The sequence below is a fragment of the Aotus nancymaae genome, unplaced genomic scaffold (assembly GCF_030222135.1).
Source record: "Aotus nancymaae isolate 86718 unplaced genomic scaffold, 86718_ANA_hifiasm-v0.15.2.pri h1tg000014l, whole genome shotgun sequence".
Taxonomy (NCBI): Eukaryota; Metazoa; Chordata; class Mammalia; order Primates; family Aotidae; genus Aotus; species Aotus nancymaae.
Window position 1 is genome coordinate 41,768,950 of NW_026988425.1, and position 72,089 is coordinate 41,841,038.

At 42.5% G+C, this 72,089-nt stretch overlaps 1 non-coding gene and 1 pseudogene across 1 annotated transcript; one reads left to right on the plus strand and one right to left on the minus strand.

Moving 5' to 3' along the window:
- The first annotated feature begins 334 nt into the window (after positions 1-334).
- Positions 335-34,375, plus strand: LOC105704535 (PRELI domain containing protein 3B-like; annotated as a pseudogene).
- A 4,097-nt stretch (positions 34,376-38,472) lies between these two features.
- Positions 38,473-38,579, minus strand: LOC135274932 (U6 spliceosomal RNA). The gene has a single exon (XR_010342676.1). It is a non-coding gene; the product is annotated as a U6 spliceosomal RNA (small nuclear RNA).
- Positions 38,580-72,089: the final 33,510 nt, after the last annotated feature.

The window sequence follows — 72,089 nt, forward strand, 5'->3', positions numbered from 1 at the left end:
GAGGAGCACGCAAGTTCACAATAGGGTTGGCGCTCCTACGAGAATCCAATGTCTCCGCTGATCTGACAGGAGGCAGAGCTCAGGCAGTGATGCTCCCTTGCCTGCCACTCACTTCCTGCTACAACCTAAAAGGCCACAAACCGGAACCGATCCGCTGCCTGGGGGGTTGGGGACACCTGCTTTAAATGTTACATTATAATAAGGGCTGAAGTCTGGGTTTGGGGTGTACTTCCCATGGGGTTGATGGCACCTGGGCACTACAAAGTATTTCGGGGTGCTATGGGTGGGGTGGGGCAGGTGTAGTCTCTTAGTCTAATTTTCCCCTTTGCCGCCCATGCATCTCTCAACTGCCTGCACCATAAAGATCTGGACTTCAGAGCATGTCTTTAACCACTTGTGGGAAACTGTTACAGCAGCTGCAATGCACAAATACCCAAGCCCTATGAACCCGAGCACGGTGTGGGTTGATGTGTTGGAGAGACATATAAATCCCTCTGGAGAGTTGCACAGATGCAGACTTCTCCGAAAAGAGTGGGAACTGCAGGTCTCTTGTTGGTGTAGCAAGAACCAAAATATACATGCTAGAATATTCTGTAATTAATCCCGTTGAGAAGACAATGGAACTTAAATCTACTAATATTTCACTTACAAATATGGTTTCAGCATATGAGAGACTTATATGCAAACCACATCATCTGTACCCAGAAAATATATATATATATTTTGACTTAAGAAGCTATAATCACTGTGAAAGCAGTTAGCCTCAGCAGTTATCTTGAAGGACCCATGGCAAGAGTGATATCTCCAAATGCTAATAAAGGGCAAGAAACACTGGAATGAGTCATACTAAATTACCTGTTAAGACTGAAGAATTGACGGCTTCTGCAAAAGGAGGCATAAGAACTCCACGGAGGCTGCAGCAGCCTTTGTAGAGAATTGGTAATAAACATGTGTAGACAAGTACTCCATGTCTCTCCAAGCTAGCAATATATTTATTTTAAAAATATAAATATATTTTAAGTAAAATGTTTTAAAAGTAGGCTGATATAAGACTGTGACTTTAGATCAAAACAAAGAGAGGCATGGTGTCTAAATAAAAGGGATCATCTGAAATTAATGTTGTCTGAAATGACTGTCTAATTTTGAGTTTATGTAAAATTTTAACAATTTTTTAAAGAAGTTATTTTTAACTTTTGTTTTTAAGTTTGGGGTACAAATTTGTTATTTGTTATTTTGGTAAACTCGTGTCATGGGGGTTTGTCGTACACATTATTCTGTCACCCAGGTATGAAGCCCAGTACCCATTAGTTACTTTTCCTGATCCTCTCCTCCTTTCACCATCCACCCCTCAATAGACTCCAGTATCTGTTGTTCCTTTGTGTGTCCATGTGTTCTCACCATTTAGCTCTGGCTTATAAGTGAGAACATGTGGTATTTGCTTTTTCGTTCCAGCATTAGTGTCCTAGGGATATCGACCTCCAGTTCTGTCTATGTTCCTGCAAAAGACATCATTTCGTCCTCTTTATGGCTGCATAGTATTCCATGGTGTATATGTACCACATTTTCTTTATCCAGTCTATCATTAATGATCAGTTAGGTTGATTTAATGTCTTTGCTATTGCATGAATGTTTATGTGCAATGAACAAACACAAGTATGTATCTTTATGACATAACAATTTGTACAAACACTGTGGTACAAACCCAGTAATGGTATTACTGAATCAAATGGTAATTTCTGTCTTTTTTTTTTTTTTTTGGTCTTGGGGGAATCACCACACTGTTTTCTACAATGGATGAATGAATTTACTCTCTCACCAATAGTGTATAAGCAAAATTTTAATTTTTTTTAAGTACTTGAAAATTTGTATTGACATTGAGTCACCTTAAGGTAGATTTTTAAAGCTTTTCACACATTAGAACCCTACCTTGCTTTTGTCCAACAACAGAACAAAGCAGAGCTGTCTCCTATGTACACATAATTGTTCTGCTTAGATCTCTAAAATCACACTCCCACTCCTCTGATAACCCATTATTCCATTAACCAATTAATGATTAATCCATAAATGGATTAAGACATCAAAAGGGCAGAGCCCTCAAGATCCAATCACTTTTTTTTTTTGAGACGGCGTCTCGCTCTGTAGCCCAGGTTGGAGTGCAGTGGCACAATCTCACCTCATTGCAAACTCTGCCTTCCCGGTCCTGGTTCAAGCAGTTCTCCTGCCTTAGTTTCCCAAGTAGCTGGGGTTACAGGCACATGCCTCTATGCCTAGCTAATTTTGGCATTTTTATTAGAGACGGGGTTTCACCATGTTGGCAAGGCTGGTCTCGAACTCCTGACCTCATGATCTGCTCACATCGGCCTCTCAAAGTGCTGGGATTACAGACATGAGTCACCACACCCAGCCCCAATCACTTCTTAAAGGCTCCATCTCTCAATATTGTTACACTGGGAATTAAGTTTCAACATGAGTTTCAGAAGGGACAAACATTCAAACCACAGCATCCCGCAACATCTCTATGATGGTGATCATTCCTTATTTAGCTCTTTTTCTCCAAAGTACCTTAAAGATTTCCCAACTATAAGAGAAATTAATTATTTTAGATGACATGACAGTGATTTCAATTTAAAACCTTTTAAAGGTCTAGGGGATAAAGAAACTATGAATGCAGCCCTGGCTTTGGCTCCCTCAGGGCTGCCTCTGTGTGCAACACCCAGGTTAGATTATCCACTAAGGGGCCCTCTGGGCTGGCCAATCTGAAAGCAATATGGAGTTGTGTAATCCAAGGGCTCCTGAACACAGGAAAGAAGGTGTTCTATCCAGTCCCACAACAGGAAACACCAGTTTACACTGTTATATTCTTCTTCCCAATTGGACGGTCCTAATCAGATAAGATTCCAACACTTGCAGAGTTAAACAGACACATACCCAGGATGCCTCCATAAACTGCTCACAATCAAGGCCTGAAATACAGAAGAACCCAGAAAGGGAAAAAAATCTTATCTTGCTCATGGCTCACAGTGAGACAGGAGTTTGGCAGGACCAGTTTCTCAAGACAAACAGAAGGCTAGGTCCCCAAGACACAGGTCACAATACCTACACAAGATTCCTTTTTTTAAAAAAAAAAAAAAGAGCCCAAACCAGCTAAAGCCCAATAGTACAAAAGCAACCTCTGGTTACCCTCATTGCTCATTATATGTTAATTATTATGCATCGGAATGCTAAAAGACACTACCATCTGAGCAATGGCTGTTTACAAATGCTATGGCAATGCCCAAAAGTTACTGTGTATGTTCTGTAAGGGGGAGAAACCCCTAGTCCACAAGCTCCTGCCTCTTTCCCAGGTAACTAAAGAAATAATCCACCCCTCATTTAGCATATAATCAAGAACTGGCCATAAAATAGCCAGCTAGCTGCCTCATCGGCTGGTGCTACCCTGACTACGAGGTAGCCTTCTTTTTGTTTCTTTGTTTCCTTAATAAACTTGCCTCTACATTACGCTGTTGGCTTGCCCTTAAATTATTTCTGGCACAAGCAAAGTATCCACTCAGCTTCCCTGGCTGAACTCCAATTCTGGGGTTACTCTTACATCAACAGCACCACTGCCTTCAACCAATGCCCTGAAAGGAGCTCCTCACACCCAAGTGGGGACCCTCATGATGGGTGGAGAGAGGAGTGCGATTGTTGTGAGTGATGAATGGAGGGGTCCAACTGGACTCATCAGCTATGAAATGTGGGAGCAGCAGGCCTGTTAGAGGGGACCCCAAGCTCCGAGTGACTTGTGGGACTTGTTGGGATTAGAGACGATCCACATACAGCTATTAAAGGAGACATCTTAATAATCTAGGAGTTGTGAAGGGATTAATGAAAACTCCAATGCCAAGCAGCATTTGAAACACTCCCCGAGAAGGCGGGGTAGTGATTCTGCCAGCCTGAAGTGAATGTGAGACAGACAATGTGGCACACCTTGTTGGGTGGGAACTGCAGTGGTAACACTTTCTTAACTGTCTGTGAGCATTGTCTTTCTGTGTGTAAACATGGGTCACACTGATAGCAAGCCCACTTTTTTAGGGACCATGCTGAAAAATTTCAAGGGATTTGGTGGGATTTATGGAGTAACTATTGTAAGGTATATTGCCGAGTTAAAATGAGGAAACTGAGGCCAGTGTGAGAAAATGAGAATCCAATTTATTCAGCTCCTGGGCAAGGTTCTGTGGTCTGGGAAGGGGCCAGAGAATTCGCACTGGGCTTCTCAGGGTGTGGGGTTTTATAGGGAGTGGAGGTAATTGATTGGTCTTTAGGGAAACAAAGAGCAGACAGTTTCATTGGTGAGGAGGGTTGATTGATTATTAGGGAAACAAAGAGCAGACAGTTTTCATTGGTGAGTTTCATTGGTGAGGGGGTTTGATTGATTACTAGGGAAACAAAGAGCAGAGAGTTTCATTGGTGAGGGGAAGCCAAGGTGCTGATGGGGCAAGCTGCCATTGGTTGCCAGGCGGGACTACTGGTGGGCTGACCAGCTGGGGAGGTCAATGTTAAGCTGCCATTGGACAAATCTTTGGTGGGCTTTTTAAATTTTGAAGGGGTCGAGTGAGGAATGCAGGAGTGGGTGTGTGGAGCCTGCATAGAGAGACCAGATAGGAGTGGGTGTGGGGAGCCAGCATAGAGAGGCCAGCATGGGGAGAGATAAGTGTGTCAGCATGGAGAGGCTGGCATGGGGAGAGATGTGTGTCAGCATGGAGAGGCTGGCACGGGGAGAGATAAATGTGCCCATTTAACTCCCGGTGAGGCAGCCGGCCTTACAACTATTACACCAGAGAAGCTAAGGACTTTATGTGAGGTAGACTGGCCAGAATTTGGGGTGAGTTGGCCCTCAGAGGAGAGCCTAGACAGGTCTCTTTTCTCCAAAGTATGGCATGAGGTTATATGTGGTGAGCCGGGACACCCTGATCAATTCCCATACATAAATTCATAGTTGTAGCTCATTCTAAACCCTCCAGAGTGGCTGAAAGGACAGGCAGCAACCGTACTAGTGGTGAAGGGACAGGCAGCTAGGAAAAAAACCCACTCTACCTGCCAAGAGACGTGGACTCCCAAGGTCCTGGCAGATTCAGTGGCAGAGACACCGACTCCTAAGGTCCTGGCAGATCCGATGGCAGAAGGGATTTTGCCAATAATACCCCCTCCTCCTCAAGGACTCCCTGTCTCTGGGCCTGAAACCTCAGCACCCCCATCAGAATTGCACACCCCTAAACCACCCAGAGTAGACAAGAGAGAAGGCAGAGAGACTTCTCCCATAGCTGCCCACTTCCCATCTGTGACCCAAGGCAGGGGTGCAGATGCCTTTAAGAGAGCAAAGGTATACAGGAGTGGATGAGAACAGCCACATGGTAGAAAGGCATGTTTTCATGTACCTGCCATTCACCTTGGCTGATCTTATCAACTGGAAATATAACAACCGGTCTTATACCGAGAAGCTACAGGCTCTCATTCACCTACTGCAAACTATTATTCAGACTTATAACCCCACTTGGGCTGATTGTCCAGCTGCTTATGTATCTTTGAACATGGATGAAAGGTGAATAGTGCTCCAAGCCACTTCTAAATGGTTGGAGGAATATGTTCCTGCAGATTACCAGAACCCCCAAGAGTATGTCAGGGTCAAGACATCCCAGGGGGCATGCAGAGGTTAATCCAGTACAGAGAGGCCTTACTGGAAGGATTGAAAAAGGGAACCCAGAGGGCTACAAACATCAATAAAGTCTCTGAGGTTACTCAAGGAAAAGAGGAAAGCCCCGCACAATTTTATGAAAGGTCATGTGTAGCCTATGTACATATACTCCTTTCTATCCTGAGAGCTTCTTGGGGGTGCTCCTTTAATAGCAGCAGCTATCAAGTCAGCATTTTGTGGAGCCTGATGCTCACTTCTCTATGACTCAAAGAAAAGAGGAAAACCCCACTCAATTTTATGAAAGGCTGTGTGAAGCCTACTGCATGTATACTCCTTTCGATCCTGAGAGCCCCAAAAACTAATGCACGGTAAATATGGCATTAGTCAGTGTGCAGAAGACATTAGGAAAAAATTGCAGAAACAAGTAGGATTTGCAGGCATGAATACTTCACAGTTATTGGAACTAGCTAACCAGGTGTTTGTGAACAGAGACATGGTAAGCCATAGAGAAAGTCGTAGAGAAAACAAGTGTCAAGCTCCACAAAATGCCGACTTGATAGCTGCTGCTATTAAAGGAGTGCCCCCCAAGAGGGTGGGGAAAGGGGGGACTCCTGAAAAGCCACCCCAGTCTACTTACCTACACCTGCAGTGTGACCAGTGTGCTTACTGTAGGGAAGTGGGACACTGGAAGGACAAATGCCCCCAGCTAACAGGAAAACAGGGTGATCTTAAGCACCAGGCTTCAGACAAAAGTGGAAGAGCTCTGTTCAGTCTGATGGAAGGGCCACTGGACTGAAAGGGGGGCCAGGCTCAATTGCCTCCAAAGAGCCCATGGTCCAGATGACAGTCCTGTAACTTCGCATCAAGGGAAACAACCAATACTGTTGGAGATACCAGGGTGTCAGAGAAACAATCTTTCTGTTTACCTCAGACCTGTTCAGCAGGAAGCCATGAAGTTACACAACAGTTCTTGTACATGCTGGACTGCTCCTACCTCCCTTGGGGAGAGACTTGTTATGCAAACTAAGAACTACTGCTATCACCTCACTGATAAGGGCTCTCCGCAGCTAAAACTGCCTCAGGCAGGGATTATCAAGACTCTCACAGTCCTTCGGGAGGAGGGGTGGAGACTCTTCCTAACCAGGATGAATATTAACCCCTTGCCCTAGCCAAGCAATGGCCACAGGTCCAGGCAGAGGACAATCTGCAAGGACTGGTAATCAACCAGGCCCCTGTGCTCATTAAAAGTCAAGCCTGAGGGAGAGAGATCCAAGATGGCTGATCACTAGCAGCTCGGAATTGTAGCTCCCAGTGAAAGTGCAGAGAATGAGAGGACACCACACTTTCAGATGAATTTTTGTTACTCACGGACCAGGAGATTCCCAGCAGAGGAGCCCCACAGGTTGCTAGCGTGACTCTTGTGGCTGGCACTGAGGTTTTGCTGGTGGCTCAGCGCAGCAGTTCTTGGTGCAGAGTGAGTGGGACTGGGTCCCCTTTTGGACGATGTTGTTTGGAGCTCCAGGAAGACAGGGTCGCCTATTCAGCTGATTGAAGGATGGACTCAAGAAGGGAGCTAGACCAGAGATTCCAGGGCAGAAAAGCACCATCAATCTTAACACCACTGTTTGAGCTGGCACAGTGGGTTGCTCAGATTTCCATGCTGGGAATCAACAAGTTGGACGTCCACTCAGAGACCTAATTTGAAAGTCGGTAATCACGAAGATGACAGGTGGATAAATTTACAATGATGGGAAGAAACCAGCGTAAAAAGGCTGAGAATACCCAAAATCAGAATGCCTCTCCCTCTACAGGGGATCACAGTTCCTCATCAGCAACGGAACAAGGCCTGATGGAGAATGAGTGTGTCCCATTAACAGAAGTAGGCTTCAGAAGGTGGATGATAAGAAACTTCTGTGAATTAAAAAAAACTTGTTCTAATCCAACTCAAAGAAACTAAGAACTTTGAAAAAAGGTTTGATGAAATGCTAACGAGAATAGACAATTTAGAGAGGAATATAAGTGAATTAATGGAGCTGAAAAACACAACACAAGAACTTCACAAAGTATGCACAAGTTTTAACAGTCGAATTGATCAAGCAGAAGAAAGGATATCAGAGGTCGAAGACCAATTTAATGAAATAAAATGAGAAGTCAAGATTAGAGAAAAAAGGATAAAAAGGAATGAGCAAAGTATCCAAGAAATATAGGACTATGTGAAAAGACCTAATCTATGTTTGATAGTTGTACCTGAATGTGATGAAGAGAATGAATCCAAGTTGGAAAATACTCTTCAGGAGATTATTCAGGAAAACTTTCCCAACCTAGTAAGGCAGGACAATATTCAACTCCAGGTAATACAGAGAACACCACAGAGATAACCACAGAGATATTCCTCAAGGAGACCAACCCCAAGGCACATAATCGTCAGATTCATTAGGGTTGAAATGAAGGAGAAAATACTAAGAAGAGCAGCCAGAGAGAAAGGTCAGGTTACCCACAAAGGGAAGCCTATCAGACTTACAGCAGATCTCTCGGCAGAAACCCTACAAGCCAGAAAAGAGTGGGGGCCCATATTCAACATCCTTAAAGAAAAGAACTTTCAACCCAGAATTTCACATCCAGCCAAACTAAGCTTCACAAGTGAAGGAAAAATAAAATCTTTTGCAAACAATCAAGTACTTAGAGATTTCACCATCACCAGGCCTACTTTACAAGAGCTTCTGAAAAAAGCACTACACATATAAATGAACAACCAGTATCAGCCTTTTGAAAAATATATCAAAAAGCAAAGAGCATTAACATAATGAAGAACTTACATCAACTAATGGGCAAAACAGCCAGCTAGCATCAAATGGCAGTATTAAACTCATATATATTATTAACTGGATAAAAAGCCAAAACCCATCAGTATGCTGTATCCAGACCCATCTCACATGCAACGATACACAAAGACTCAAAACAAAGGGATGGAGGAAGATTTACCAACCAAACGGAGAGCAAAAATAAATAAATAAATAAAAAGCAGGAGTTGCAATTCTCACCTCTGATAAAATAGACTTTAAAGCAACAAAGATCAAAAGAGGCAAAGAAGGACATTACATAATGGTAAAAGGATCAATGCAACAAGAAGAGCTAACGATCCTAAACATACACACACCCAATACAGGAGCACCCAGATACATAAGGCAAGTTCTTAATGACTTATAAAGAGACTTAGCCTCCCACACAATAATAGTGGGAGACTGTAACATCACACTGTCAATATTAGACTGATCAACGAGATAGAAAATTAACAAGGATATCCAGGACTTGAACTCAGACCCAGAACAAGTAAACTTAATAAACATTTATAGAACTCTCCACTTCAAATACACAAAACATACATTCTTATCCGTACCATATCACATCTATTCCAGACTACATAATTGGAAGTAAATCACTCCTCAGTAATTGCATAGCATTTCATAGATTTAAATGAAATATTGGTTGGCTGTTTGCTTGTTATTTTCTTCCCTTATTCCTTCCTGTCTCCATGGTTGAGCACAATTGTTGGCATAGAAGAGGTTTTCAGTTCCCATTTTTGGACTGCATTCTAGCCTGGGCAATAAAGCAGTGCTCCCATTCTCTCTCCCTCTTTCTCTTCCTTTTTCTTCCTCTTCTTCATTCTTTTTTTTCTCTCTCTCTCTTTCTTTCTTCCTTTTTTTTCCCCCCCAAAAAAAAAAAAAAAAGTCAAGCCTGGGGCTCAGCCGGTTAGGCAAAAGCAATATCCAGTTCCCCGAGAGGCCCTAACAGGCATTCAGGTCCACCTAAAATACTTAAAGGACTTTTATAGTTCCTTGCCAGTCTCCATGGAACACTCCCCCACTTGCCTACTCCTAAACCAGGCAGCAAAGACTGCAACCCAGTGCAGGACTTGTGTTTGGTTAATCAGACTACACTGACTTTGCATTCACTTGCACCCAACTCGTGCACACGGTTGGGATTATTGCCAGCAGAGGATAGCTGGTTCACTTGCTTGAATTTAAAGAATGCTTTCTTTAGCATCAAACTGGCCTCAAAGGGTCAGAAACTATTTGCACTTCAATGGGAAAATCCAGAAACAGGTGTGACCACCCAGTACACCTGGACCTGGCTTCCCAGGGGTTGAAGAACTCTCTCACCATCTTAGGGGAAGCACTAGCCCGTGACCCCCCCCAGAAGTTTCTTGCTAAGAACTTAGGCTGCATGCTGCTCCAATATGCTGGTGACCTTTTACTGGGACACCCCACGGCAGTCAGGTGCGCTAAAGAAACAAATGCTTTACTTTGGCACCTGGAGGACTGTGGGTTTAAACCCACTTAAACACTTTATAATGTCTAAAAAGAAAGCTGAGATTTGCGAATTGCAAGTGCAATATCTGTATTTCACCATCCTGCAGGGAGAGCGCAGACTAGGAGCAGAGAGGAAACAAGTCATTTGCAACCTGCCAGAACCCGAAACTAAAAGGCAGGCAAAAGAGTTCCTGGGAGTCGTGGTTTCCATAAATTGTGGATTCCAAGCTTCTCAGTACTGTCCAAACCCCTATACAATGTAGCAAAGAGGGAAGACAAGGAATCCTTTAAATGGTGGATCCCAGCAGTGTCAGGCCTAGCAGGAACTGAAAGTGAAACTTATGTCAGCTCCGGCTTTGGGGCTACCTGATTTAACAAAGCCTCTCATTCTGTATGTGTCAGAAAAAGGAAAAATGGCAGTTAAAGTTCTAACATCAACTGTGTGGGAAAATTTAAATATCAAAGCACCCCACAGAGTAGTGACTCTAATGAACACCAAAGGACATCACTGGTTGACAAATGCTAGGTTAACTGAATACCTGAGCCTGTTAGGGGAGTAATAGGGACCAGACTGTGCCACTGCCTCAGGGTACTTTGACTCAGAAGGCTGAACTTACTGATCTGACCCAGGCCCTAGAACTGAGTGAAGATAAGACTGTGAACTTTTATACTAATTCCCAGAATGCCTTTCTAACTCTTCAAGTACATGGAGCACTGTACAAAGAAAAAGGACTGTTAAATTCAGGATGGGAAAAAAAAAATTCAGGATGGAAAGGACTTTCTCCAAGCAAATGGTGGAGCGGATACAGAACTTAGGGAAAATGTGTCAGAAAACAATTAAAGTGGGTACAGGCACTTCCCTTGGTGTTATTCAACATTAGATGTACTCCCAATGTTCCCTCTATGAAGTCTTATATCACAGGCCCCCTCTCATACTGTGGGCACCCCTGGGAACTCCTCGGGAGTCGAGGAAGATTAAGCTAGGCCGACAGCTGCAAGCTCTAGGGAAAACCACTCAAGATATTTCAATCTGGGTAAATGAAAGATGCCCTATAAGCTTATCTCCCCAGTTCACCCTTTCTCACCAGCTAATCCCATGTGATTTAAGGACTGGGATGCAGTCCCTCTGAAGCCAGGTGGAAAGGACCCCAAACCTTGATCCTGACCACTTCCACAGCTATAAAGGTAGAGGGAATCCCAGCCTGGATCCACCACAGCCACGTCAAACCTGCAGCAGCTGAAACTTGGGAAGCTAGACCAGACCCAGACAATGACTGCAGAATCACCTTAAGAAGAACAACAAGCCCTGCTCCAGCCACATCCCGGAAGCTGGCTGGTACCCGCACGGCTGAAGCATGAGGAAGTTCATCGTGGTACTTACTCTTCTTAATATTTGGACTTGTACAGTAGGTCAGTGGGGACATTAACTAATTTTGAAGAATGCTCTCAGTGTTTATACCAGGTTACTAAGGTAGGACATAAAGTTGCTGCCATTCTTTTATTCTACAGCAATTATGAATGTACAAGGGACACAGAAGGGAACCTATTTATATAACGATACTCAGTATAAGGTGTGTAATCCAGGGAATGGACAGCCCAATGTCTTCTAGGATCCATCAAAGCCACCTACGCATATGACTTTTGAAATTAAACTCCTAACAGGGTGATGGAACAGCCCTACTAAGCTATAGCTAAAACAGAGGAGAAGGGAAGCCCAAAACAGGTTACCCTAAGGTTTGATGCCTGTGCAGCCATCGATACCTATCATTCTAGTAAGGGGTGCTGTGGTTCCCTCGGATGGGAACAATGTTACGTGAGAGAGCATATTTTATCTGCCAGAAAATCTACTCATGCACTAAATGCATTTTGGGGTCATGCATCATCTGGACCACTTGGAAAAATAATACAAGTGATCCCATTCACCTTGTAAAAGGGAGGGACACCATTCCATGGGGTAATGTCCCCTGCATCTCAGGTCATTGTAACCCAGTAGAATTAATAATCACAAACCCCCAAGACCCCAAATGGGAAAAAGGGGAGAATGTAGTGCTAGGAATTGATGGAAAAGGATGTGACTCTGAAGTCAGCATCCAGATTCAGGGAAAAATCCAGAAACACTTAGCCTGGCCATCATACCGGCACTTCTGTGATCTATTAAATGATCCAATGCCAGAGATTCTGAAAAAGACAACTTGTTCCACCAACTTGCTGAAAATGTGGCCCATTCCCTTAATGTCACTTCTTGCTATGTATGTAGAGGGACCACTATGGGTGATAGATGGCCATGGGAAGCCTGTGAGTTATTACCCTCTGACCCTGTCCCTGATCTGACCTCAGTTCAAAGGATTCAAACCAACAGTTTCTGGGTTTTAAAGGTTTTGATTATTAGACAATACTGTTTGGCCAGAGAAGGAACAGACTTCACTGTTCCAATTGGAAAGCTTAGCTGCTTAGGGTAGCGGCTGTATAATGGAACAGTGGATACTGTATCCTGATGAAGCTCAAACTATACAGAAAAGAACCCCCTCCTAAAATTTCCAAAATTACAGGATGCTTGGAATCATCCTGGGTACCAGAGAGACTCGACAGCCCCACCGGGGTTGTGCTGGATATGCGGACATAGAGCATACATACAGCTGCCTGAAAGATGGACAGGTAGCTGTGTCATAGGCATCATCAAGCCTTCTTTTTTCCTATTATCTGTTAAGGCAGGTGAGTTGTTAGGATATCCAGTCTACTCCGCCCGGGAGAAAAGAAGTCTAGATAGGTGAATGGAAAGATGATGAGTGGCCACCGGCAAGAATTATTGAGTATTACGGGCCAACCACATGGGCAGACGATGGCTCATGGGGATACTGGATTCCTATTTACATACTCAATTGGATCATCCATCTGTAGGCTGTTTTCAAAATACTCACTAATGAAATGGGCAAAGTTCTGTCCTTTTTGGCTGGACAAGAAACTCAAATGAGAAATGCAATTTATCAGAATGAGCTGCCCTTAGATTATTTGCTGGCAGCTGAAGGAGGAGTGGAAAATTCAATCTAACCAGCTACTGCCTATGCATAGATGACCAGGGTCAAGCAGTTGAGTATATTGTAAGAGACATGACCAAACTGGCACAAGTGCCTGTGCAGGTTTGGCACGGATTTAACCCTGAGTCCTTGATTGGAGGTTGGTTCTCATCCTTAGGAGGATTCAAGATTCTCATAATAAGTGTTATAATAATAATAGGTGTTTGCTTGCTACTCCCTTGTTTACTCCCCCTGTAGCCAGAAAATGACATCACAAGTATATTATATGAATCATTATCAATCAGTTTCTTTAGAGGATCAAGAAAATGAGAATGAAAGTGAGACTTCTCACTAATATTATAGAGTGAGGGTCTGAAAGGGGGGAGTGAGGAAGGAGACCCTTAATCTTCTTCAGGCTTCTGCATTGCATCTCAAAAGGAGAAGCTAGAAGTCAGCCAGAAGGGGGACTGGTTGGCACCACCAGCTAGGTTAAAAATAAGACCCCTACTGCTTACCACAGTACCTCTCTTATAGATCGCAGGCATGGTATGGAGGAATCTTTCTGGAAGGCATTGTTTTTACCTAAACAAGATCAAATCCCCACCTAAGCCACATACCCCATGCCTACTCCATGGACCAAGACCTTTCACATGTAATTTCTAAACCCAAGACCCTTGGGCTGTAAACCCAAGACCCTTTCACATGTAATTTCTGAAGCTGTAAACCCAAGACCTTTTCATGTGTAATTTCTAGAGTTGTGAGCCTTTATAAAGACAGACATTTTCTTTGTTAGATGAGTTTGGCTGTTAGGCAGCTACGCTGCCTTGCTCCCGGCTGAAATAAATAACCCCTTCCTTCCCAGTTCGGTGTTGGAGAGGTCTGTTTCTCATGGCTGCTCCTGCTTTATGAGGACACCCCTCTCTCCCAAGTTTTATCTGCCTGGAAAACAAGATTCCAGTCTCGCTCCAGGACTAGTAATGTGGATTGAGGCAATAACAAACTATTAACCAGGGTTCCTCAAAAGAACGTTCCCTCCACAGGTTAAGTACCTTTTCTTTTTATCTCTTAAACCACCCTATCACAGACTAAGTTTGACTCTAGGTAATTTTATTTAAGATGTTAGGGTTTTATGTTAATCCCACTAATCCCATCTTCTGTTATAATTTGCTCCTAGAATTAATATCACCACTATGCTTCTATTATCTGATTAGGACCACCCACTTGGCCAGAAGAGCATAAAAACACAAAAGCTGATGATTCAGCCAGGTGTGGTGGCTCATGCCTGTAATCTCAGCATTTTGGGAGGCCAAGGCAAGTGGATCATGAGGTCAGGAGATTGAGACCATCCTGGTCAACATGGTGAAACCCCATCTGTACTAAAAATACAAAAAAAAAAATAGCTGGATGTGGTGGCACATGCCTGTAATCCCAGCTACTTGGGAGGCTGAGGCAGGAGAATTGCTCGAACCTGGGAGGCGGAGATTGCAGTGAACCAAGATCTCACCACTGCACTACAGCCTGGGTGACAGTGTGAGACTCCGTCTCAAAAAAAAGCTGGTGATTCCTGCTGTGAGACTGGATGAAACACCTCCCCTATGTTCCGGAGCCCTTGGATTACACAATTCCATATTGCTTTCAGATTGGCCAGCCCAGAGGGACCCTTAATGGGTAATCTAACCTGGGTGTTGCACACAGAGGCAGCCCTGTGGAGGAATTTGTGCACATTGTTCATGAAATTTGTCCGTGGGTCCCTGAAGGTGGATTTCTTGATGAAGCCACCTGGCTTGTTATTGGTGAAAAGATTGATCAGTTTTGTTTCCATAATAAGTCTCTACCTCAGTGTGAAGTTTTACTTTCTGTTTGGCCTAAATTGCGTGACTGTGTTTGTAAATCTTCTACTGCTACTGCTCCTCTTTACACTACTGTTCCTGATACTTCTACATTCTTTTCCGTGCTGCATTCCCCACCGGAAAATGGACCGGCTTATACCAGCAAGACTTTTGCTTCCTTTTGTTCTCAGTTTCAAATCTCTCATCACACAGGCATTCCTTACAATCCCCAGGGTCAAGGAATTGTAGAACATTTTCATTTCATTTTGAAAACTCTCTTACAGAAACTACGCCATGAACCTTCCTTCCTAAGTAAGTCACCTCATAATTGGTTAAATCATGCCCTTTATGTTCTTAACTTTTTAACTTTAGATACTGATGGCCGTTCCTCTGCTGATCGCTTTTGGCATCCACAGCATGAACCTACACCAGAGGTTTTGTGGAAAGATTCTCTTTCTAACCAGTGGCATGGCCCTGATCCAGTCCTCATATGGGGACGAGGACATGTCTGTGTTTTTCCCAGGTCTGCCAACTCTCCTGTTCGGGTGCCTGAATGACTGGTCAAGCATGCCCCCCTGCAATCTGGTCAACGGGCTCATTCCCTGGTTTTGTCGTCTTCATGTGATGCCACGCCAGCCGCGCAGATGCCGTCCTCACCGCTGCTCTCCATCCCTGATGACTTCATGCGGTGTGGCCCTTCCAACGTGGGCCCAGATCCAATGCCTCAGTGCTGAAGCCTCTCAATTAATTATGGAAAATGGACAATCTCGTACCCCTTCCACTTTATTTCTTGCCATGATTGCTATTTTATCATGTCAAACCAATACTCAAGCTCAGGCTCAACTGTTGCCTGATTCTCAGGTTTTTTGGGCCAATGTATCCGATCCCTCAGTCCTTCGTCCTGTCACCTGGAATGATCCTTCATTTCCTGTCTATCTTAATGATACTTCTGTCCTCGGTTTTCCTTCCTCTGCTCATATTACTCCTCAATCTGCAACTTACTCTTATACGGTTCAAGCTGCCAGTCCTCCCATGTGTTTTCATGCCCCTGCCTTTTCAGATTATCTTCCATCTGCTTCTTTGCCTGTTACCCCTTTCAAACCCTCTCCTTACTGCTTTGATTTGGCTTTAAAACAACTTTCTACCTATGAAGGACCTTCTAAATTACTCCCTGGTGAAACTTCCTATTTTTTTCAAGACTGGTCCTTGATTTACTATGGTATCAAGGAATCCTGGAATCTTACTTCTCCTGATAAGGACAGACTCCGTTGTCGCCCTACTAACTATTCTTTTGATCCTTCCCCTCCCTGGCGTACTTGTTTTACCAAGCGTCAGGCTCTATGATATACTTTGCCCTCTGGCTTTACTTTGTATGACTGGTCTATGCCCGTTCCTCTTAGTAATTCTGCATCTCATTATCAAGTTCCCGGAGGCTGGAGCACTCCCCTTGTCTCCACTCCCTCTGGCCGCCTGTTCCCCTACCTATGGCGACTTTTTACTGCTTTGGTACCTACTTATCACAAAGTTGGTTCCTGCAGCCCTGCCTTCACTTCTTCCTCCCCTTCTTATCACTATGTTAAAGCTTGTGTTGCTGCTCCTTATGCTCTTCTTTATGGTTCTATCAATATTACTTATGCCTCTGGACAATATTTTATTTCTTGCTCCTCCTGTACACTTACCAATTGTTTGGATTCTTCTGCCTTTCCCACCCCCACCATCCTTGTTGTTCACCAACCACGTTATGTTATGCTTCCCGTTAATATTTCTGGTCCCTGGTATGATGAGCATAGCCTGCAGATACTCCATCAGATTCGGGACCTTGTCATTCACCCAAAATATTTTATTGGCTTGCTTGTTACCAGAATTTTGGCTATTGTTTCTATCGTGGCCACAGCTGCTATGGCGGCCATAGGCCTTGCTCACAGTGTTCAAACTGCTACTTATGTTAACCATCTTGCTCAAAATGTTTCTGTTTCTTTGGGTACACAAATGGATATTGACAAGAAGTTGGAGGTAAAACTTAATGCTTTAGAACAAACTGTTACTTTATTAGGTGATAAGGTGTATAATATTCAGTCCCGTTTGCTGTTACGCTGTCATGTTGACTTTAAATATATTTGTGTTACCAATACGCCCTATAATGACACTCAGTGGAAATGGCCTTTAGTTAAAGCCCATTTACAAGGTATCTGGAGTCATAATAACTTGTCCCTTGATATTCTTAAACTTCAACAGCAAATTCATGCCATTGATTTCTCACGCCAAGACCTCCCACGGGATGATACCATTGCTCGTGATATTGTTAACACTTTATCCTCCTGGACTCATGGCTTTCATCTGCCATCCTTTTCTAGCATTTTGGCCATTGGCGGCTGTGTTCTTCTGCTTCTCATTCTTCTGCCCTTCCTCTTTCGACTTGTGTTCTCCTCCCTCCAGCGCATACAGCTCAAACTCTTTGAGCTACATTTGAAAAATAATAAAAATGGGAGAATTACGGGGATCTCTCCACCAGCGTAGAGACCCCTCCGTGTCTCTGCCATTATGGAGTTAGAGCCCGGACATATTCCCCCCCCCCCCCCCCCGCTGAGGGCAGTCGAGCTGAGGAAAAAAGAAGGAAGTGATAGAGGTCTGAGTTTGCAGAAGCCTATTCTTGATCCACTGAGCTAATGGCATGTCTAGGCAAGGCCTGCGTGACTGTTTACGAGACTATTGTCTCTTGAAGTTCCCATTCTGGGCTGGTTTTATGACTCTGTTTACCTGCATTCACTAAATCCCATGATCGCTCACATGTTACTAGAAAAATGCTACCCCTCAAATTATCACTCGCCTTGATGTTATTTACTGTAACTGTAGTCATTGTTAATAGGATAAGAATCTTAATAGGATTAGAATCTTTTGTTTGTTTTGGGTTCAGCGATCTTTAGATAAACCTGTATGCTACCCCCTCCCATGCTTACTTTGTAATTTTCTGTTCCCTCCTGATAAAACTTTTGTAATGGGACCTACGTCGGTCACTGTATGAAAAAACATATATAAGCACCTGTGCACAAAGAATAAATCGCTGATCTGAGCACAGCTCATTTCAGACCTCCAGATCCATTTTTCTCTATCTCTCTTTTCTTCCATGCACTCTCTCTTCCAGGTATTAGGACTCTCTTGCTGGTCAAGAGACCCCCGGCAGATGTGCCGATCTCACGGACCCCAACACTTAGCATAGTCTTGATTACATATCATTTTTATATTATGAAAACTTTAAGCTACTTTGGAGAGAAAGAACTATATAAGGAATGATCTCCATCATAGAGATTCTTGCTCATAGATGGCACAGTCACAAAGAAGTTTACAATAACATCATGAGGGTCCCCACTGGGGTGTGAGGAGCTCCTTCCAGGGCATTGGTTGAAGGCAGTGGTGCTGTTGATGCAAGGGTACCCCTAAAATTGGAGTTTAGCCTGGGAGACCAAGTAAATACTTGACTTTGTGCCAGAAAGAATTCAAGAGCAAGCAAACAGAGTAATGTGAAAGCAAGTTTAGTTAGTAAACTAAGGAACAAAAAGAAGGCTACCTCATAGGGTAGCACCAGGGGGCAGAGTGGCTAGCTATTTTATGGCTATTTCTTGATTATATGCTAAACAAGGGGTTGAATATTTCTTTAGTTGTCTGGAAAAGGGGCAGGACCTTCTGGAACCAGGAGTTTCTCCCCATTACAGAACATATAGGTTAAGGTTTGGGCATTGCCACAGCATTTCTAAACTGTCATCACTCTGGTGGCAGTGTCTTTTAGCATTCCAATTTGTTATAATTAGTATATAATGAGCAATGAGGGTAACCAGAAGTTGATTTTGTAGCCATCTTCCTTCTAGCTGGCTTGGGCGTTTTTTTTTTTTTTTTTTAAAGAAATCTTATCAATGGGGTATTTTGACCTGTGTCTTGGGGACCTAGCCTCTTGTTTGTCTTGCAAAGCTAGTCCTGTCAAACTTCTGTCTCACTGTGAGCCATGAGTAACAAAAGGTTTGTTCCCCCTGCCCCTTTCTGGGTTGCTCTGTAATTCAAGCCTTGATTATGAGCAGGTTATGGAGGCATCCTGGGTATGTATCTGTTTAGCTCTGGAAGCACTGGCATCTCCTGGCTGGTTTGGGACCATTGAATTCTGCCACTGGCAGAACGGTGCGCTGCATGCATCTTTTTTTTAAGGTGACTGGAGCTCCTTTGTGGTTTCAGCCACTGACTCCTGGACATGTGGGTTTTGATGGTGATTGGCCCCTCTTGAGTCTGGGAACAGCTCCGTGCCTGCTGGCAACCCAGCACAGCAGCTCATATATACTGATTTTTCCATCCTCACAGAGCTAAGGGCATTGGCAGGAATGGTGGCTGAACACAGCAAGTGATCTAATACCCAGACCCAGGTTTGTTCTTTGTCCTGACCTGGTGGCATGTGACACCTGCTCTGGACCTGCCTTCCTCTAGGACTGTTCTTCTAAGGTTGATGGACAGAACTCTATGGGTTCAGCCTTGTGACGAGGCCAGCCATGTAGCTGAGCTATGAAAAATGGTAAATGACTCAGGCTAGTACTGAGTGTGTGTTTTTATAGTATGTTTTGTTAAGCAGGTAATTAACACTAATTTGCCTTGCAAATTGGTTCAGAGCCTAATAGGATTAAGGTGAAACTTGTATCATTCTGGAAGACACTCTGAAAACACTGCTGGGTTGCTATGATTGAATCATCCAAAGAAAGAGAGCAATAGAGATGTCCCACTGGTGGCATGATCCAGTTACTGACTGTCCATTCACTATAGAAAGTATGTCCTAATTGCAGGGCAGCCTAGACAATCACACCCACTATGTCTCATTCTTCTGTCATATTTTAGAGGTGTTGAGTGGTTGTAGATAGGCGACTCAATGAGAATAGATCGTAGTCCAAGATCACAAAGCTAATTCTGCTAGAATCTGGATTCAGAATCCAGGTCCTGCAGCATACCAATCACTTAGAGCAATGAGTAAAATATTAGTATAGGCTATGTTGTGAAAAGGAGTATCCCAGGACTTTCTTAAAGCCATACATTTTGTATTTTTGTCTACACTCAACTAACTAGATGAAAAGGAGACTTCAAAGGTGCTATGAGTTTTATACCTAAGGGGAAAATAAGTTGAATGATGTAACATTTTTGACAGTGTTTTGTGCAGGCCCCGATCCTATTTTATGTAATTAGGTGCATTCTATCAATTATTTCTTTTTATCTCTTTTCCTACTTCTACTAGATTTTTCTTATAAGTAACTATTTTATTTCTAGCAATTTTATTTTTGTTTCTATTGTGTTTTGTAGCAATCAGTCTTATATGTGACATATTTTGTGTGTATATATATTATTAATGCTTCCAAAAAGTATTGGGGTGTACATATTTCATTTGTTATTTTTCATTTATTGGCATATTTCTAAGATTTTTATAGGTACACTTTATTTGCTGCTTCCAACTTCAGCATATCAGTTTCTAATAAGCCTCTGCCAGACTTTTTCCACTCCAGTGTCCCACAGGGGACATTCTGATGCCACCTAATCACCAATATCACATATATTAGTCTCGTTCTCATGAGAGAATTTCTTTAGGATATACATTGTCCTTCAGTAGAATTGTGCATCAAAAATGCACAACCAGATTGTTCTTTAAATGAATGAAACATTTGTCCTCCAAAAATAGTCCATGAAAATTACTGCATACATTTATTTCCTGTGCACACTTGGATTGACCCAGTCATCTAATATTTGCTGCGTGTTTCCAAAGGGAGAAGCCCATGATGGTTCAGCAGCTGTCTGATTCAGTATTTACTGATTTATGACAGCGTCTTCTTTTAGGGAGCGAGTTTGCAATGTGATTCAGAAAATTATTCCCTGGCATTCAGTCTAAAATCTGCGTCTACACCTTTATATCAGTTCTTTTGTTGTTTTTTGTTTTTGTTTTTTCTGAGACAGAGTGTTGCTGTTTCGCCCAGGCTGAAGTGCAGTGGCGCAATCTTGGCTCACTGTAAGCTCCTCTTCCCAGGTTCAAGCAATTCTCTTGCCTCAGCCTCTCAAGTAGCTGAGATTACAGGCACCCACCACCATGCCCTGCTAATTTTTTGTTTTTTAAGTGGAAATGGGGCTTTGCCATGTTGGCCAGGCTGGTTACGAACTCCTATCCTCAAGCAATCTGACTACCCTGGCCTCCCAAAGTGATCACATTACAGGTATGAGCCACCGTACCTGGCCTCTATCAGATTTTAAGTGACATTTATACCATAATAAATCTTTTTATGCTTGTACTATTTGAGAGTGTTTTGTTTCTTTTCCTAAAAACCTTAAACGAAATACACCAGCAACCTCACATTTAATATGGTGAGTCTGAATCCTTAGTTGAACCATTGGAGTTTAGATTAGTCCCTCTAACGATAAAGCTGAATCTCAAGTTTATACAATGTAGTAATTTATCCAAGGTCATGGGACAAATATGTAGATGTTTCTTAAAGTACCTCCTGAATGAACTGAGTGTCTCTCAGCAGATAGGAAGATACCATTGCAAGGTATTCTCTCTTTTTTTGAAGAGAGAAAGGAATTCATCCTGCTTCTCTCTGCTCTACTAAAATGTACAAGATGTGGCTAACTTTGTAATTGTCAGGCTACCTTACAGGCATGTAAATCTGTGAATGCCAACTCAAAACTACTGTTCCCTCTCTCTTCTATTTGGTATGCAGCAGTCTTTTGTTGTGAGAATTGTGTTATTTCTTCAACAGTGGATATATTCCGTCCTTTTCTTCCTCCTAAGTGGACTATGCAAAGAAGCAGTTATTCATAAGGCCTCTCAGAAGATGGTTTCATGAGATCAAACTATTGTTGTTGTTCAGAGCATCTTCAAATTTGTGGAGTCAGTGTTCATACAGGTAGTAGGGGATTCTCTTTGAGAGAATTAGAAAAATGTTTTAGGACAAATGTTTTACAAACTCGGAAGTTTCCCTTACAGTTAAACTTCATTGATTTAGTAATAAAGTCGCCTCTGGTCATGCTTGATACCAAGCTTGGACAGCTAGGAAGCACAGCACTGAATATGCTCATCACTGCCCCTCTCCTCTTTCTTCTCACTCCCACTTTCTAAGAACAGAACTCTTGAATAAAGCAATCTCACTAGAGTGTTTATTTCAGTGATTTTTTGAGGGGAAGCCAGGCCATTAAAATATGCCTCTCTGTTCACCTCATGTTCCTCAGTGTTTTTCCCCAGCTGTTGGAATCCTCAAAAATTCACTCTGTATTAAAATTTATTCAGAGTGCCTTCAAAAATAGAATGATTCAGGCCAATCTTGACTTTTGAAATGCTACAAAAGAGACATGTTCCCTATATTTGAAAAGTCTTTGAATGAGTGGAACAACTACATATATAGAAAGGCCTTTTAAAATATCAACAAGTTTAAATATTTATATGCCCATTTCATGCATCACACTAATGCTCCCTCCTTTTTTGATTACCCAATATCTCTCCCAATCACAGGGCAAAACTGTAAACAATATGCTAACATTCTGAATCCAATAATATACTTTTTTTAAAAATGCATGATAATCTAATGGAGTTTATTGGGAGCTCAACATTGGTTTGGAACTTGAAAATCAATCTCTATTATTCTCCACAATAACAGCAGAAAATATAAATGATAATCTCAGTAAATACAAAAAAATCTTTTTAAAAATTCAACGCTGCTTTATTAATATAAAAGTAATCTTAGCAAATTAGAAACAGTGAATTTCCTTAATTTGATAAAACATCTATTAGAGATGTATACCTAACATCTCACCAAATTGTGAAATATTGAAATATTAAAAACTGCCAATTTCTTATTGATATAAGAAAACTGCCAATAACTGGACCCATTCTCTCACACCCTGCCCCACCTTATTACTGCCTAATCCAATAAAAACCCAAACGGTTTTTAGAGTGCCTTCAGAAATGATGAAATCTTTACCCTAATCCTATCACAGTCTGAAGCAATTAGCAAGGTAAATAAGTGTTAATCACCACATGATTGGGTTTTGCTTTACGACTTCTTATACAAGACAGAATGCTATAAAAGCCCACAGTCGGCGACGGACTGGGACTGAGCCGTTTGCTCTTTTCCTAGACCAGCTACAGCTGAGCCTGGTCAAGCCTTGGGAGGCTGAAGCTATGGAGCACACATCAACCTTGGAAGAGCTGTCTTGGAGGCAGGCAGGTCCAGAGCCACACATTCCATGGGACCTGAACCGAGAGCAAGCCTGGGCCTGGGCAATGGATAACTTCCGTGTGCTAAGCCGCCACTCCTGCCAATGCCATCTGCTCCACGGGAGCTCAGCTGCTAGCTGGCTGCGGCACCGCACCTCCACTGGGCACAGAGCCCTTCCCAGAGATGAGAGATACCAAAAACGCCCGCGAGACACCCATGTCCAGAAGTCACTGGCTGAAACCACAAACGGGCTCCAGTCACCTGAAGAAGACGCAGATGCTACTGACGGTGGGGTCCATAGTGGCCTGAAGCTGCCTGGAGATGCCAGCGCCTGCGGAGGCGGAAGGACACACGCCCAGGGCGCCCTCTGCAGTCCAGGCCGTCCCCGGAAGCTGCTGAAAACCCAGAATTCCATCTGGAAGGAACCCGAAAAGGAGAGGATCCCCTGCCTTTCTGCAAGCCTGCAGCACCACCTGCTTCAACCGCTGCCCTGGAAGGAGCTCGAGGCACCCCCGTGGGGGCCCTCATTCTGTCCCTGCGGCCTTTTACGCTGGAACTGTGCCCTGCACGCATAACAGCCTTGAGGTCTCTGCTGTGGAGAAGATGCCTTAACTTGTTCTTCTTCTCCTGAAAGTCCTAAACATTTTTCATTTAGAAAAACTCTTTTTATTTAATGAATATCATGCAATGTGCTAAGGAACTCTTCTTTTAGATCTCAAAATTGCTGTGGTTCTTCCATTGAAACTGTTCACGTATTCAATAAAGCCTTTCCCTATTCTTCACCAGTGGAATTGATTTCAAGCTGGTAAATCAAGATTGGTATAGATGGTCCTGAAGCAGACAGAAAGGGGACAGGGACCCAGCTCAGAGCATTTTTTTTTTTTTTTTTTTTTTTGAGCTGGTGTCTCGCTGGTCTCCCTGGGTCGCTTAGGCTGGTGTGCAGCCGTACAATCATGCTTTAGTCTAAATTCCAGGGGAGTTTTGAGGAGCTGTGGATAGTAACAGGGTGGGAGGGGACAGCTGGGGGGATCACTTGCTAGAGTTGCTTAAAAACTGACCGTGGCCCTCCAGATGAAGGCAGGGAACTGACCGTGGCCCTTCAGACAAAGGCAGGGAACAGACATTAAAAGTGTTCTTTAAATCAACAGTCCCCAGCCTTTGTGGCACAAGGGACTGGCTGCGTGGATGACAATTTTTCCATAGATGGGGGGTTGGTAGACAGGGATAGTTTTGAGACGAAGCTGTTCTACCTCTAGATCTTCAGGCATCAGATTCTCAGGCGGAGTGTGCAAGGTAGATCCCTTGCCATGAGCAGTTTACCACAAGGTTCAGTGCACCTATGAGAATCTAATGTCTCCGCTGATCTGACAAGAAATGGAGCTCAGGCGGTAATACTTGGCTACTGGCCACTCCCCTCCTGCTGTGCCTCAGGGCTCCTAATGTTAACTGTGGAGGGAGTCCAGGGTCTTGGCATCTTGAACAAAGAATTGGACAAGCGCACAAGCAAAGTAAGGAAGGAATAAAGGGATTTATTGAAAACAAAAGTACACACCACAGTGTGGTAGTGGGCCTAAGCATAGGGTCTCAAAGGCTCTGTTACAGAGTTTTTATGAGTTTAAATGCTTTGTACTAGGGGTATGCCCTTTGTAAATGAAGAAGATGAAGTAAAGTTACATATTCATTTACTCAGTGTATGCCCTATGGAGAGGATATTCCTGTTATAGCTGAATTGGGAATCAGCCTTATGTTCCCTGCCTCGAGACCCTATTTTCCTGCCTCATCTCCCCTCTGAGATGTGATCCCCATAAATCTTCATGGGAGGCAGAGGGACTGATGGTCTTTTTTCTGTAACTGCTTCATACTAACTTGGGGCATAGTCCATTCCTATTGGGGATCATGGAACTCTCACCCTGCTCTATCTAGTGGAGGCAGGGTAGCTCCTCAATGGCTTGAGGCAGTGTCTCCACATGGAACTGGCTGGAACCTTCGTCGCATGATCATCTGAAACTTGGTGGTCTCTAGGCAAGAGGAAATGAGTCTGGTTAAAAGATTTAAAGGGAACTTCAGGGAGTGGATACCTATGCTGTTAGAAAGGTTTGTTATAGAGATTTGCAGAAGAAAAAAAACAAAACTTGGTTTGTTCTAGAATCCATGTGTTTCCTAAAGACTTAGTACATTTTGATTTGGTTTGTTGGGGCCTAGTGCATGAGATTAGTTCAAAACAATGGACTCCCAGAATTTTGGCTTAAAAATTTCCCCTTTTTCATCAGGTTCTCATTTAGGTGAGACTGTGGAAAGGCTGGTCTTGAACACCTGACCTCAGGTAATCCACCTGCCTTGGCCTTCCAAAGTGCTAGGATTACAGGCATGAGCCACCACGTCCAGCCTGGCAATGTTCTCTTTAACACATGATATGGGTTAAAAGGAGTGTTTTATTATTGATTGATTATGAGGCAACACATGTACCAATAAAGTTTCTTACCTACATTGGGTTTCATCATTAATCTATCAGGTTATAAATTAATCCATGTAGAAAGCTGGTTGCAAACTCCTTCACAAATAAAAGTACACCCTATTAGTGAACATAATGGACCCCTTTTCCACTTTTATTGTTCATAGAGGCATAAGCAAGAGAAAGCATTCAAAGATAAGAGTTTCATAACAGTAGAAGTCTTAATCTGTGAACTTAGGAAAGCTGTTCACATCAAGGATGCCATCTTCTTGGGAGAAATTTCCCTGATTAGCTTTACCTCAAGGGTTCCAATGAATGCACAGTTCCAAACATGTGCAGAAACCCTTCTTAGTTGTGAGACCATGAACCCAAAGGATGCCATCTTCTTCTGGGGAGAAACTTCCCTGGTTACTCTTATCCCAAGGGTTCCCATGTGTGTACAGCTCCAAGAGCCTGGAGGGTCTCTTCTCAGTTGTGAGATCATGAACCCCCAGTTCAAGATCCCGAAGTTTTGTTGTCATGTGGATGGCAAGGATAGTCTTTCTCTGATGTTTCCAGGAGATTCAAACCATAAAAAGCTTTCTTTACCTGGTGAAAATATACTGTAGCATAACAATCTACTGTTATAACATCAGTCCTCTTGCATAGTAAAGCTTTTATACAACCAGAAAACATGCAGTGAAAATAACAATCAAATTAAATCCCTTTATAAAATGTTCAAATGGCCCAGTGGGTGACCAAATATACCTGAAGCTTTAATTGTTGACCCAGGAATATGGCGATTAAGCATTAGTTATAAACTATTTTAAATAATTTCAGTATTAACTGGTTTAACATGAAAATATTTTCTTGATATTTAATTCATTTTTTTGTTTTACTTCAGTTAGTAGCTTTATACAGGGAAATTGGTTATCTGTGTGGTTTACAATAACTTAACATGATAACTATAATTGTGATTTGTAGCATATAGACATTAGAATTTTAGAAATCCCATACAATTTTGGAATAAATATTAGTATTATTCACAAAAATATAACCTAAAGAGGATTGAACATCATTTTGGCAATCCCATGTACCTAAACACATCAAATAATCCCTGTCTACCTCTTTCTGGATGTTTTCAGGTACCCTCTCATCCATCCAGAAAGCCAGGCATTAGGAAAGACAATTTTGAAATGAGGTTTGATTTTGGAATTTCAGATTACTATAAATTATTTATTTTACCAAAATGATGACTCTTTTTTTTTTTTTTTTTTTTTTGAGACGGAGTTTCGCTCGTTACCCAGGCTGGAGTGCAATGGCGCGATCTCGGCTCACTGCAACCTCCGCCTCCCAGGTTCAGCCAATTCTCCTGCCTCAGCCTCCTGAGTAGCTGGGATTACAGGCATGCGCCACCATGCCCAGCTAATTTTTTGTATTTTTAGTAGAGACGGGGTTTCACCATGTTGACCAGGATGGTCTCGATCTCTTGACCTCGTGATCCACCCGCCTCGGCCTCCCAAGATGACTCATTTTTAAAGAGCAAAAACCTTTTATAACCTTTAAACTGTGCATGCACACACACACATTCTACTGTTCTTACACACCTTACATGTAAAACTGTTTTTATTAGTCTTAATTGCATGTTACAATGGTGACTCTTAGCAATTTTAACTTTAATATAAAATCTGGTAAGTTATGTTCTGATAAGGTTTGACTCTTTCCAGCATAGTTAGGGCTTGGCCAACTCCACGTGTCCCCAGGCCTTACCTAGCTGGAAGGCAGGCAATGTAAACAATTTTCAAAAGCCAAAGAAGCAGTTTATGACCTTAAAGCATTTAGCAACCTAATATTTGAACATAATTTAGACAACATGTTTACATTTGAAGACATTTATTTGTATTTTACCAACAATCTTGAAAACCATCTTTATTTCCCAAAGATGCTAACATCGTAGAAACTAAAAGTCATTACACTTTTTACTTTTCTGACAAAATATTTGATTTAAGCTATTATTATTATTATTAAACCAATTAATTAAAACTTTACAGAAGAGGTACAAAGTGACTTTTACTTTTTATTTAACCAGCTTACACAGAGTTTACACAAAGAGAAAGAGGAGAGAAACTTGTAAGAAATCCTTACCCTTCTGCCGGCATGCCAGGTTTTCGGGTTCTCTCTCCCTGAGCAGTCCTGGCAACCATACTTGACTGTATGCAAACAGACACATTGCCATGAATTAAGAATATTCATAGATAGTTAACAAATTTTGGAGAATCTAGGAAGAGAGAGGAATATGACTCAAGTTCTATTTGTGAGAGCATATTCAACACACTTTAAGAATCAGGAAGCCTAAAATCCAAAAAATTAGTTTATCCATAAAAAGCTAGCTGTTCCATTAATTCCTGCAGGCATGACGAAAATAGCTTAGGAATTCCAGATAAATGGAACAATGATGATTTGCTAGAAATGCATAGGAACACAGAACTAAGCATAAACCTTCTGCTAGGAACTAAAAAAAATGTGTATAGATAGATATGTGTGTACATATATATATACACACACCTATATATGCATACACAAGCAAAGCCAGAGGAGAATAAATAGCAAACAAATAAAAACTAGAAGGAAAAATAAATAAGCAGGAAACCAACCCAAAATTTTTCTGCTTGATTTACCCTGGAGGTTACAGTGTTACCTGGGGCACCAAAAAACCCACATAATGAATATTTTATTCCTGATACACAATTAATATCCTTGAGTGCATCAGTATCATGATACATTCTGTGCAATCAAGAAATCCATTTTAGACACAACCAGTAAGTACTCTAGTGCTATCCACACAAAACAGTAAACATAGTGGGAAGCAATGCAAACGTGTGAAATTTTGCTCCATGCTAAATCCAGCTTCATGCTTAACTATATTAAAAAAGAATTGCCAAACTGCTGATGCATTTTTAATACTTCCTATTTTACTTTAATCAAGACTAAGAGCTTTAACTATGAAAATATTAGTCAGCCAAATGTCTCGAATTCTCTATCAGGTTTTAAAGAATATTTTATTGTTTAAACTTTTCCACATCTTTCTCCCCTACTTAATGATTCCTTACTATATTGTTTCATAAATAATCTTTTCAAATCTGTAATTTGAACTAATTTTTAGATAACTTCTGAATTAGACAAAATTATTCTTTTCTTCACTAATAACATAAGCTCTTCTGGAACATTTTGTAGGCAGAATTATGTGTTAACTAAAATTTTTATCCTTAGTAAACTAAAACTTCAGTGAAACCCTAAACAGCGAGAAATCCTGAGCTATCAGATATGGGCATTTATAGATAAGAACAATTCCACAATTTTAGAAACACATTTCTCCATATTACAACCCTTATTTAGTTAGAAAAGTCCCAGATATCAAATGAGTCTTAAAAATAACTTTAAGATTTAATTTACACAAAAAGTTTACCTAAAACAATGATCCTATTCACTGTACTTAACTTTTAACAAGAGAGATGGACAAAACATCAATCCGCATGTATAAAATGAACATTGGTTTGGTCTAGAAAGACAAGGCAATTTGAGGCAAGGAGGGGGCTTGGTAGCCTTCTTTTCACAGGTGGGAGACAAACGGTAGCATTCTTTTGAGTTTCTGACTAGCCTTTCCAAAAGAAGCAATCAAACATGCATTTATCTCACTGACACTTGGAGTAGAATGGGAGGCAGGCTCTCCCCAAGCACCTCCCAGATTGAATTAACACTGACATTTAAAAATATCTAGCAAAGACAAACAAACACAAAATTCAGAAAAAATGTATGCTGAAAATTCTGAAGACCTTTTCAATTATTATTCCACCAATAATTTTAAAGCTAGCTTGTAAAGTTATACTTAGATCACGTGAACTTGAAAATTGCTTGGACTTAATTTATGAGTACTCTTTTACTTATAAGCTAATTTGTTAGACACAACATATAGCAATAAGTGTACATACAAATAAACACATCTAGACACGTCTACACACACATAAACAAAGACCCAATAGCTTGAAACTTCAGCCATGAGATAGCAATACAAGCTTGCCAGTTTTGCTTTGTCCCAATAGATAATCCAAGTGCTGTTAAAAAAAAAAAAAAAAAAAGGTCCTCTTCAGAGTTTTGGTTTCTGGTTTCACGTTCTTTGTTCTATGCTAAAAAGTAATCTTACCCATTCATCTGTCAGCCCTCCCTATCTCTGCTGTGACCAAACACGCCCAAGCATTTCCCATCACCTATGTACCCGTTTTTCCCGTCAAAATCCCATCCTTGCCTCCTTTGATGATGTCAATTGGAATTAGCCTAGATTGTGCGGGCTGACACCAGACCATGGTGGGGCTGGGGGAACACTGGAATAAGGTCTGCGTTAGGGAAAAAAACTGCTACTCTTCTTTGTTCTGGATGCTCTGTCTTGTCTCTGCCTTGCATGCAGGAGGCCCCCTTCTATAGAAGTAAATTACCTTACTGACAAAACTTTTGCCTGAGTGTTAGTTCCACTTTGCGGCACCAAGCATTTTTATCTCCAACGATCTGGGGGCTCATCTGGGATTCCCATTCTTCTCTGGGGAAGGGTCTCTGGCCCTCTCTCATGAGGAGGCACACCCCCCTGCCTCCTTACAGTGGCCTCAGGAGTAAAGTAGTAGAGACCCACCGGGTGTGACGAATAAACCTGGACTCTCAGCGACACGGGAAAGAAGCTGGCCAGCAGCTTGTTGAAAGGAGGGTCAGATACCTTAGCGACCAAATAACTCTGTGCACAGACCAAGGTAAAAAAATAAAAATAAAAAGCCACGGGGCTGCAAACTATTTCCTTGGTGGTCGGGATTCTGGAGGTTGAAAGTGTGTGAACCCTAACAAGCACTACTGCTGTGCGGAGTGAGTGAGTCCAATCTGTGGTTCTGCAGTTACCTCATAAGGCTAATGGATCCCTCTTGTAGGGATCCTGATGTTGGGGTTTATACGGTCCTGCCAATGCTTGCTAAGAAGAACCTATGCTAAGAGGAACCTAATTTCCCTCAGGGAAGCGGCCAGAGCAGATAAGGGAGAGAAGGGTGCAAGGAACTTCCAGCAGGTGGGGCTAAAGGATAGCCAAGACATTTTTTATATGAGCCATTGAGCCTAATAGCAGTAGCAATCCTCTAGAGAAGATGGGCGAGACATTTCTGATGCAAGAGATTGAGCCTAACTAAGACCCAATATGGGAAATACCCCAAGCAAGGCAAGGAGTAAAAAGGATAAAATTAGTAACAAAGACCGCCTCCTGGCCCTATAGTCCCCTAGGTCTCATGTTAAAACATGTAATAAAAAGACTAAACATAAGAAAAAGCAACAAATGATAAAACATTGCTGTTTCATTTGGACTCAAGAACCAATCCCCAAACTGTTAGTTTCCTGGCCAAATTTTGGGTCAAATGAAGAATGGATTTGTGAACTTTTAATAGCAAATGTTGCTAGTAGGTGAACTGCCTCCCAAGAGGAAATAGATTTTGCCCTATGTTGGTGGTAGTGACATGTCCTTTACCCTCCAAGGGTAAAAGGAGTGAGTAAAAAACTAATCTTTGGAGGAAATTTAGTTGTAAGCATGCCTCATCAAGTTAGAACCATCTTAAATCAAAAAAGCAAAAAGGTGGTTTATCGACTCAAGAATCTTAAAGTACAAGGCTATTCTGTTAAAAAGAGATAATTTCACACTAACCACCAAACCTAACCTAGCAGGTTTCTTAACAGGGAGTCTAAACCTAAAAAGAGAATACACACGTTTTGATTTAATTGACTATCACACAAAGGTTAGGCCCAATTCAAAAAATACCTCCCCACCTTTAAAACAGGGTGGCACTCATTTATAGATGGGTCTTCCCACGTGATGGAGCAAAAAGATACAACAGATATTCAGTAATTAATGGAAAAACCTTAAAGAAATAAAGTCAAGAAAAATGTCTAATAACTAGTCTACCCAAACTTGTGACCTGTTTGCAATTGAGTCAAGCCTTAAAATACCTGCAAAACCAGGAAGGAAGCATCTATACTGATTCTAAGTACACCTTTAGGGTGGCCCTTACATTTAGAAAAATTTTAAACTGAACAAGTTCTTCTTAACAGAAAAGATCAAAACCTTGTTCACAAAGAGTTAATCACCGAGTATTAAATAACCCTCAGTTGCCAAAATAAATAGCTATTGTCCATGTCCCTGGACACCAGAAAAATCTGCCTTTTAAGAGTCAGGAAAATAACTTAGCAGATCAGGTAAGCCAAGCAGGCTGCCGTTTCTTCTATGCCTGTTTTCCACTTAACTTCTTTCCTCCCTGCTCCTACAACGATCCCCATTTTCTCTTCTACTGAGAAAGAAAAGCTAATTGAAATGGGTGCTAAAGAGAACTTAGAAGGAAAACAGACATTGCCAGACCAAAAACAAATGTTGTCCAAACCTCTTTATAAAAGAAATCCTGTCCCATCTGCATCAGAGGCCCCATTAGGGACCCCAAACCATGTGTGACACAGTTTTCAGAGTTTACAAATGTATAAGAATTTATACCTTAGCCAAACAAGTTACAGATAGTTGCTTACTAATAAACAAACTACAGAAGAGATTGCCCCTTAAGGGAAGGAGTCCAGGCTTAAGACCATTCCAAAGTACCCAGATTGATTACACAAAGACGCCTCCAATAGGTCGTCTAAAATACTTATTAATAATAGTAGATTACCTCATTCATTAGGTCAAAGCTATTCCCTTTTCAAGTGCAATGGCCAATAATATAGTTAAAGCATTAAATAAAAATATAGTGCTCAAGTTTAGGCTAATAGAAAATATTAACTCAGGCAATAGAACCTATTTCACAGTGCATATTGTCAAGAAGCTATCCCAAGCCCTAGACATTAAATAAGACTATCATACTACTTTAAAGAACTACTTAAGCAAATTAGTTCTAAAGACTTAGTTACAAAATGCCTTCCTATTGCCCAGTTAAAAATAGTCTTTCCCTCAGGAATTATATACTTGGTCTCTCCTCTACTCTTCCTTTTCCTAAAACGAAAGTGTCCTCATCAAAAGCTGGAAGAAGGAGGAACTTAAGCCAGCCAGGGAAGGACCTCACCTGGTGCTTCAAACCACTGAAACTGCCTGAGTCCAGACAGCAGATAAAGGATAGACCCATCACACCCAAGTCAAGAAAACACCACCACCTCCAGAGTCATGGGCCATTATCCAGGGGGAAAGCCCCCTCAAACTAAAACTAAGAAAAGCTTAACTCTGTTTCATTTATTCTATCACTTTTTCTTCTTTTCTCATTCTGATGCTGATACCTTGTTATCAATGTAACTAGGTCAGACTCACCCCCAAATCATTACCTTTGTTGCTTGCCTTCTTATACCGTATGAGGAAGATGAATGGCAAAGACAAATCTCTACTTTAGAAAAATACCTCTGTCCCTACAGGGAAGCCACTGACCCTGCATCCTGCTCATGACAGGGGTACCAGGACACCCCAAGTTGGGAAATATGCTGTCAAAGGGCAGATATCAGCTGGACCACAAGAGATCCAGGCTGGGCCTCCCTAGAGGGCTGTACCAATCTAAAATCTCTACTGCCTAAAATCTCTACTGCTATTCTCCTTTGTTCTAGGTGCTCTCTCTTGTCTCTGCCTTGTATGCTGGAGACACCCTTCTATAGAAGTAAATTGCCTTGTTGAGAAAACTTTTGCCTGATTGTTGGTTGCACTTTGCAGCATCAAGCATTTTTATCTCCAACACAAGGAAGGCTGTGAACCAAAATTTTGGATAAAGCCGTCTCCATGGCAGTTTGATTTTAAAGGCTAAACCTCCCCAGATTGCAAGGAGCACTGGGGCCAAACAGTACCAAAGGAGGGCGTCACATGTTAATCAGGGCCCCTGCTTACAACAGCGGCACAAAAGCCTGGATACATGCAATGCTATCCCACTTTCCCATTAGAAAGATTCTAAACAATTTTGTGGTTAAGCAGCATTGCAACTGCGAGATAAAATTCTAAGAAGGGCTTAATACAAGACCTCAGAACCTTTGCCAAGGGAGTCCCCTTTGGGCAGGTTGAGGTCCACAGGATCCCCCGCAGCATCCTTCTGTGGGGTCCGATCTTAGAATTCCAGACACCTCTGGGCTTACTTAGGTGAGCACCAGTGCCACTTTGCATGTGTTCCCTCCAGAGCCTGCTATGAGCTTTCCTTTTATACCTGGGTGTAATCCCTGACTTTTAGCATCCTTATAATTTGATAAGGACACACTTTCCATGCTTCCCAGTCCATGAACTTTAATGACAAGAACTGGAGGCTGGGTGGGTTTCCTTTGCCCTCAGCCAGTTGAATAGGGGAAGAGAAGAATTTAGCATAAGAAAAGAAGATTTAAGTTGTCTAAAACGTGTGTGAGTTTGCTCAGAGCTGTGCCACTCGTAGGGACCACTTCCAGAAAATATTTTAAAAGGTCTTTCCCCCTTTGGGGCAGGGCAGTTATTCCCATTCATTTCTAGGCCTTCAGGCAGTACCAGGCGTGACACCAGCCAATTGCCCTCACTTTCCAAGGAGCTACAAGGAAACAGCTGCTGAAAGACTGAAAAAGAAAGGAAGGAAAAGAAATAAAGACCCAGGTTCCTTGAGAGAACTGGGTGGGGTGATCAGGCTTCTCCACATGGAAACCCCTCAGTTTCACTGGCCACAGTCAGAAACCTGCAGTTGCTTCCATGTTTAGGCACTGCCCACCAAGGGTCCCACGTTGGAAAGAAAAAGAGATTTACTGGAATGGGTCATATATAAATTACATGTTAAGAATGAAGAATTGATGGCATTCACAAGAGGAGTCATAAGAACTCTGGTGGAGGCTGCAGCAGCCTTCGTAGAGAATTGATAATGAATGTGTGTAGACAAGTACCCCATGTATCTCCAAGCTGGTAATATATTTATTTTAAAACTATAAATATATTTTAAGTAGAATTTTTTAAAAGTAGGTTGATATAAGACAGTGACTTTAGATCAAAAAAGAAATTCATTGTGTCTAAATAAAAGGGATCATCTGAAATTAGTGTTGTTTGAAATAATTGTCTAATATTGGAAATTCCAGTATTTATGAAAAATTTAACAATTTTTGAAAGAAACTATTCTTAACATTTATTTTAAATTCAGGATACATATGCAGGTTTGTTATTTCATTTAAAATGTATCATGGGGAGTTGTTGTACACATTATTTTATCACCCGGGTATGAAGCCTGGTGCCCATTATTATTTTTCCTGATCCTCTCCCACCTTTCACCATCCACCCTTCCATAGGCCCCAGTGTCTGGTGTTCCCCTCTTTGTGGCCATGTGTTCTCATCATTCAGCTCCAGCTTATAAGTGAGAACATGTGATATTTGCTTTTCCGTTCCTTTAGGTTTGCTAAGAATAATAGCCTCCAGCTACATCTAAGTTCCTACAAAAGACATGATCTCATTCTTTTTTATGGCTGCATAGTATACCATGGTGTATACATGAGGGAATGTGTTCTCTTTTCGGGTCCATGAGGGGGCATAGTTTTAAGGGCAAGAATTTCCCAGCACCATGCCCCCCTCCCATCTCTCTCCATCTGGGAGATTTAACGTTTTGTGTTTGAATTTTGCAGGCATGGGAAGAAACTAAGAGTCAATCACCCTAGCGGAAGTTTAAAGGAACTCCTTTCATGGGCCAGAGAAACTTGGGAAGGTGGGAATTTCTCCCAGGATAAATTCCCCTGCTCCTTCACCCATGCCAGATTTCCAGCTTTCTGGAATCCCCTCCCACATAGTAAGAAGCTCTATTTCCCCTCCAGGATTTCCCCTCTGGAATCCCCTTCCACACTCTTCATGGAAGTCTTTCTCTTCTTCTCCTTTCCTTGTCTTTTCTCTACCTAAATAAAATCACCTTTCTGCAACACTTCCTGTGTCCCATATTTACTTTTATAAGCATACTGCACACCTGCAGTGGTCCCATCTCTTATTCTTTAAGAAATTGGAGGCCAAAAACCCACAGCATTCTCTCCGGGGGAGCTGTGCCTCACCAGCACCCAAAAAACAACCTGGTTACATATGTACTACATTTTCTTTATCCAGTCTACCAAAAAGAACATTTAGATTGATTCCACATCTTTGGTATTGTGAACGGTAAGCATGCATGTATGGTCTTTATGGTAGAACAATTTATATTCCTTTGGTACATACTAGGAATGGGATTGCTGGGTCAAATGGTGTTTCTGGTTTTTTGGTCTTTGAGGAATCACCATACTGTTTTCCACAAAGGTTTAACTAATTTACACTGTCACCAATAATGTATAAGCAAAACTTTAACTTTTTTTTTTAAGTACTTGGAAGTTTACATTGACATTATATCAACTTAGGGTAGAATTTTAAAGCTTTTCACACATTGGAACCCTATCTGGCTTTGGTCCAACCCCAGAATAAAACAGAGTCATCACTTATATACAAACAATTGCCTGCTGCTGTAAACTTCAACAGCTTGCATGAGAAAATTCAATTTAAAGGGAGAACTTGTATAGCTTTCAAACATATTAATTTGTATAAAACAACTTGCTCTGCAAACTGGGTGTTTGCTGGGTGCCATGGCTCATGCCTATAATCCCAGCATTTTGGGAGGCTGAGGCAGGCCGATCAGAAGGTCAGGAGTTCAAGACTAGCCTGGCCAACATAGTGAAACCCCGTTTCTACTAAAAATACAAAAAATTAGCCAGGCATGGTGGCAGGCACCTGTAATCCCAGCTACTCAGTAGGCTGAGGCAGGAGAATTGCTTGAACCTGGTAGGCGGAGGTTGCAGTGAACCGAGATCGAGCCATTTCACTTCAGCCCTGGCGACAGGTGAGACTCGGTCTAATAAAACAAGCAAACAGGCTGGGCGTGGTGGTTCATGCCTGTAATCCCAGCACTTTGGGAAGCCAAGGTGGGTAGATCACAAGGTCAAGAGATCAAGACCATCCTGGCCAACATGGTGAAACCCTGTCTCCACTAAAAATATAGAAATCAGCTGGGCATGGTAGTATGCGCCTGTAGTCCCAGCTACTCGGGAGGCTGGGGCAGGAGAATCTTTTGAATCCAGGAGGTGGATTTTGCAGTGAGCCAAGATCGCGCCACTGCACTCCAGCCTGGTGACATAGTGAGACTTTGTCTCAAAAAAACAAACAAACAAAACAAAACAAAAAACAGTGTTTTGGTTTAGTACTTAAATATATGTGGAGTTAAAATTATCACTAAAACAATATATGACTCTAAAAATATATACTTTTATTGTAATAAAATGTACTGTATTGATTTGCCAAAGTTTGGCAATCTAGTAAAGGTATTACCTTGCTTGGATTTGTAGTTCGTGATTTAGTATGCTGTACCGTGGGCTGGTTATGTTAACTGGAAAAATAAACTTGTTACTTGAAAATCCAAACAAAACAAAAAAAAGGAGTGGAGGCAGATTAAAGAGGATCACAGGAAGATTCTTAGCCTTTTGCCTTCTGAGTTGACAACCACAGGATTCTAGGGCATTAACTCCAGATCAGACAGTTCCAGGTAGCTACAGAAGTCTGCTCTGGTGAGTCTTGCCCAGGATCTGGAAGTCCAAGATCAAAATGCCAGTGATTCAGCTCTTGGTGAGTGCCCTCCTTCTGTCATGCAATAGCCATGTTGTAGCTGTGTTCTCACACGGCACAAAGGGAGAAAGAGAGAGAGAGAAAAAACAGGAGACAGAGAGAGTGAGAAGGGGAGAGAATGAGAAGGACGTGTCTCTTCCTTTTCTCAGAAGGCCATTAATCCCATTATGAAAGCCCCAACCTCATAACCTCACCTAAACATAATTGTCTCCCAAAGGCTCCATCTCTAAATACCATTACCTTGTGGATTAGCTAATCAAAATCATCATGAATTCTGGGGGACACAATTCAGCCCATAGCACCAAGTCTATGTGATACTCTCATAATCTCTGCCCATCTCAGGGCCTGCAGCAACTGAGACTCATTTCTTCAGGCATTTCAGAAGACAGAGATTTAAAAAAAAAAAAAAAAAAAAAAAAAAGAGTGCAGGAGAGAATACAATGCATTAATTAATTAATTAATCTTGAGACAGCATCTCACTCCAGTACTGAGATTATTTGTACTCCATTACTGAATTATTTGGGTTACTTCAGTGCCCAAATAATTCAGGTGGTATTGTTTCACGTTCATTGCTTACCTATATGGGGGCAAGTATACAGGCATCCATTGGGCCAATCCTCTTTTTATAGTGATTACTTTCCAGACTCAGACCTTATTCAGCTCATTGAAGTCCACTAATGCTTAACTCATAGCATAGATTTTATTTCACATTAGTGGATTCAAAAGTGTGACCCATGCCCTATGTCACAATTCTTTTTTAATTAGAAATGACCCAGACATTCAATGGTATCCGAAATAATTTTAAGATTTTTAATTACATTAAAAGTTCACCTACAAGCATTGATTCCATTTATATTTACTCAATTTCTTCATTTTTAGCTGTTTATCTAAATTAGTTTTTAGAACTAAGACATTAGACAAAGGTAATCATCGCTCCAAGTTATTTCTTTGTTAACCATTTGCATAGTCTGTGAATATCAGGTGTTCACCTAAGCAAAAATCTTAAACACATGGGCAATTTTGCTTATAATTCAGAAAAATTAGTAGTTCTTATGGAACCAACAATGTTGTTAGTCTTATTTATCAAAAAATTCATTCAAAGAAAGATTACTCTGTTTTTCATTGAGTTTATGGTCTTATAACCTTCATGTAAAATCCTAGCATGTTAAAATATTTAGCAAAGGCAAACATAAAACTCATTTAATTAGTAAACCCAGGCAAAAATGTATGCTGACAATTCCAGACATTTCTATTTTTGTTTTGTCAATAATTTTAAAAGATTACTAAGTTCACACAAATTTGAAAAGCTTTTGGACTTTCTTTTTTTGTTTAAAATATAATAAAAAATATGGAACACTTCACAAATTTGTGTGTCATCCTTGCGCAGGGGCCATGCTAATCCTCTCTGTATCATTCCAATTTTAGTATATGTGCTGCTGAAGCGAGCATTGGACTTTCTTCCTAAATTTATGAGCACTCATTTACTTATAAGTCAATATGGTGCCATTGTAGACATAACATATAACCTAATACATGTAACATGCACAGAAACACATAGAAACGCATATCCATACACACAAAGATCAAATAGATGTCACCGTGAAACTCTAGCCATGACATGGCATCATAAACCCATTATTTTACAAAAGACAGCTGGATCCAAATTATTTCAGGATGGCACAAAATTGGAATCTGTCCACATGGCTAAATTTCTCTATCTGCCTTGATAGGTAATTCAATTAATGCCGTGGACCAAACCTTTGGCTAAAGCAGTTTCCATAGTAGTTTTATATCTAAAACTTGTTTTTAACCATTTTTTCCTTCAGTTTCAAATGAGCTTCCAATATTTACATCTTAGCTAGAACTGGCTGAACTGCATACAAAAAGCAAACTTTCCAATAGCCTTCAATTTGCAGTATCTTAAGTGGTGCATACACAAAATGGGCCTTAGCTCCTTCTCAGTTTGGGAAGATTTTATAGTGTCAGGATTATCTCGTAACAATGGTAATCAAGAACAGAATCTGAGAAACCAAAATGATGAATCAGGAAGGAGCATCTGTGGAGGGAATCCTGTGGCGATCAACAACGTCCATATGGGGTTAAATTGTCTGACTGCACGACAATTGTGGGCCACTGCTATTTTCACCCTTTCAATGATTAAATGTTAAAATACCTGACAATACCAAGTGTTAGAGAGTATATGAAGCTTTAGAGTATCTTACATGTTGTAAGTGGTAACATGTATTGGTACTATCACTTTGAGAAACAATCTGTTGTCTTATGAAGCTGCAAGTCACATATCTCAAAACCTACCAATTAAATTTCAGAGTACACTCCCAAGAAAAATTAGTTATTCTTATGGAACCAACAATGTTAAATTAGTTTTGTTTATCAAAAAAGTCATTCAAAGAATGACTTTGGAATCATATAAACTAGGAAATATACTACCCACACATAAATATATACTAGGAAATAGGTAAAAGAATTTCCTAGTATATATTTATGTGCGGGTAGTAAATATGTTGGTACCAGAAATGCAAATCAAAACTACATTGAAATACCATCTCATGCCAGTTAGAATGGCGATCATTAAAAAAACTGGAGACAACAGATGCTGGAGAGGATGTGGAGAAATAGGAACACTTTTATACTGTTGGGAGTGTAAATTAGTTCAACCATTGTGGAAGACAGTGTGGCGATTCCTCAAGGACCTAGAAATCGAAATTCCATTTGACCCAGCAATCCCATTACTGGGTATATATCCAAAGGATTATAAATCATTCTATTATAAGGACACATGCACACGAATGTTCATCACAACACTGTTTACTATAGCAAAGACCTGGAACCAACCCAAATGCCCATCGATGATAGACTGGACAGGGAAAATGTGGCACATATACACCATGGAATACTACGCAGCCATAAAAAACGAAGAGTTTGTGTCCTTTGTAGGGACATGGATGAACCTGGAAACCATCATTCTCAGCAAACTGACACAAGAACACAAAATCAAACACCACATGTTCTCACTCATAGGCAGGTGTTGAACAATGAGAACACATGGACACAGGGAGGGGAGCATCACACACTGGGGTCTGTTGGGGGAAAGTAGGGGAGGGACAGTGGGGGATGGGGAGTTGGGGAGAGACAGCATGGGGAGAAATGCCAGATATAGGTGAAGGGGAGGAAGGCAGCAAATCACGCTGCCATGTGTGTACTTATGCAACAATCTTGCATGTTCTTCACATGTACCCCAAAACCTAAAATGCAATTTAAAAAAAAAGAATGTTGCCATCTGTGCTAACAGTAACAAAAACCTGGTGAGGAGGGAGGATCCAAAGGTTCTCATTGAGGTTTAAATTTCCATTCCTCTGATTATTAGTGATGGAGAGCATTTTTTATATATCTGTTGGCTATCTGTATATCTTCTTTTAAGAAATATCTTTTCAGTATAATAACTGAACTGACTGCAGAAAAGTTCATTGCGTGGCTTTGGACCAACCCAGTTCTCCCACTTTCTTGCTTGTAGTCCTCAAGAATAACTGTAGAATGTGCTGGGAGTGCAACATCCTAAAATAAGGGGGAACTTGCTGGAACAGCCTGGGCTCTTTTCCTGTCTCCACCTGGCACAAGATGTCCTTCAATCCTTTAGCCCAGTGTGTCAAGTGAACCTGGGGTAGAAAACCCAAGGTGGGCTGCTTATTGGCGTCCCTCAGCTGTGGCGCAAGAAGAGCATGTGCAGTTAAGACTCCATCTAGGCCGGGCGCGGTGGTTCACGCCTGTAATCCCAGCACTTTGGGAGGCCGAGGCGGGCAAATCATGAGGTCAAGAGATCGAGACCATCCTGGCCAACATGGTGAAACCCCATCTCTACTAAAAGTACAAAAAATTAGCAGGGCGTGATGGTGCGTGCCTGCTGTCCCAGCTACTTGGGAGGCTGAGGCAGGAGAATTGCTTGAAACCAGAAAACGGAAGTTGCAGTGAGCCGGGATCACGTCACTGCACTCCAGCCTGGCAACAGAGAGAGATTCTGTCTCAAAAAAAAAAAAAAAAAAAGACTCCATCTACCCTAAGTAGCTTTCTGAGTTACAAGTGACCAAAACACAATGAACCCAAGGCTTGCTGTCCCTTGCTTCCTGTCTGTAAGTATAAATTTGCTTCATGTAACTTGCGTATGAATATCTTATGTCTCAGTTGTCTTAGACAAGTGGATAAGCAGTGCACAGTTAACCTGCTTCACACTTAAAATTTTCTGATTTTTCACAAATTACTGAGCATTAGTCTTATATCACTGCTCTTTCTGAACCCCAGGATGTGGTGGAAACAATCATTCAGTTTATTTTTCTATTAAGGATCTTAGAAAGCCATTAAGCTAAAGTAGAAATTGCAAGCAAGCAAGCTCACTCTGAAATCCAAGTCCAGAAAGGCTACATTATCAATACTGGGTGGCTGCTTTTACTGACGGGAGGTCATAATTCCTTCCACCCACTCTTCCCAGCCATGCTCACTGGAAATGCAGGACCTGCAGTCTTAAATAGAAGTGACACTTCCTGGGATTTTCTCTGCATCTGAGAAAGACAGAGAATTCATGTCCTCAGAAGCCAAATTGCATGGGTATATTTGAGAAGGAAAGATGCGGGGATGCAGTAGAGCAACGTGAAGTTGACAAGAGGATGAGGGCTCTTGGATAGACTCAGAGGGAAAAGGTGCCAGGATGACCTAACAGGAGAATTTCCTGGACTAAGTTCTCTGGGCTGCTTCCTGTTCACTGTCTCGGTGGTCCAAGCGGGAGCGTCCCAGCATGTACAACCCTTTGGCTGCCTTTCCCCTCCCACCTTTGACATATCGGCACAGGAGGCACCATCACATCCCTGTTACCAGCAAACCTGGCCACCGAGGGTCCTGCACCAGTCCAGGCACCAGTAACCATCACCCACCCCACCCCAGAGTCTCCTCCTTACCCAACAACAAAGCAATAACAAAGATGACAAAGCATTTCACATTTGTAGACAAATGTATTGTGCCACCAAAAAAAAAAAAAAAAAAAGCACAAAGCAATCTGAAAGCAAATGCAGAAGTGTTACTGGAAAAGAGTCTCTATCTAGAATCCAAGAGAGGGTTCTTGGATCTTGTGCAAGAAAGAATTTGAGGCGAATCCATAAAGTGAAAGCAAGTTTATTAAGAAAGTAAGGAAATAGAGAATGGCTACTCCATAGGCAGAGCAGTGGCATGGGCTGCTCAGCTCCTTACACTTACGTTTACTTCTTGATCATGTGCTAAACAAAGTGTGGACTACTCATGAGTTTTAAGGGAAAGGGGTGAGAAAGTTCCTGAACTGATGCTTTCTGCCCTTTTTAGACCACATGGGGTAACTTTCTGATGTTACTGTGGCATTTGCAAATTGTCATGGTGCTGATAGGAGTGAGCAGTGAGGAGGACCAGGGGTCACTTTTGTCACTATCTTGCTTTGGTGGCTGTTGGCCTGGCTTCTTTACCTCAAGCTAATTTCTCAGCAAGGTTTTTGTGATCTATATCTTGTGCTGACCTCCAATCTCATCATAGGACTAAGAATGCCTAACCTCCTGTAATTGCAGCCCAGTAGGTCTCAGCCTCATTTTTATTTTATTTTATTTATTTATTGTGAGACAGAGTCTCGCTCTTTGTTGCCCAGGTTAGAGTGCAATGGCGCAATCTCAGCTCACCACAACCTCTGCCTCCCCAGTTCAAGCGATTCTCCTGCTTCGGCCTCCCGAGTAGCTGGGATTATAGGCATGCGCCACCACACCCCAGCTAATTTTGTATTTTTAGTAGAGACGGGGTTTTACTATGTTGGTCAGGCTAATCTGGAGCTCCCGACCTCAGGTGATCCGCCCGTCTCAGCCTCCCAAAGTGCTGGGATTACAGGCGTGAGCCATTGCGCCCAGCGGTCTCAGACTTATTTTACCGGCCCCTATTCAACATGGAGTCGTTCTGGTTTAAATGTTTCTGACAGTGTTACTGTAATATCATGTGTTCTCAGAAAATTAGCCAATAGAGGGTCTCAGGAAACCTCAGGACTCAGTGCTATAATAAAATGGCAGGCAGCAGAGGCAGCCTTAGGGCATGCGGTCCCAAACACTTGGAAACCGCTGCAGAAAAGCCCTGGAACTTTGGACAGTGGCCCCGGGAACAGTCGTAGACTGACGTTCTGGAAAGTCTCCTCCCATATACGTCTCCCACTTCAGTGGTGGATCCCAGAAACAGGGAGCCCGGGTGGAGGAAAGTCGCGGGGGTTCGCACATTCCCCGTGCTCCTCTGCAGCGTTGGCTTCCCCTGGGGCACTTGTGGTTCCTTCCAGAAGCCGGATTCAGAGTGGGTGACTCTGGGTCACCCCTCCAGGTGTCCTGTGCTCTGGGAAAGTAATCGTTTTTCGAGTAGTCCTAGCGAAGAAGCACGCAAGGAGTGGCAAGTAGGTCGCACTGAATGTTCTTGGCCATCCTGGGGAACTGGAGATGGTAAGGACAATAAGCGAGCATCCAACACAGCCAGTCTACTGAGCTCAGGGCTGAAAGCATCTTGGACACCTTCCCCACCCTCACACCCCCACCCTTTCCTCTGCAAAAGCCGGAAGCTGCCAAACGCCTCAGGTAGACAGCTGTTCCATCTTGATGGAATATCTCATGTGAGGTGACACGGAGTATCTGGGATTTAGAAGCCACCATCGTTCGTGTTCTATACTCTTCTGGCTTCCTGGGCGGTACAAATCAGTTTACAGTAAGCGGAGGTCCGGCGCAGTGGCTCGCGCCTGTAATCCCAACACTTTGGGAGGTTGAGGCGGGAAGATCACCTGAAGTCAGGAGTTTGAGACCACCCTAACCAACATGGTGAAACCCGGTCTCTACTAAAAATACAAAAATTAGCTGGGTGTTGTGGCTGGCACCTGTAATCCCAGCTACTTGGGAGCCTGAGGCAGGAGAATAGTTTGAACACAGGAGGCGGATGTCGTAGTGAGTCGAGATCATGCCATTGCACTCCAGCCTGGGCAACAGAAGGAGACAATATATATATATATATATATATATATATATATATATATATATATATATATATATATTAGCTGACACTATACCATAGGCAATGAGATCCTCTAATTGAGCACAGTTTAAAAATTGAGACAGGACCGTTTTCATTCCCATCCATGAAGCTCTGTGGCTGTAGGTTACAATCTTATTTGGAGGAAAAATCTAACATCTAAATTTGAGGTTTTTCATGAGTCTGAGGCCTTGGTCGATTGGCTCCAAGCCTACACATCTTATTAGATTGAAGCTTAGTCCTCTGAATGGGGTCTTGGAACCAGGAGCCTGGTTCTTGGGATATATTGATCAATGCTTTTCAGATTTTTAAATACATTTTTTCAAAAATAAGGTTCAGAGGATAGCAGTTACACTCATGAGAGAATAGACATCTAAAATATGAACAGGCGTTCCCCAATGCTGCTTCACTTATTTTTTAATAATCAGACTCTGAAGTCCCATATCTACATATTTCTCTGCATGGCTATTTTTACCAAGTACTTCCATAATATAATCCAACTTACAAATATTTATAATATTCAGTGGAATTCAATACGGTGAACTTAAGAATTATATCTCTTCGAGTAACCCCTTAACAGCCATCTGATTATGGCTCAAATCCAGGTATTCTAATTTATTCTGGAAGCAGATACCTCTCAGATCCACTCTGAGTACATTCAAGTCCTCTATGGGCTCACTCTAAAGGAGGCAAAGTTTTAGCTGCACTAGAAACATTTGAGTCATTCCAGATTGTCTAACCTAGAAAGGTTAAAGCCAGACCTTCAAATCAATTGAGTTCACTGAGGTCCAGCATCTCAACCTCTTTATTCCATACATTCACATATCTACTTCCCTATTTTGAAATACAAAGGAGCACCAAATTCACATAAATCTTTTCTTTCTCCTACTTGAGACAGAGTCTCACTCTGTGGCCCAGGCCTGTGTGTAGTGCCACAAACAAGGCTCACTGCAGTCTCGACCTCCTGGACTTCAACAGTCCTCTTGCCTCAGCCTCTCCAGTAGCTGGCACTAAGGTGCATGCCACCACCTTGGGTTAATTTTTTTTACGTTTTGTAGAGGCGGAGTCTCCTCATGGTCCCCAGCTGGTCTCAAACACCTGAGCTCAAGCAATTCTCCACCTCAGCCTCACAAAGTGCTGGGATTATAGGCCAGGCCACCATGCCCATCAAAATTCACACAAATCTATACCTCCAGCTCAGACTCTGATGCTATAGGCCTGTATTCCTTCTTATTTACTGAATGCCTTTTTTGGAAGCCCCCAGACAATTCTAAATCCAGTCTTAGGCAACTTGAGGATTCCTCATCTTGGCTAATGACAGCCAGAAAAATAATTAGTTTAGTACAATGCAGAAATTTTATCTTAGAATAAATTTTATCTTTTCTGGCTTCCTTTCTTCATCTTCTTTCTTTTCCCTCCTTTCTTCCTTAACTATACTAACCCTAAATCTATCCAGGTGACTGAATACTTCATAGCATATTACCTGTCATCCTCTACAGCAGCATCCCCCCTTCCCAGGAGAAATGGCATCTTCCCTTTCACTTTCCTCAGAGGTTTCCAGGGAAGTCCATCCAGAATGATCCTCCTGGTGTTCCCTAGATTTAAGGAAAAGCATATTCCTCTCACAGGGCTGCTTATTAGTTCAAATTAGCACCGGACATTCATGAATTCTGTTACACTGTTAAATCAGAATTCTACTTTCAGAATCCCAAGTTCATAATGTCCCAAATCACCACTAATTTTCTCCCACGGAAAAGACACATACACACTTGTTAGTCAAGACTTTTTCAGGAGCTCTTGGAACTCGTCAGTCAATACAACCCTAAATTACTAGAAGCAAATGGAGCCAGGAAGAAGAAAGTCTCGAAGTAACCAGGAAAGAGAACACATGTGGAGGTGCATTGGTGTGGTAGTCACAGGCCTATGAAAACAACAACAACAACAAACAAGAAAACTTTCAGCAATACAGTGAATGTAAAACGGAGAATAGGCAGGAAGGGGGAAGGGGGAATCTTCAATCCCAGAGACCAACAACAAATGGTTTATTTTTTTCTCATAGGTGAACCTAGTGACCTAGTAGAATTCTGCTTTGGCACCAAGCAAAATTCTTCACTTTCTAATTCCAGGTGACTTTCTCTGGGGCATTTTTGCCTTTTACTTTCTGTCTAGCCTCCTCCATGGTCTTTGTTTTTACCTACTCTACTAGACTTACTGGTTATAAGTGTTAAATTTTTTTCTGAGCCTAAAATCAAGAGTCAATACATGACAAAGAAGCAGATTGTTAAAACCAAGAGTTTCTCTGTATCTGGAAAGTATTAATGTGGATTCCTGCCTCCTCATTCATTAGTTGCACAGCTTTCTCCAACATAGCAACTGGCCAGAAGATTCACCTGTGCACACTGCCTGAGTGTTGGAGACTTTTCCCTTCTTTGGTCCCTCCCACCGCCTACCCCGTTTTTCTGTTTTATGTCACTTGCATTTCTTTAACAACGTTCTAACAAGATTTATTATTATAGTTATCTTGATTTGATTAGATTTTTCTTAATGAAATACAACACAAATATCAGTCTTTCTTAATTCTTTATTGTGTATTTGTTTTGGATGACACACCAGGAAGGGAAATAGGAAAGGCTCTACATCATATGTTGTATGGGCTCCACAATTTGCTCTCAAGTTTGAATCCTAGGACCTCCCACCCACACAAAGCTGCCATTGCCAGCCTGCTCCAAGTCTACCCAATCTCTAGCCATTGTCATACTGCAAAGTTCCTATGACCTTCGCCCAAGGAGCACAATTCTGTACTTCACCTCTTTCTGACCTCCCTGGAATCCACCCCGCCTCCAACCACACTGAAATTAGAATCTGAATTCTGGAACTATCTTGATGTCAGTCTCTGTAGGGGAGCAGCCTGCAGCCTCCTCTGGACTTGCATCAAAACAGATTACCCCTTTTGTCTAGGGGTTGCTAATCCCAGCTTTTTTGCTGAGATTGGAACCTGGGGTAGAAATGGGAAGAGAAGAGAAGAGTGGTGATAGTTGTTTTGCTTTGCAATGGCTCCAGACCGCTCTTCTATTTGGTAAAGTGGCTGTAACTTTTTGGGTGGGAGCAGCGCAGTTTTCCTTTATTCTCCCACCCACAGGACCAGGAGGCAATTGGATGGGCCTCAAACGGCAGGGGAGGTTTTGGCTAGCTGAAGAGGTATGATGGGATGGAGAAATAGAGGTAAATGCCTTGAGAAAGGGTGAATATTACAAGGCCAAAATGGATTTCCTTACCTGGCAGGGCATTCTCTGCCTTTGTTCTGGCATGGCCTCTGCCTAAAATCCCCCAGAAAAGGACAGTACTGGTTTGCATAGGAGCAGCAGTGGTGAAAATGGGAAATGATGAGTGTGGACAGAGATGCTCATGGTAGGGTCTGTAGGTCTCTTTGAGGGGGCTCAACTCACATAGTGCAGTTTTTTTTTTTTTTTTTTAATATAAATGCTTGAGGGAAAGGACATTTTCTTGTTGGACAGTGGCAGTGCCATATTATCAGAAAGGATGTAGGTCTTAGTCTGATTGAATAGTGAGGAGAAGGAGGATACTCAAGCACTTACAATTCACCTGCATCGCATTTCCGGGAAGAAAGAAAATAAATCAATGATGCATTTCAAAAATCATGATGCTAAAGTACCACAACTTAAGCTTTTTCCTGGGCTTAGAGAGGAGGTGGATGTCTCCTGTCAGTTCCACGTCCAAAGCGGAGTCTTGCAGCCCATTTTTCTCCCCCGTTGTTTTTGAACTACTATCCCCAAATATCAAGGGTATTTGACAGAGTGAACCATCGGAATAAGGAGAGATTCCCACAGAGTTCCATCCCGCAAGGGAGGGACTAGACCGGCGGGGCAGGCCTGAGGCCAGGGTCGAGTGGCACTGTGCCTTTCACTGTCCACGGAGATCTCGGACCTAGAGCTTCCAGGCTCCGAAGAGATGTGCTTGTCGACCGCTCCCTAAGATCCCTGAGGGCTCTGAACGCGGACAAAAGCCTGGGACAGGGGTGTGGTGTGGAAGGACCAGCCACAGCCATTGGAAGAGCAGCTTCCTGCAATGTAAAGCTGCGACCCGCACGGCTTTTACGTTCTTCCCAGAGGAGCCACATCCGCCCCATTCCGGGTCCTTATTCCAGCTCCTTTCCCTCTGCGAATCATGCTGGGTCCGTCGCTGGGGCCCTCGATAATTAAGAATCAAGGTTCAGCCAAGAAAAATACAGGTTTTCTTAAACCTGAAGGCCCTAACTTGAGGAGGGCGAGGGGGAGTAATGCCAGTAGCAGTTTTTGATTTCGTTTTTGTTTTTATTTTCTAGTCACTAGGCCACCAGAGAAAGTTGCACCCAGCGACCAATCGATGCGTCGCAGCCCTGTTCCTTTCCCTGAACCAAGGGTTGTGGCTTGTTTCTCAGAGCCTGGGAGTGATCGCCGGCAGCACGGTTGCTGGCGCCCCAAAGAACGCGCTTTTGTGTTAGGCAACAATGCTGGCGTTCGCCTCGAGCCCACGCTTGCCGGGTCCTAGCGCCGCCAGATTCACACACGCGCACGGCCCAGAGCCCCACGCAGCTCCTCCACCGATCAACGGTTTCCCTCACGCACTTCATTGGCAGCACTGGTCCGACAGGTTTCCGGTTGCGGCGGCGCTAGTTGAGCGGAACAAAATGTTTTCCTGCTCGCTCTGTGCGTCACATTCTCCATCCGAAGGCCTCTAGTCCGGGTGTCACGGTCGCAGCTCCCGGCTCCCGTTTCGCCAACAGCGCGGAGTCGGCGGTTTTTCTGTCACAGCACTTGTCGCACGGAGTTTCTCGGTGGCCGAACGTCTTTTTTTCCCAGAGTCAGCGGTTTCTTGGTGACAGCGCCCTTGGTTCAACCATAACGAATGCTCTCCTTGACAACCCCACCGCTAGTGTCACTCGCAGGCTCCCGGCACCGCCATTTCGCCGACCGGGGTCTCTCGGTCGCGGCACAGCTCGTTGCTCGCCGTCTGCATTTCCTGCGTGGCCGGAGCGCTCAGGTCGCCGATCTGAGGGATTTGGAGTCGCAGCTTCCCCAGTTGCGCCGAGCCTGGCGTTCCCCGGCGGCGGTGGCCCTGGGCTGGGAGAGCCCGCCGCTCCTCGGAGCGGGTGACAGGGGAGCTTCCCCAGCGCCATCTCCTCCCAGCGCAGCCGCAAGGGCTCCGGCTCGGCCTTCGGATCCCAGTCCTGTGGCGGCGCCGCTGGCGTCCCTGTAGCAAGACTCCGCGGTTTCTGGCGTCGTTGGCTTCTTGGTCCTAGCAAGTTTCGATTTCGCGGTGCCTGGGATTTCCACCCGCTGTTCAAGTCGGGCAAGAACCATAATGTGATTTCTCAGCCCAAGCAAGTCCCAACTTAAGACAAACACCGGTCTAGCCCTGGCTGCGATTTCTAGGTCGTAGGAAGTCACTGTTACAACACAGAAAGGCAGAGTTATCCTGTGGCTCATTTTTCGGCAACTCCAGGTTTCCCGTAGCCTCAGATTTCTCATTGTAACAAACTGGAGTTAGCCCTGCCTCAAGTTTCTTAGTCCTGGCCAGGTTCTGGTTTGCTACCAGTACGCCCTGCTTTCGCTGGTACCCAGATTTCTACAGTTTTTGCCGCCAGAGCCCACTTGGCGTTTTCTCAGTTGCTGCACCGTTCTTAGCGCCCAGCGTAAAGTTCCCCGTTCCTGTGGCCTGTAAGTTATCTGTGCTGTCACTTTCTCGGTCCTAGTACCGCTAAATCTCGTAAGAACTTCCTGAACCAGGTTTTATGGTGCAGAACGGTGATTGCACCCAGCTGCCATATGCCCTAGTACTTCCGTAATACCGTTAGCCCGCGCTTTTCTGTCACCACGCATTAAAACAAGTTAAAACACATTAAACGGATTAAACAGATTAAAACACATTAAAATGTCACAACACATTTAAACAGACTCGGTTCATTCCTCCAAACAGGACATTTAGGCGTGGAAGCTCCGCTCCTTTCTTTTTTTTTCTTTCTTTTTTTTTTTTTTTTTTGAGACGGAGTTTCGCTCTTGATACTCAGGCTGGAGCGCAATGGCGCGATCTCGGCTCACCGCAATCTCCGCCTCCTGGGTTCAGGCAATTCTCCTGTCTCAGCCTCCTGAGTAGCTGGGATTACAGGCACGCGCCACCATGCCCAGCTAATTTTTTGTATTAGTAGAGACGGGGTTTCACCATGTTGACCAAGATGGTCTCGATCTCTTGACCTCGTGATCCACCCGCCTCGGCCTCCCAAAGTGCTGGGATTACAGGCTTGAGCCACCGCGCCCGGCCTCCGCTCCTTTCTAAGAGAACGCTGTTTCTCTCCAGCAGCACCGTTTATGGCACCTGAACGAATATTTGTTTGGCAATACCCCGGCTATCCACTAGGTGCCGGAGTTTGCTAAGTTCCAACCGCCTCTTGGCACCTGAAGCGCTCTTTAACCCTTGCGATCTGTAGCGCTAGTTCTCTGCAAGGTTAGCTTAGTGTTCGTTTCATTTAGGGTTATTTTCTCGCTATGTTTTTTTTTTGTCCGAATTACGGTTTGTTTTGTTTCTATGTACTCTCTAAAAATTAATCGTTTTTCATTTGTCTAATTTTCATGCCTTTGATACTATCGAGTTTCATAATATCTGGCTTGCCTCCCACGAGCTCCGGAGAGCATAAATACCCAGGCTGAGGCTAGTGCTGAAAGCTCAGCCTCCTTGATCAGCGGCAAACGCTTGTGTCCTCCTGGCCTGAGGCTTAAGCGATGGAGCAACATTTCTTGGCCCTGTGAAGCAGGCTTGGGATTCGCAGAGGTGGCGCCAGAGTCCCAGAGGATTGTGGGCCTCACCCTTTGTATCCAGTTCTAGGAGAGTACTCATTGGACGACAGGTGTGATTTGGAACTGCTTTCCATTCCTTGGTGGTGACTTCAATTCAATACTTTATCAGAAAAATAGAAACTTTAGGCCAAAATGCTTTCCCAAGATGACAAGATTCAAGTCAATCTTTAACAAGTAAGCTGACTTTAAAATTATTGGTAAAATAAAATTAGAAATGGCTTCAGAATTGTCAACATACATTATTGTTTAGATTTGTTGGTCCGTGGTTTTATATTTATTTCCGCTAGATAATATAAAGCATGAAAATTTGGCATGAAGGTTATTAAGCTATAAATGCAGCCCAAAACAAAATTATCTTTGTGTGTGTAATTTTGGTAAATAAGGCATTTAATAGCATTGGTTTAATGAAAACAGCTAAATCCTGGGTTACTGGCAGAAAAGCAAAACCCACTTATTTAACCTTAAGGTTCTTACTTAGGTAAACACCTGATATTCACAGGCTATCATAATGGTTCACAGGGACATAACTGTAACTGGCCCAGGTGTTAGTTTTGCCTACTGCCCAGATAGAGCTGATTTATCTAGACAGGTGAGTTGTAATAAAGAGTTTAATACATGTAGAGTCACCTAAATTGGAGACCTGAATTTTATTATTACTCAAATCAGCTTCCCAGAAAATTCAGAGGCTAGGGATTTTCAAGGATAGTTTGGCAGAAGGGGGCTAGAAAACGGGTGCTGCTTCTTGGTTAGTGGGCAGTCATGGGTGTGGAAAACAGTCCTCCTGCACTCAGTTCATTTCTTGAGTGGGGGCCACATACGAGTGGCTGATGCTGTTGTGGACATCTGATCATCAGAAATGCAAAGGTCCGAAAAGTCATCTTTGAAAAGCCAGATTTAGGTTCCAGTAATTAGGGAAGTTGCAAATCTTGTGACATCTGGAATAATGGCTGGTAATCATTTATGCCTACATCTTACCAGAATTCAGGTCTCTCTCATCCTCCTAACCTGGTGGGCTTTCAATAGTTTTATAAGGATGGTTTGGTTTGGGGAAGGGATATTCTCATATAAACTATAAACTAAATTTCTCCCAGAGTTAGGTTGGCCTATGCTCAGAAGTGATCAAGGGCAGTTTGGAGGTTAAAGGTAAGATGGAGTTGTTTAGGTGAAGATGGAGTTGTTTAGGTGAGATCTCATTCACTGTCAATTTTCTCACTGTTATAATTTTAGAAAGGTGGTTTCATGGCTTTAAATGATGGCTAGCTTTTTCTAGTATCACAGTTTTCATAAGTAATCTGGGTAAACTATTTTTAAAATTAAATTAATTAGGTAAATAATGAAATAAATGCTGATAAGTAAACTTATATAACTTTGAATCTTCAAGTTAGGAGCTGGGCACAGTGGCTCAGGCCTGTAATCTCAACACTTTGGAAGGCCAAAGTGAGTGGATCACTTGAGGTCAGGATTTGGAGATCAGCCTGGCCAACATGATGAAATGTCATCTCTACTAAAAATGCAGAAAGTAGCTGAGCAGGGTTGTGTGTGCCTGAAATCCTAGCTACTCAGGAGGCTGAGGCAAGAGAATAGTTTGAACTCAGAAGGCAGATGTTGCAGTGAGCCTAGGAAGCACCACTGTCCTCCAGTCTGGGTGACAGACAGACTGTCTCCAAAAAAAAAAAGAAAATCGTAAAGGTAATTTAAATTAAATGATGGATAGTTATTAAATGTCTGGATCATTTTCAATTTAAAAAAATATTGTAGGAGGGGTACTTCAGCAGATGGCCAAATAGAGACAACTCCAGTGCACAAAACCCAGCAAGAGAGAAGCAGAAATCAAAAGATCTCCTAGCTCCAACCAAGGCACCAGGTTCATTTCAACTGGTCTGATCAGACAGTGAGCAAAGCCTAGGCAAGGCAGACCGAAGTGGGGAGGGGTGCTACTTCATCCAGAAAGTGCATCTGAATGGTGAGTCCAGGGCTCCCCTCCCTCACCCCAGTCCACCCCTCCCTCACCCCAGTCCAGATACGGAGCTTCCCCCAAAGCCTCAGCAATCCACAGAACAAGGAATTTTTGCCAGTCAAACACCGGGAATTACAAGTGCAGAGTTGAATAACAATCCATGACAATGCCCCGGATTGTTGCACAGATCTGAGCAAACGTACAAGCCTACAAGCCTGCCTGGTGAGCCTTCAGACTGAGCTATCACCCCCTCCCCCTGCTGGGAGAGAGAGGAAGCTGAAAGCAGGAAGACACCTGGTGTGGCTGAGTGGGCCCTCCCCTCCTCCACAAATCCCAACAGGCTGAAGCACTAACTCTAATGGGTTCCACAGCCAGTAACTCAGTCTGAGCTGAACCCTGAATGATCCACCTCCGTGGAGGAAAGGAGCAACTCTCCATTAAAGAGGCGGGACTAGGCTTCACCTTTTAACAAAAAACACTAGAAGCCTCCATAGCAACGGGATGGTGTCCTTGACAACCCAGCAGCACCTCCAGGTCAGCGGAAGGAGGGGTGCCCACCATTAAAGAGGTGGGCCTAACCTCCCAGTGTAAACAAAAAAGACACAGGAAGCCTACTTAGTACCTGAAGGAGTCCCTGGAAACCCAGTAGGCCTTCACAGGCAGACAAGTGACCTCATCAAGCAGCTCCCTGAGATCAGAGCTAGGTAAATCCACTAAGATGGGGAAAGAAATAGTGTAAAAAAGATGAAACAATCAAAGACCAGAACTCCTCTTCTCCTTCAAGGGATCACAACTCCTCACCAACACAGGAACACAACACAACTGAGAAAAAGTTAGACGAATTGACAGAAACAAGCTTCAGAAGGTGGGTAATAACAAACTTTCTGAGCTAAAGGAACACATTCTAACCCAATGCAAAGAAACTAAAAACCTTGAAAAAAGGGTTAGACGAAATGCTAACTAGAATAACCAGCTTAGAGAAGAACATAAACAGCTTGATGGAGCTGAAAAACACAGCACGAAAACTATGCAAAGCAAACACAAGTTTTAATAGCCGAATCAATCAAGCAGAAGAAAGGATATCAGAGATTGAAGACCAACTCAATGAAATAAAAAGAGAAGGTAAGACCAGAGAAAAAAAGTGAAAAGAAATGAACAAAGCCTCCAAGAAATATGGGATTACATGAAAAGACCTAATCTATGCTTGATCGGTGTACCTGAATATGACAGGAAGAATGAATCCAAGCTGGAAAACACTCTCCAGGATATCCAGGAGAACTTCCCCAGCCTAGCAAGGCAGTCCAACATTCAAATCCAAGAAATACAGAGAACTCCACAAAGATATTCCTCAAGAAGAGCAACCCCAAGGCACATAATCATCAGATTCACCAGGGTTGAAATGAAGAAAAAATGCTAAGGGCAGCCAGAGAGAAAGGACAGGCTACCCACAAAGGGAAGCCAATCAGACTCACAGCAGATCTCTCTGCAGAAACCCTACAAGCCAGAAAAGAGTGGGAGCCAATATTCAACATCCATAAAGAAATGAACTTTCAACCCAGAATCTCATATCCAGCCAAACTAAGCTTCATAAGTGAAGGAGAAATAAAATCCTTTACGGACAAGCAATTACTAAAAGATTTCTTCACCACAAGACCTGCCTTACAAGAGCTCCTGAAAGAAACACTAAACATGGAAAGGAACAAGTACTAACCACTACAAAAGCATACCAAATAGCAAAGACCAATAACGTGATGAAGAAACTGAGTCAACTAATGGGCAAGAAAACCAGCCAGGAACAAAATGGCAGGATCAAATTCACACATAGCAATAGTAACATTGAATATAAATGGCCTAAACACCCAGATCAAAAGACACAGACAGGCAAACTGGATAAAAAGTCAAAACCCATCAGTGTGCTGTATTCAGGAAACACATCTCATGTGCAAAGACACACATAGAGTTAAAGAGATGGAAGAAGATTTACCAAGCAAATAGAGAACAAAAAAAAAGCAGGGGTTGCAATCCTAGTCTCTGATAAAATGGACTTCAAACCAACAAAGATCAAAAGAGACAAAGAAGGGCACTACATAATGGTAAAATGATCAATCCAACAAGAAGACCTAAATATCCTGAATATATATACATCCAACATGGGAGCACTCAGATACATAAAGCAAGTTCTTAACATCCTAAAAGGAAATTTAGACTCTCACACAATAATACTGGGAGACTTTAACAATAAACCTAGTTTACTGAGAGTTTTTAGCATGAAGGACTGTTTATTATTTTATGATACGTTCCATCGAACATATCATAAAATAATACAAGCTATTTCTGACAAACCCACAGCCAATATCATACTGAACGGGCAAAAGCTTGAGGCATTCCCTTTGAAATCAGGCACTAGACAAGGATACCCTCTCTCACCACTCTTATACAATATAGTACTGGGAGTTCTAGCCAGAGCAATCGGCAAGAAAAAGAAATAAAGGGTATTCAAATAGGAAAGGATGAAGTCAAATTGTCTCTATTTGCAGACGACATGACTGTATATTTAGAAGACCACATCATCTCAGCCCAATATCTCCTGAAATTGATAAGCAACTTCAGCAAAGTCTCAGGATACAAAATCAATGTGCAGAAATCACAAGCATTCCTATACACCAATAATAGACTAACAGAGACCAAATCAAGAGCAAATTCCCACTCACAATTGCTACAAAGAGAATAAAACACCTAGGAATACAACTAACAAAGGATGCGAAGGACCTCTTCAAGGAGAAATACAAACAACTGCTCAAGGAAATAAGAGAGGACACAAACAAATGGAAAAACATTCCATGCTCATGGTTAGGAAGAATCAATATTGTGAAAATGACCATACTGCCCAAAGTAATTTATAGATTCAATGCTATCCCCATCAAGCTACCAATTACCTTCTTCACAGAACTGGAAAAAAAAAAAAAAAAAAAAAAACACTTTAAATTTCATAGGGAACCACAAGAGAGCCGGCATAGCCAAGACAATCCTAAGCAAAAAGAACAAAGCCAGAGGCATCATGCTGCCAGACTTCAAACTATGCCACAAGGCTACAGTAATCAAAACAGCATGGTACTTGTACCAAAATAGAGACATAGACCAATGGAACAGAATAGAGGTCTTGGAAGCATCACCACACGTCTACAACCATCTGATCTTTGACAAACCTGACAAAAACAAGCAATGAGGAAAGGACTCCATGTTTAATAAATGGTGTTGGGAAAACTGGCTAGCCATGTGCAGAAAGCAGAAACTGGACCCCTTCCTGACACGTTACACTAAAATTAACTCCAGATGGATTAAAGATTTAAACATAAAACCTAACATCATAAAAACTCTAGAAGAAAACCTAGGCAAAACCATCCAGGACATAGGCATAGGCAAGGACATCATGACTAAAACACCAAAAGCAATGGCAACAAAAGCCAAGATAGACAAATGGGATCTAATTAAACTTCAGAGCTTCTGTACAGCAAAAGAAAAAATTATTAGAGTGAACCAACAACCAACAGAATGGGAAAAAAAATTTGTAATCTACCCATCTAACGAAGGGCTAATATTCAGAATCTGCAAAGAACTAAAACATATATACAAGAAAAAAAAAACCCATTGAAAAGTGGGCAAAGGATATGAACAGATACTTCTCAAAAGAAGACATATATGAGGCCAACAAACATATGAAAAAATGCTAATCATCACTGGCCATTAGAGAAATGCAAATCAAAACCACATTGAGGTATCATCTCACCCCAGTTAGAATGGCAATAATTTAAAAATCTGGCCGGGTGCAGTGGCTCACGCCTATAATCCCAGCACTTTGGGAGGCCGAGGCGGGTGGATCACAAGGTCAAGAGATCAAGACGATCCTGGTCAACAAGGTGAAACCCCATCTTTACTAAAAAATACAAAAAAATTTAGCTGGGCATGGTGGCACATGCCTGTAATCCCAGCTACTCGGGAGGCTGAGGCAGAATTGCTTGAACCCAGGAGACGGAGGTTGCAGTGAGCCTAGATCGTGCCATTGCACTCCAGCCTGGGTAACAAGAGCAAAACTCCATCTCAAAAAAAAAAAAATAATAATAATAATAATAATCTGGAGACAACAGATGCTGGAGAGGATGTGAAGAAATAGCAACACTCTCACACTGTTGGTGGGAGTGTAAATTAGTTCAGCCATTATGGAAGACAGTGTGGCAATTCCTCAAGGATCTAGAAATAGAAATTCCATTTGGCTCAGCAATCCCATTGCTGGGTATATATTCAAAGGACTATAAATCATTCTATTATAAAAACACGTATGTTCATTGCAGCACTGTGTACAATAGCAAAGACCTGGAATCAACCCAAACGCTTATCAATGATAGATAAAGACAATGTGGCACATATACACCATGAAATACTATGCAGCCATAAAAAACGATGTGTTTGTGTCCTTTGTAGAGACTTGGATGAATCTGGAAACCATCATTCTCAGCAAACTGACACAAGAATGGAAAACCAAATGCCACATGTTCTCACTCACAGGCAAGTGTTGAACAATGAAAAGACGTGGACTCAGGGAGAGGAGCATCACACACTGGGGTCAGTTGCGGGGATGGCGAGGGGAGGGACAGCAGGGAGTGAGGAGGCTGAGCAGGGTGGGGAGGGATAACCTGGGGAGAAATGCCAGATATAGATAAAGGGGGAATGGAGACAGCAAACCACCTGGTTATGCACGCACCTATGCAACAACCCTGCATGATCTGCACATGTACCCCAGAACCTAAAGTACATAAAAAATAAAAATAAAAAAAAGATGGGTACTTCAGGAATTGATGAAGTCATGAGGTTTCTGTCCTCCCGAATGGGATTAGTAACCTTATAAAATAGGCCTGAAGGAGCTGTGTCTCTTTTCCACCATGTGAGAACACAGAAAGAAGGTGCCAGCAGTGAGGCAGTGAGCCCTCATTAGACACTGAATCTGCTGGTGCATTGATCTTGGACTTCCCAGCCTCCAGAACAATGAGCAACAGACTTCTGTTGTTTATAAATCGGGCAGTCTGTTATTTTGTTACAGCAACCTGAACTAAGACATCTGGACTAAAAAGAGTAACAGAATCATCTCATAGGGTGATTATGAAGATTAAATAAGTAATCGTGAATAGCACTTAGAACAGTGCCTGGCATAGGGATAGTTTTATTAAAAAGTTATTCATTAAAAAAATATATTGTAGGAAAACATTTTTCATCTAATTCAAAGGTTACTTATGAAACAAGGTAAAACAAACCAGTAAAAATAAAGAGAGAGATGTGAAAAAAGTAAAAAATATAAAAAGATATTTTTGGTAAGAAAGACTGAAAGCAAATAATATTATATGGGAAAGAATTCTGTATGGTAAATTTTTGTCATAAACTAAAATGACTGATTATTTAAGAAAAAGGGATGTTTAGGATAAAACAGGAAGTGCCAGCATATCATAAATGTTTTAAGTTGTAATGAAGTTCATAAAGAGAAGTTATTTTTTAAAACTATGCAATTAAGTTGGCTTTAAATAAAAGGAAATTATAACAGTCTTTCTAGAGATTGGACTTTGATATTAAAAATACACTAATACACAAAAGATGGTTAGAACAACAACATTTTTGCAAAGTACTGATTTACATTTAATAAATTATAAGATATTTTAATTTTGAACCCAAACATTCAACATTTAGTGTATCTTATTGTTTTCAGCTTTCTCACCCCTTTAAGATCTGCGATAACAATTCTTTGCTTCAACTTTTGTGTCAGCTCCTGTTACTTTTTTTTCTTAGGTACTAACTGCTGTTTCTGGTCTGATGCTAAAATTATTTTACCTTTAGGATCTAAAGTAAATGTGTTCTTCCAATATAACGCTCTGTGCTCTTGACTTTTTAAAATATGTCCAAATTGTTCTGTGAAACCAAAAAACTTAACTTATGAACCAGGACACACTCTTCCTATGTCTAATTAATTCAAGTACCCTTTTACTAGTTTTCACTTGCAGGTTATCTAAATGGACCCCCCTTAAGGAAATGCAATCACACAAGCTTTGTTGTCTTTTGGTAACTGGCCTGAGAAAAACATTACATTTTATTAAAATAATTCTTATGTTGTGGGTAACCCCCCATATAGGTACTGAGGAAGGAGAGCTAGGCAGAATCCTGGCACAATTAGCGCCTGAAGAATATCTCAGTTTATAGTGTTACTACTCAATTATTGCCTTTTATATAATCATATATTAGTTTATAGAATTAGGGCCTGAAGAACATCTCCATTTATCGTGTTACTACTCAGTGATTTCCTTTTATATAATCCTTTATATATAATCATATATTAGTTTGTAGAATTAGGGCTTGAAGAATATCTCAGTTTATAGTGTTACTACTCAGTTATTTCCCTTTATACAATCCTCTCTATATACAATCATATATTAGTTCATAGAATGAGTGCCTAAAGAATATCTTACCACTCAGTTATTTCCATATATATATCTATATATAACTATATGTTAGTTCATAATTGGAGGAATAGACATGGTAAAGAGCATGAATTAAGGAATAAGCAGCTTATAATCAGAGGAATGTATGGAGCAGACACAGTGCAGAGCATGATTTAAAGGAAAAACAGTTATGCCAGGACGAGAATCCATGGCCCAGGCGGCAGCATTCAGTATTGTAAAGATACCCGCTGTATGGCAGGCTTGGGGCAAGAGTCACTCCTCCTGATAAAGGAGTTGTAGGACCTTGCGTCCAGTTCTTGTGGAAGGCTGCCCTCAGACCAGCAATCCCTCCAGCATCCGAGGGCTCAAAACCCCTCTGGATAATCACACCTTGGTGACTGTGAACTTTATCAGCTCTTGCTACTGTGCTAGCTCAAAAAGCATCCTTGTATGGAATTCATTGGAAGCTGCCAGCAGGTGTCGGTATACCTTGTCAGCTCTGTCACTGCTGTGTGACTTAAGCATCCTCCTATAGAGCTTAGGAGTAGCGTGCCCATAGATAGAGGTATTGTACACTGCACCCTCTTCGCTGCACATGGCCCACCTCCATGCCTCGATGACCTAACAGGGGTGGACCCCTTGCTGCTCACTGTCCATCTCCTAGCCTAGGTGACCTAATGGGAGTGTTCCCTTTGTTTTATTGCTCACGACCCTATCACTATCCTTAAAGATGACTTCACTCACTACCCTGCCCCCTAACGTATACTCAATAAATACAGGCGCTTCTGGACATTCAGGGCCTCACCTGTCTCCGCTTATAGGTGGTGTGCTCCCCTTGAGCCCAGCTACGTTTTCCTTGTACTTCTGTGTCCTGTCTCTTTATTTCTCGTATCCTGTGCCTCAGCACAGCAAAAGGGACACCCCACAACCCTGTGGGGCCCTTAGCCCTACACTGTCTGTGCTTTGTCCAGAAGGAAATTCCTTGTGAGGGAGGTAAGTAGCTTTTTCAACTTAGCAGCTGTATTTTTCAGGAATAGAATGGAAGGCAGGTTTTCCCTAAGCAGTTCTCAGCTTGACTTTTCCCTTTGACTTAGTGATTTTGGGGTCCCAGGATTTATTTTCCTGTTTTCCCCCTTTTCTTTTGACAATCTTTCAGATAAAGCATTTTACAAAAAAGTGAGTCTGTGGTCTCAGGTTTCATCTGATCTCTCACGGCTAGCATGGTTTATTCCCAGATGGGTAGAACCCATGTTATTAGGAGAGCTCATTTTTAGCAGGATGTGAAGTCTCACATCCTGTGAAGCGAATATAGAGGGAAGAAAGGAGAAAAACAGCAGCAAACAAAAAGGGATAATTCTGGAAAATCAATATAAGCCATATTACTATGAAGTCCATACATCAGTAGGCAGGTATGAGAGTGGTTTATGTATGTATGTAGGTTGCTGTTATTTTCTTCTGAAGTTTAAGTTGTCTAGCTTCAGTTTGCAGGGCTTTAAGAAAGCACAGTTTATGCTTCAGTGATTTCAAATTAGGAAAAATGGGGAGGGGAAAGAAAAAGAAAGAAGAAAATAATTGAAAACATTATTTTGGAGACTTTTATCCAGGAAACATTTTAGAATTTAGTACAAACTATAGAAAATAATAAAAATTAAATAACATTAGGCAAGACTAAAATCTAATGTGTACTATAGTTGTTGAAACACAAGTTTTCTCTCTCCAGTTCTCCATTTTTACTATAAAGAAATCATGGTAGGACCTATTTGCTTTACTATACTTGGCCTAATTATTCGTATAAAGTGCCGCAAGAACAATTATTTTTCACACAGGCTTTTTAAATGACTTTTTTTTTTTTTTTAAGATGGGGTTTCACCATGTTGGTCAGGCTGGTCTTGAACTCTCGACCTCAGGTGATCCTCCCACCTTGGCCTCCAAAATGCTTGGATTACAGGCGTGAGCCACCACGCCCAGCCTTAAATGACTGATGGAGCTTTGTTCCATAGAAAAAGTCTCAGATAAGACTTTTAAAAGCTGAGCCCAGCCATGGCTTTGTACCATCAAATACGCATGAGTTGGGCAAATTCCTCTCCTCTTGAGGTCCCAAGCTCACTTGGGGCTCCTGGGCCTGTCAGAAAGTTACATTCTTTACTTACCACAGGTCAGGAAGCCTGTATAAGGACTGTGTAGACAAGGTTTGAGGCCACATTTCCCAAGGGGCTTTTATTGGCTCTGTAAGTCAAGTTTGAATCCTTAAAGAAAAGCACACCATTTTAGTCAAAGCCTTGGTAAAATAACCAGTTTCTCCAATGATGTTCTGTTGCAAAAGAAAGCATTCTTATGGCACTTATGCAAATAATAATGTTTATTTTCTTTCATCCCACCTACTGCCCACCCCTTTTTTCTGTTTTGTGTCACTTTCATTTGGTGAATAATATTCTAACAAGATTGACTATTATAGTTATCCTGATTTGATGAGATTTTCTTAATGAAATTGACAAAAATATGTCTTTCTTCTTTATTGTTGTTTTGGATGACGCACTGGGAAGGGAAATAGGAAAGGCTCTACATCATTTTTCCTATGTGCTCCACAATTTGCCCTGAAATTTGAATCTTAGAGCCTACCACCCACACAAAACTGCCATCGTCAGCCTGCTCCAATTCTACCCAAATACTAGCCATTGTCATACTGCAAAGTTCCTATGACCTCCTTCAAAGGAGTACAATATTGTATTTGACCACTTTCTGACCTCCCTGGAATCCACCCTGCCTCCAACCACACTAGAATTAGAATCTAAATTCTGCAGCTACCTTGATGTCAGTCTCTTCAGGGAAGCAGCCTGCAGCCTCCTATGGACTCCCATCAAGACCGGTTACCTCTTCCCTCAGTCTGATTGAAAAGTGAGGAAAGGGAGGATTCAAGCACTTACAAGTTCACCTGCGTTGCATTACCCAGGAGAAAGGAAATAAATCAGTGACGCATTTCAAAGATCACCGTGCGGAGAACCACAATTTGAGCTTTTCCCTGGGCTTAGAGAGGAGGTGGATGTCTCGCTGTCAATTCCACGTCCAAAGCTGGAGTCTCGGAGTCCATTTTTCGCCCTGGCTGTTTTTGGACGACTATCCCCAAATATCAAGTATATCTGAGACAGTGAACCATCAGAATAAGGAGCGATTCCCACAGAGTTCTATCCCGCAGGGAAGGGACAGCCGGGGCAGGCCTGAAGTCTGGGTTGAGCGGCACTGTGCCTTTCATTCTGAAGAGATCTTGGACCTAGAGTTTCCAAGTTTAAAAGAGATGCGGTTGTTGACCGCTTGCCTAGAATCCCTGATGGCTCTGAACGGGTACAAAGGCCTAGGACAGAGGGGTGGTGTGGAAGGACCCAGCCACGGCCATTGGAAGAGCAGCTTCCAGCATTGTAAAGCTGTTCGCGACCTGCTTTTTTTTTTTTTTTTTTTTTTTTCCCGCTTTCGTTCTGGACAAGCCAAATCCGTCCCATTCTCCGTCCTTATTCCAGCACCTTTCCCTCTGCGAATTGCACTGAGTCTGTTGCTGGGGCCCTCGGTAATTAGGGATCATGGCTCAGCCAAGAAAAATACAGGTTTTCTTAAGCCTGAAGCCACTGACTTGAGGAGGGAGCGTGGGAGTAATGCCAGTAGCAGTTTTTGATTTCGTTTTTGTTTTCATTTTCTAGTCACTAGACCCCAGCGACAGTTGCACCCAACGGCCAGTCGATCTGTCGCAGCGACGTCCTTTCCCTGAACGGAGGGTTTGCGGCTGACAGCTCCACTTGTTCGTCAGAGCTGGGGTTGATCGCCCGCTGCACGGTTGAAGGCGACCAAAAACTCGCCTTAGTCTTCGGCGGTGTAGCTGGCGTTCGCCTCGTGCCCGCGCCTGCCGGGTCCTAGCGCCGCCATATTCCCACACTCGCGGGTCCTGCGCCCGGCGCCGCTCCTCCCACTGACCGGTTTCTCACACGCACTTCTTTGGCAGCACTGGCCTGACAATTTTCCTGTTGCGGCGGCGCTAGCCGAGCCAAACAAAACGTTTTCCTGCTCGCTCTGGGAGTCCCATTCTCCATCCGAGGCCCTCTAGTTCCGGCTTTCTCGCCAGCGGAGCGGGCGGGTTTGTTGCTCGGAGTTTCTCGGTGGGCGAACCTTTCTTTTATCTCAGAGTACGCGGTTTCTTGGTGACAGCGCCGTTGGTTGCGCCACAAGGAATGTTGACCTTGACAACCCCGCCGACCCCGTCACTCGCGAGCTCCAGGCACCGACGTTTCGCAGAACTGAGGTCTCTTGGTCGCGGCACAGCTCGTTGCTTGGTGCCTCCATTTTCTCGGGGCGACTGCGCTCAGGTCCGCGATCTGAGGGATTGGGAGCTTCCCCAGGGGCGCCAAGCCTGGCGTTCCGGGGCGGCGGCGGCGCTGGGGGTGGGAGCCGCCGCTCTCGGAGCCGGTGACAGGGGAGCTGCTGGGGCGCGGTCTCTTCCCAGCGCAGCCAGCGACGCCGCAGAACCCGCAGAACAGCTCGGCCTTCACAACCCCGTCCTGCAGCGGCGCCGCTGGCGTCTCTGTCTCAGGACCCCGCGGATTCGCCGGCGTTGGCTTGTCGATCCTAACAAGTTTCGATTTCAGGGTGCCTGTGATTTCTTTTCGTTTCGTTTTGTTTTTGTTTGTTTTGATTCTCCTTCCTTAGTCTCCTGGCCTCCTGAGTAGCTGGGATCCCAGGCGCGGGCCACCACGCCCTGCTAATTTTTGCATTTTTACTAGAGGCGGGGTTTCATCATATTGACCAGGCTGGTCTCGAACTCCTGACTTAAACAATCCGCCTGCCTTGGCCTCCGAAAGCGCTGGGATTACAGCAGGAGCTACTGCGCCCACCAGGTGACTGAGATTTCTACCCCCTTTCGAAGTCGAGGAGTAGCCAAACGTGATTTCTCAGCCCAAGCAAGCCCCCACTTGGAACAAACACCGATCTGGCCCTGGCTGTAACTTCTAAATCGTAAGAAGTCGCTGTTTCGCCACAAAAAGGCTGAGTTACCCCGTGACTCATTTCCCAGCAACTCTGGGTTTCCTGTAGCCTCTGATTTTTAATCGTAACAAACCCAGAGATAGCCCTGCCTCAAGTTTCTTTTTTCTTTCTTTCTTTTTTTTTTAAACAGAGTTTCGATCTTTCGCCCAGGCTAGAGTGCAGTGGCTTAATCTCGGCTCACTGCAATCTCTGTCTCCTGAGTTGAAGCAATTCTCCTGCCTCGGCCTCCTGAGTAGCTGGGATTACAGGCGCCCACCACCACACCAGACTACTTTTTGTATTTTTAGTAGAGACGGGGTTTCGTCACTTTGGCCAGTCTGGCCTCGAACTCTTGACCTCAGATGATTCACCGCCTTGGCCTCCCAAAGCCTCAAGTTTCTAAATCGTGTCAAGTTTCAGTTTCCTGCTAGCAAGCACTGCTTTAGCTGAGCAGATGTTGAACTCCTGTAGAAATCTGTGTACCAGCGAATACGATTTATTTAGGTTTAGTGATGACCAGTTTAGCAGTGCTTGGGAGCTCTTATACCAAGTCTGGTTTCGCAATATCAAGTCCCGTCTTCGCCACGTTGGTCTTCCATGGAAGTCAGGAAATGCCAGCAAAAACGATTTCTGGTTTATGAAGCTCCGTTTGGCAATAGTAAGTCCCGCCGAGCCCGACTTTTTCCTCTTGTGGACCTAGCTACTACGATATGTTAGTCGTAAACTGGTTTAACGGTGATTGGATTAACTGGGGTTTTGTTGGGTTTTTGTTGTTGTTGTTTTGTTTTGTTTTGTTTTTGTCGTAGGATAAATGTAGACTTATGTGTAACATGTACGGGTTTAGATATGACAGAGATATCCTAACATAGAATTGCATCGTTTAGCAATATTTGTAATTTCTTCTTTGCAGGGTTGGTTCTGTGTAATTTTTGCTTATTTTTAAATTCTCTTTTTGTGTCTTTTGCTCTGAGAACGACGTTACCAGTAGTTACCAGTGTGCTTGCTTTGCCTTTTTACTTGCATTTTAGAATTTGTTTTTAAATTTTATTTTTATTTAAATATTATGTATTTTTTTCTACTAATTTTGAGTGTCACAGCTTTGTGCTCCTTGGCTTGAATTCTCTCAGGAGCCGGGGAGTCGAGCTCTGTCTCAGCCTTGCTGCTGTCAAATCTGGGATTCTGTCTGGCGGCTCCGCTTCCGTGCGGAGCTGGCGGTTTTGCAGCAGAGCTGTTGCCAGTAGAGCCTACTCGGCGTTTTCTCAGTTGCTGCACCATTCTTAGCGCCCAACGTAACGTTTCCCGTACGTGGAGCCCGTAACTTCTCGGTGCCGTCCTTTTCTCGGTCCTTGCACCGCTAGTATCTCCTAGGAACTTCCTAAACCCCGTTTTACTGTGCAGAAGGGTGATTGCACCGAGCATCTGTACCAACTAGTACTTGAGTAATGCCGTTAGCCGGCTCTTTTCCTGTCACGATGCATTAAATCATGGTAAAATGCATTAAACAGATTAAAACGCATAAAAAGGTGACAACACATTTAAACAGAGTCGGTTCATTCCTCCAGACAGGATGTTCGGGGTGGAAGCAACCCTCCTAAGAGCCCGCAGTTTCTTTCTAGCAGCACCGTTATGGCGCCTAAACAGATAATTGGTTGGTAACACCACCGATGGCCGCTGGGTGCCGGCGCTTGCTGAGTCCCAGCGCCGCCAGATTCTTGTTAGCGAGGTCCAGAGTTAGTGCAGAGCGCTAGAGGACAGTTTTCCTGTGGCAGCAGTACTCATTTCCCGGACACAGGTTGTTCCTGGTCGCCGAGGAGCTCTTTAATCCCTGCGTTCTGTAGCGCCCGTTCTCTGTAAAATTGGCTTAATGTCCGTTTCATTTCGGCTTCTTTTCTCGCTGTTTTTCTGTCGGAATTACGATTTGTTTTGGTTCTATGTGCTCTCTAAAATTTTATCGTTTTTCGTTTGTCTACTAATTTTCCTGCATTTGTTACTACTGAGTTTCTTAATATCTGGGTGCCCTCTGCCCACGAGCTCCGGAGAGCATAAATACCCAGGCTGATGGGAGTGCTAAAGGCTCTGCCACCTCTAGTCAATCAGCGCAAACCAAGCGCTTAGGTCCTCCTGCTCTGAGGCTTAAGCGATGGAGCAACATTTTCCTGGCTATGGGAAGCCGAATTGAGATTCCGTAGAGGTGGTGCCAGAGCTCCTACCTCCGCCTATGTTGAATTCAGAAGACTGTGGCCGGGCCTCTCCCTTTGTGTCCAGTACTAGTAGAGTACCCATTGGACAGCTGTCACACAGAGTCTTGTTCTGCAGCCCAGACTGGAGTGCAGTGGTGCGATCTCAGCTCACTGCAATTCGCCCGCCTCAGCCTCCTGAGTAGCTGGGATTACAGGCGGGCGGCACCACACCCGGCTAATTTTTTTGGTATTTTTCGTAGAGACGGGGTTTCCCTATGTTGGCCATGCTGGTCTCGAACTCCTTACCTCAAGTGATCCGCCCTCCTCGGCCTCCCAAAATGCTAGGGGATTACAGGCTCAGCCACTGCGCCTGGCCTGATTTCGTGATTACTTGAGTGGGGGCCACAGAGGAGTGGCTGATGCTGTTGGGGCCATCTGGTCATCAGAAATGCCAAAGTCTGAAAAGTCATCTCAAAGAGCCAATCTTAGGTTCTAGTAATTAGGGAAGTTGCAAATTTTGTGACCTCTGAAATAATGGCTGATAATCCTTTATGTCTACAGTTTAGCAGAATTCAGGCCCCTCTCATCCTCCTCATCTGGTGGGCTTTCATTAGCTTAATAAAAATGGTTTAGGCCGGGTGTGGTGGCTCACGCCTGTAATCTCAGCACTTTGAGAGGTCGAGGATGGTGGATCACCTGAGGTTAGGAGTTCAGCCTGGCCAACATGGTGAAACCCTATCTAAAACGGTTTAGTTTGGGGAAAGGCTATTATCTTTTTATATTTATTTTTATTTTTAATATAGAGACGGGGTTTCACCATGTTGGCCAAGCTGGTCTCGAACTCCTGGCCTCAAGTGATCCCACCCACCTCGGCCTCCCAAAGGGCTGGGATTACACGTGTTAGCCACCGTGCCCAGCCACAAAAGGCTATTATCATATAAAGTGAATTTCTCCCAAAGTTAGGTTGGCCTATGTCTATATATATAGTGATCAAGATCAGTTTGGAGGTTAAAAGGCAAGATGGAGTTGGTTATGTCAGATCTCTTTCACTGTCACAATTTTCTCACTGTTATAATTTTGCAAAGGTGATTTCATGACTTTAAATGATGACGTTTTGTCATTAGAGTTTTCATGAGTAATCTAGGTAACTTATTTTTAAAAATAAATCAATTAGGTAAATGTAATAGAATAAATGCTTATAAGTAAACTTATGCAATTTGGAATCTTACAGTTAGTACCAGGCTTGTGGCTCACACCAATAATACCAACACTTTGGGAGGCCAGCAGGAGCAGATCACTTGAGGTCAGGAGTTGGAGACCAGCCTGGCCCATGTGGTGAAACCCTATCTTTACTAAAAATACAAAAATTAGCCAGTGGTGGTGCATGTCTGTAATCCCAGCTACTTAGGAGGCTGAGGCAGGAAAATCTCTTCAACTCAGGAAGCGGAGGTTACAGTGAGCTGAGATCCTGCCACTGTCCTCCACTCTGGGCAGACCAAGACCCCATCTCAAAAAAACTCTTAGATTTATAGTATATTAACTAATAGATAGCCATTAAATGTCTGAGTCATTTTCAACTTTAAAAAAGTATTGTAGGAAAATATTTTTCAAAAAAGTGTTATTATTAAAAGGAAAATTATCTAATTCAAAGATTATTTACAAAACAAGGTAAAGGAACAAGTAAAAAAGAGATATGTAAACAAAATTATATATATATATATGAAGATACTTTTGTTAAGAAAGGCTAAAAGGAAAATAATTTTATATGAGAAAGAATCCTGCATGGTAAGTTTTTGTCCTAAATTAAAATGACTGATTACATAAGAAAAAGGGATATTTTGAATAAAACAGGAAGTGCCAGCATATCATAAATGGTTTAAGTTGTAATAAGGTTTGTAAACAGAAGTTATTTTTTAAAACTATGTAATTAAGTTGGCTATAAACAAAAGGAAATTATAATAGTCTCCTGGATGATTGAATTTTGATATAAAAATACACTAATACAGAAAAAACTTGGTTGGAACAATAAAATTTTCATAAAGTATCGATATACTCTTTTTTTTAAAATTTTTTCTAGACATTGTCTGGCTCTGTCACCCAGGCTGGAGTGCAGTGGTGTGATCTCAGCTCACTGCAACCTCTGCCTCCCAGGTTCAAGCAATTCTTCTGCCTCAGCCTCCCGAGTAGCTGGCATTACAGGCGCCCACCACCACACCCAGCTAATTTTTGTATTTATTAATAGAGATGGGGTTTCATTATGTTGGCCAGGCTGGTCTCAAGCTCCTGACCTTGTGATCTGCCCGCCTCGGCCTCCCAAAGTGCTGGGATTACAGGCGTGAGCTGCCACGCATGGCCTAGGTTTTTATTTGCTTAGAAAAACTGAGATTTAAAAAATTAAGGTTACTATATCCATGTAACTTTCTGCATTTGTTTTAAAGTTTTTATGCTACCAAGTTACAGGGCTTTGACTCCTGGGTCGGAAAAGGTCACCAACACCTGCTAAATCTTAAACATTAACAGCAACTAAAGCCTCATCTTCAGACCTAAGAGAAGAGGAAAATCAGAACCTGCATTTGAGACATGGATCCAGAAAATTAAACTATTCAACCCCTTTAATCCCAGGGACTGTTGCAGAAGAAGTGGGTGTTTGGGCTTGTAAGGACCCACTTTAAGAGATAAGGTTAGTTTACTATTTCTCTATAAATTAAACAATTGGTGTTTGTTTTGTTTTGTTTCGACAGGGACTAGCTCTGTCACCCAGGCTCGAATTCAGTGACGTGATCCTGGCTCGCTGCAACCTCTACCTCTCAGACCCAAGCAACCCTGCTCCTTCAGCCTCCTGAGTAGCTGGGACTACAGGTGTACCACCACGCCTGTCTAATTTTTGTATTTTTTGTAGAGACAGGGTTTCATCACATTGCCAAGACTAGTCTCAAACTCCTGAGATCAAGGAATCCACCCACCTACACCTCCCAAAGTACTGAGATTACCGGCGTGAGCCACCATGGCCAGCCTATAAATCAAATATTAATATCAAAGGAACACTGATGCAAGCCCAGCATGTGGGCTCCTGTGTCAGATTAACAATGTTTTCTTGGAGTATTTACCCATTCTTTTTTTTAAACATTATGAAAGGTTCATAAAATTATAGCTTATGGGCAAATATATTAAAATTTAATACATTTGTCTATAAGATTTGAGAAACATTTAATTGGCTTCTTGCTGTCTTCGTTAGGTCTTACTGTTTGGGAGAGTAAGTTTCAAAGAGTAAAAGGTTTTGTTTTTTTTGTTTTTGAAATCTTTGAGTTACCACTTTGACTAAATGAATGACTTACTTTACAATGACCAGTGATCCTATTTTGTGATATTAAGTGTTTTAAACTTTGACCTTATTTTAAGTATTTTACAAACTTTCCAAAATCCAATTCTAAATTCAGTCTTTTTTACTTCATTAATTTTTTTGACACAATCCCTTGAAATCCAAAGAGACACATTTGGCTTACTTGGCATAATAAAATCACATAAGATGCATTATTAAATATGAAATGATGTTTAACTTTCTTTGGATTATATTTACATAAATGTGTTATGAATATGTATTATAAAATTGTATGAGATTCCTGTGATTCTGAAATGTCTTAGTATATGTTATCAGAACTAATTATGATTATTATATATTAAATTGTTGTATCCAATAGCTATAACCACATTTCCTTTTCATTTGTATCTTTAACCATTGCTATTCTAATACTTCTGCCATCCACAATTACTGTTTTACTTTGATCCTTTTATAGGTTGGTTTATAATCAGCTATAGACCTCTGAGAACTACTCTTTGTTTTTTTTTTTTTTTTTTTTTTTTTTTTTTTGAGGCAAGGTCTCTGTCACCCAGGCTGTAGTGTGGTGGCATGATCACTGTTCACTTCACCCTCAATCTCCTAGGCTCAAGCAATCCTCCTACCTCAGTCTCCCAAGTAGCTCAGATACTGGGTGCACACAACGCACCCAGCTAATTTTTAAATTTTTTGTAGAGGTGGAGTCTCCCTATGTTACCCAGACTGAGCTCAAACGCATGGGCTCAAGCAATCCTCCCACCTCAGCCTCCCAAAGTGCTGGGATTACTGGAATGAGCCACCACACCCAGCCTTTTAATACATTTATTGTCTCTTCATTAACAAATGTTCAGTGTCTATATTGTGCTACATAGAGATCGAGGTTCCAGAGATAAATGATCAACAAGCCGAAATGGACTTGGCCATAAACTCACACCTTCATAAGTTGAAAATAGACAGTAAACATAACAACAAATAAGTAAATAAGACAGTGTTTATACAATAAATGCTTTTTTGGTTTTGTTTTTTTAAGACAGAGTCTCACTCTCTTGCCCAGACTGGAGTGCAGTGGCGTAATCTCGGCTCACTGCAACCTCCGCCCTCCTGGGTTCAAGTGATCGTTCTGCCTCAGACTCCCAAGTAGCTGAGACTACAGGTGCTCACCACATCTGGCTAATTTTTGTATTTTTAGAGAGATGGGGTTTCCCCATGTTGGCCAGGCTGGTCTCAAACTCCTTACTTCAGGTGATCCACCTGCCTCAGCCTCCCAAAGTGCCTTTAATCCCAGCACTTTGGGAGGCCAAGGCAGGCAGATCACGAGGTCAAGAGATTGAGATCATCCTGGTCAACATGGTGAATCCCTGTCTCTACTAAAAATACAAAAATTATTTGGGCACAGTGGCACACGCCTCTAGTTCCAGCTACTCAGGAGGCTGAGGCAGGAGAATTGCTCAAACCCCGGGGGGCAGAGGTTGCAGTGAGCCAAGATCATGCCACTGCACTCCAGCCTGGTGACAGAGCAAGCCTCCGTCTCAAGAAAAAAAAAAAAAATGCTATCAGGAAACTTAACACAAGTGTGTTGGAAAGGTAAGTACGAGGATGCTATATTAGGCAGTATGGTAAGAATAAAATTATCCATGATACTTCCACTTTGATATGAATAATGCAATGAACAAAGTGGGGGAAAAAATCTGGGCCAGATGTGGCACACATCTGTAATCCTAGCACTTTGGGAGGCCAAGGTGGGAAGATCACTTGAGGCCACAAGTTTGAGACCAGCCTGGCCAACATGGTGAAACTCAGTCTCTACTACAAATACAAACATTAGCTGGGCATGGTGGCATGAACTTGTAATCCCAGCTACTCAGGAGGCTAAGGTGGTAGAATCATTTAAACCAAGGAGGCAGAGGTTGCAGTGAGCTGGGATCATGCCTCTGCACTCCAGCCTGAGAAACAGCAAGACATTGTCAAAAAAAAACAAAAAACAAAAAACTGAAGGTGGAGTTACCATCATGAATGTGAAGGTGGAGTTACCATCATGAGAGAAGTTTCTAAGACTAGAACAACTTTATTGTTGGGGTCC